The sequence below is a fragment of the Notechis scutatus genome, chromosome 1 (genome assembly GCF_049901735.1).
Source record: "Notechis scutatus isolate UNSWTSFEM ecotype Mainland chromosome 1, rNotScu1.2, whole genome shotgun sequence".
NCBI lineage: Eukaryota > Metazoa > Chordata > Lepidosauria > Squamata > Elapidae > Notechis > Notechis scutatus.
In genome coordinates, this window is record NC_142009.1 from 332,871,332 (window position 1) to 332,943,048 (window position 71,717).

The 71,717-nt window shown below is 44.1% G+C and overlaps 1 protein-coding gene across 1 annotated transcript; it reads left to right on the forward strand.

Annotated features, from left to right (window-relative positions):
- Positions 1-5,724: 5,724 nt before the first annotated feature.
- PLPP2 (phospholipid phosphatase 2) lies at positions 5,725-59,601 on the forward strand. Its single transcript, XM_087952769.1, has 6 exons — positions 5,725-5,981; positions 44,889-45,040; positions 50,803-51,080; positions 53,876-53,933; positions 56,915-57,091; positions 58,450-59,601. Exons 1-6 carry the CDS (start codon positions 5,930-5,932, stop codon positions 58,585-58,587), a joined length of 855 nt encoding a protein of 284 aa, XP_087808895.1. The 5' UTR covers positions 5,725-5,929; the 3' UTR covers positions 58,588-59,601.
- Positions 59,602-71,717: the final 12,116 nt, after the last annotated feature.

Consider the following 71,717-nt stretch of genomic DNA (forward strand, 5'->3'; position numbering starts at 1 on the left):
GAGGCCGAGAAAGGCAAAAAATGGAAGGAGCCGCCCCCCACGCTCCATTTTTTGCCTTCCTGAGCCCCAGGGAAGCTTCCTGAGAGCAAAAACACCCCACAGGAGGCTTCCCTGAGGCCCAGAAGGCCCAGAAAATGGGGGTGTTGCTGCAAAAAGGCCACGCCCACTCAGTCACATGGCCAGGCCCACCTAGCCACACCCACAGAACCTGTAGTAAAAAAATGTATGAATCCCACCCCTGGGTCTACCCAATAACAGGAAACATGCCAGCAGTTTGGGGAGTGGCGTCAAGCTGGCCACGCCCACCCATCCATCAGCCACGCCCCCCCCCCCGAGGCCAACCACAGCCCTGATGCGGCCCTCCATGAAATTGAGTTTGACACCCCTGCATTAGGACGCCATTTGCCCAATTTTAAGCTATGTAGACTTCAGCTCCCAGAATACCTTGCTGCCCTGGGTGGGGGGTGTTCTGGGAATTGAAGTCCACACGGCCTAAAATGGCTCAGGTTGGAAAACATTGCATTAAGACAGGGTTGTCAAACTCCGGGTCCGTGGGCCGGATGCATCACGTGCCGGCCACGCCCACGCCCGGTTCAGCGAAGGAGGGGGAAGGAAAGTCCCAAAAGGTCACGTGGCCAAAGGCCAAAGCAGAAAAAAAGTATAATGACTTCTCATGTTTTGGAAACGACATTTCTGCTGATTCAAACCACCATTCTTCTGCTCCATCACACACACGTTGCCTAAAGGCAGAAACCCATGGTGTGCCTTTTCATTATCTTTTCCTACAGAGACAACAGAGATCGACCCAGTTTAACCAGGTCTAGAATGCCACTAAATCATAACTTGTGGCTTGCAAACCACACTGCGGTAGATTTGCATATGCCAAGAAGCTGGAAACCGAACAAAACTGTAGCAAAGTTGAATCTAACGTGTAGATCAGGCAGGGTCCTCAAACTTGGCAACTTGTGGACTTCAACTCCCAGAATTCTCCCAGCCAGCTATGTGCAGTATTGCAGGCAAACTCTGCCCACAGCCTGGGTTTCACCTCTGGTTAAAGGTAAAATAAAGGTTCCCCTTGCACATACATACATACATACATGCTAGTCATTGTTGCCAGCTCTAGGGGGCGCTGCTCATCTCCGTTACAAAGCCAAAGAAGAGCCAGCACTATCCGAAGACGTCTCCTCCGTGGTCATATGGCCGGCATGACTAAATGCCCAAGGTGCAAGGAACGCTGTTATCTTTCCACCAAAGTGGTCCCTGTTTTTCTACTTGCATTTTTTTACACGCTTTCGAACTGCTAGATTGGCAGAAGCGGGGACAAGGAACGGGAGCTCACTCCGTGACGTGGCGCTAGGGATTCAAACCGCCGAATTGCCGACCTTTCTGATCGACAAGCTCAGCGTCTTCGCCGCTGAACCACCGTGTCCAGCTAAATGGGCTCATGTTAGAGAGGTTGGGTGGGTTAGGGTTAATTAAACACAATATGAACGGCCTGTGCTCCGAGCTTGTATGCCAATCCCAAAGACCCCTTTGTCTCCACAATAATGTCTGGCTATTTTCACTGTTATTTCCAAAACAAAGCAGGTGGCCGCGACACTGGTTTTCGCATTGCTCTGCATTTTGTTTTAAAGAAATAGGCCAGGGATTTGCAACCTGAGGCTCTGGAGCCACATGCAGCTCTTTCGGCCCTCTGCTGTAGTTCTCTGTCGGCTGATGCCACCACTGGCTGGCCCCTCCCCTCCCCGTCCCTCCTCGCCTGGCCTGAGAAAGTAAGGGTGATGGCGGGGGATGGAGACTCGCTCCATATACCAGAGCAGGAGGTGGCTGGGTGGGAGGGAGTGATGTCGAGTTGGCCACGCCCATCCCAGGTTTTGTGGCTCCTGGTGTTTTATTTTCTGTGGGAAACGGGTCCAAATGGCTGTCATGCCTCTGTCGGAATCTGACTTGGAGGAGGAAGCTGAACAGCTGACAGGGAGTGGGAGTGTGGCTCCGTTGGCTGTGGGAGAAACTGGGGAAGGGCAAAGTCCGGCTGGGCAGAGCAGGGGAGAGGTAGAGCAAGGGAGAGGGAGTTTAGAGGAAGACCCAGGCCCACCCCGTCTTCATCCTAGGGCACGCAGGGAGGAATGGAGAAGGGAGCAACGTGGGTTGCGTGGCTTATGGGGGAGGAAAGGGCCCCGATTCCCTTCATTAGCTGCAGCTGGGAACACAGTGTATAAAAAAGGCAAGCTGCATGCAGCAAACTTGGGAGCAAACGTGATTATCTTGATTCATCGTGGCTTATCTATGTTCCTGGCGTCTTCCCAACTGCGTGAGTTTTGCCGTGCTTTCAAGTTTGAAATTCCTGCTCCTGCCCTGCCAAACTAATTACTTCAGTTTGGCTTGTTTGGACTAAAGTTACAGTTTGTGTGTACCTTGTTTTGGACTAAATTTTCTACAGCTAAAGGCTGTTCCTGGGAGAGTTTTTCTCCAGCCAAAGGTAACCTGGAAATTGGGGGCAAAGTTGGAGATACTAAAGGGACTCTTATTGCTTCTCTGACTGTGTTGCCTTTGTGCCACGCCCCGGGTCATCACAATGGCTCTTTGAGTGTTTAAGGTTGCCGACTCCTGAAATAGGGAAACCCAATTCCCCACTAAGTTATAAGTGCTCTATATTTACCGTATATTTTATGTTTTTGGGAAGGGAGGGGGGGAGTTTTTTCTTCAAAGGTCATCGTTCTCAGTTTACAGGCGTTCCTCAGCTCACAACAGTTCGTTTAGTGACTGTTCAACGTTCCAGCGGCACTGAAACAATGTGACTTAGGACCGTTTTCTCATAGTTATGACCTTAGCAGTGTCCCCAGGGTCACGTGATTGAAATTGAGGCTCCAGGCCACTGGTTCATATTTATGACCATTGCAGGGTCCCAGGGGCACGTGATCCCCTTTTGCGACCTCCTGACCAGCCAAGTCAATGCGGAAGCCAGATTTGCTTAACGACTGTGTTACTAATTGAACAGCCGCAGTGATTCACTTAACAATGGTGGCAAGAAAAGTCATAAAAACGGGGCAAAACGAACTTAACACGTGTCTCATTTACAAACAGAAATTTTGGGCTCAATTGTGGTCATAAATCAATGACTACCTGTATTTATATTTTATTTTATTTATATTTTATTATTTTATTTACATTTTATTATTTTATTTATATTTTATTATTTTATTTATATTTTATTTGTATTTTATTTGTATTTGGTTTTATTTGTATTTGGTTTTATTTATATGTTGTTTTATTTATATGTTGTTTTATTATTTTATTTTATTTATGACTTTAAAATTCTGTGGAACTTTCCCTCAGGAAGGCATGGCACTCCGCACATGCTCTTGATTGCTGAGAGTTGTCCCTCCCTCCCCCATCTACCAGAATGCTACAGGATTGGACCAGATCAAAATCAAAGGGATGCTAGTAAGAAATCCTTTGTCGCATCAACGCGGTTCTCACCTTCCTCTTCTCTGAGGAGCGAAGTGGAAGAGCGTGTCTGCTCCGAATTATTCTGTTCCCCATTTCAAAGAGGCTTCTCTGAGCTTGTTTGTTTTCTTGCAGACGGTTCATTACTCAAACTAGGTTACGTCAAACTAGGTTACCCAAACTAGGTTATTACTAGTGTAGGTTTGACTAGCCCCGGTGATGTTACCACTTTAGGGTAATGAAATGTCTGTGAGAAAACAAGGAAGGTCAGAGAGTACCAAGGATCCTTATTTCGATCCAGAGCGACAAATATTCCCCTTTTCAGTGGGGATGATTCTTTGTGGATCACCTGGTGGGAACCCTTCCTTCCCTGCAATCGGAAGAAGAAGAAAGGAGGAGGAACATCGCTCCCACACTGGAGATCCCCAAATTGTCTTGAAATCATGATTAAAACAAAACTTTCTCCTTCACAAGCACTTATACAGATCGTCCTCCACATACAACAGTACCGCTTAGTGGCCATTCGGAGTTACAATGGCACCGAATAAAGCGACTTAGGACCGTTTTTTCACACTTACGACCATAGCAGCCTTCCCGTGGGTGACGTGATCAAAATTCAGACATTTGGCAACTGACTCACATTTATGACGGTTGCAGCGTCCCGGGGTCACGTTTTCCGCATTTCTGACCTTCTGACGAGCAACTGATTCGTATTTGTGACGGTTGCAGTGTCCTGGGGGGTCACGTGATCCCTTTTGCGACCTCCTGAGACAAGCAAAGTCAAAGGGGAAGCCAGATTCACTTAACAACCGTGTTACCACCTGAAACATGCAGCGAGTCACTTAACCACCGTGGCAAGAAAAGTCATAAAACGGGGCAAAATTGACACGCAATGTCTCGCTTAGCCACTGAGATGTCGGGGCTCAGTTGTGCTCGTAGGTTGAAGACTACCTGTAATAAAATCAACAATCGAAGCAGAAGAGAGAAAGGGTAACAGATAACAGATAATCAGAGTTGGAAGGGACCTTGTAGGTCATCTAGTCCAACCCCCCGCCCGAGCAGGAAGACCCTACACCATTTCTGACAGATGGCAGTCCAACCTCTTCTTGAAAGCCTCCAGGGATGAAGCTCCCACAACTTCCGAGGGCAACTTCTGTTCCATGGGTTGATTGTCCTCACTGTCAGAAAGTTTCTCCTTATTTCCAGGTTGAATCTCTCCTGGTTCAGTTTCCATCCATTATTCCTTGTCTGGCCTATAGGAGCTTTAGAAAGCGGTTTAGAAAAGATTGTGTGGGGGCAGCCTCAGTCCTTGCTTTACGACCACCAGGTCTGTTGGGCTGGAGGGAGAAAAAAATGTCTCCGTTCTTAGGGGACTGGAGGCTAAAACACATGAAGAACGGGTTGCAGGAACTGGATAGGTCTCGTTTAATGAAAAGAAGGACTAGAGGAGGCATGATAGCAGTCTTCCAATATCTAAGGCGGGACAGCTTTAAGACTTGCGGACTTCAACTCCCAGAATTCTTCCTCCAGTCATGTTAGCTCAGGAATTCTGGGAGTTGAAGTCCACAGGTCTTAAACTTGCCAAGTTTGAACACCCTTGATCTAAGGGGTTGCCACAAAGAAGAGAAGGGGTCAAGCTTTTCTCCAAAGCACCAGAAGGCAGGACAAGAAGCAACCGGTGGAAACTGACCAAGGAGAGAAGCAACCTGGAAAATTAAGGAGGAATTTCTTGGCAGTTAGAACAATTAACCAGTGGAACGGCTTGCCTCCAGAAATTGTGGATGCTCCAACACTGGAAGTTTTTAAGAAGAGATTGTCTGAAATGGTACATGGGGGTTTCCTGCCTAAACAAAGGGTTGGACTAGAAGACCTCCAAGGTCCCTTCCAACTCAATTATTCTGTTAGCTTGGGGAAAAGAAACTGCTTAATACTGGTTTTTATCCAGTTTTAAAGAAGAGATTGGATAACGATTTGTCTGATGTGGTGTAGGGTTTCCTGCCCTAAGCACCGGGTTGGACTAGAAGACCTCCAAGGTCCCTTCCAATTATCCTATCCTATCCCATCCTGTCCTTCCTCCCTGAAATCCACGTCACTCTTGACGTGCTCAGGAATCCGAGTTCCTCGAGGGCCTTCCGCCCACGGCTCCTTTCCAACAGGTGAGGTGGGGGGGGCTGTGTCGGCTGAGCCCAAACTGCGGGTCGCAAGAGCGAGGCACTCTGCACATGCTCCGAGCACGCCCCGCTGGAGCGACTTAAGCCCGGCCCTTCGCCTCACCCCGAAGGCGAGAAGCGAGGCGAGGGCGGTGCTTCCCCCCACCCCCCCCACCCGCCCCGGCCGATCTCACCCACCGGGCCGGCTCCGCCTCTCGGCTTCCTCCCTTCCAAAGCTGCAGCGGCGGCGGCGGCGGCGCTGGGGCTCGTCTTTCGCCGGGCTGCTTGCGCGATGTGAGCCTGTGGATCGCAGAAGCGGCGGGCGCAGCGCGATGGAGCGCACCAAGTTGTTCGTGGCGCTGGATGTGCTGTGCCTGGTGGTCGGTAAGGAGACCCCCCCCTTCCCTCCCTCCCTCCCTCCTTCCACGCGGGACCAGAGAGGAGAGCCCCTCTTTCTCACGCCCCCCAACCCCAGCCTGGCTCCGAGTTGGGACCCTCCCTGAATGCCTTGATCCACGGGGGGAAAGTGGGGTCCAGGCTCCAGAGCCCCCTCCCCTTTTCGGCTTTGCGTCTCTCCTCTGAAAGACGGGCCGTTCGATGGATTGATTGATTGTCTGTCTGTCTGATTGATAGATTGACGGGCTGATTGATTGATGGCCTGACTGACTGATCTGAGTCCCTTTAGCAATCATTTCTCCTGCTTTTGTCTTTGCCTTTTTTTAAAAAAATGTAGGGGTGGGAAAAGTTTTACTCTCTTCTTCTGCTCCCCTTAAAGTTGTTCTAAGCCCCCTTCCTTCCTTCCTTCCTTCCTTCTCTCCCTTCCTTCTCTTCTTTCCCTTCCTTCCTCCTTCCCTCCCTTCCTCCCTTCCTCCCTTCCTTCCTTCCCCTCTCCCTCCCTGCCTGCCTTCTCTTCCTTCCCTTCCTTCCTTCCTTCCTTCCTCCCTCCCTTCCTTTCCTTCCTTTCCTCCCTTCTCTTCCTTCCTTCTCTTCCTTCCTCCTCTCCCTCCCTGCCTTCCTTCCTTCCTTCCTTCCTCCTTCCTTCCTTCCTTCCTCCCTTCTCTTCCTTCCTTCTCTTCCTTCCTCCCTCCCTCCTCCTCCTTCCTTCCTTCCTTCCTTCCTTCCTTCCTTCCTTCCTCCCTTCCTTCCTTCCTTCTCTTCCTTCCTTCTCTTCCTTCCTCCCTTCTCTTCCTCCCTTCCTCCCTCCCTCCCTCCCTCCTTCCTTCCTTCCTTCCTTCCTTCCTTCCTTCCTTCCTTCCTTCCTTCCTTCCTTCCTTCCTTCCTTCCTCCCTTCTCTTCCTTCCTTCCTTCCTTCCTTCTCTTCCTTCCTCCCTCCTCCTCCTCCCTCCTCCTTCCTTCCTTCCTTCCTTCCTTCCTTCCTCCTTCCTTCCCAGGACTTTCCTTCCTCTCTTCCTTCCCCTTCCTTCCTTCCTTCCTTCCTCCTTCCTTCCTTCCTTCCTTCCCAGGACTTTTTTCCTGGGGTTTTCTTCCTGGTAAATGTGTTCCTCCCCACCTCTCTTTGGTCCTGGTTTGCATTCCTGGGGAAGGAAAAGTTTCTGAGAAATTCATACTTTACCAATTTGGTGTGGAGCCTTATTCGTCATTTCTTATATTGCTGCCGCCTCTTTTTATTGATACCAGCTGGGTGTGTGTGTGTGTGTGTGTGTGTGTGGAGTGGGGGAAACGCTCCCCCTTGCATTGGGGCAAACAAACCCAGCATCCCTGCTCTTCTGGTTTGAAGGCTGCTTCATGTCTCCCCACTTTCTAACAAAATAAAAACCCCTTTTCCCACTCCCCTCCCCAGCAAGGGCTGCATTCACAGGACACGCTGAATCTGCTTTCCCCGAATAAAACCCCTTTTCTGACTTTGCCTAAGTCCTGGAATGAACTTAAGGGCTGGTTTGTGGGACAATGCAGAAGCCTTAGGTGAAGAAGAACCAGCTTGGCTGTTGTTGTCTTGTGTGGGGAGAGGATTGCGTGCAGGTTGTGTGAATGCTCAGCCAGGCAGAGGGAAGGATCTGAACTCTGGGCATTTATAACTGTGGAAAAATTTTAGGGAAAAGTTCTGGGAAAAAAGTTTTGTGGTAGCATTTATCAATCTTAGGAACTTTAGGATGGGTGGACTTCAATTCCCAGAATTCCTCAGCCAGCCATGGCTGGCTGGGGAATTCTGGGAGTTGAAGTCCATACCTCATAAAATACCTAAGGTTGAAAAAAAAAGACACCATTTTGATAGCTTTCCCGATGGACATTCTTTCAAGAAATAGCCAGCACAGCTTTGCAGTCCAACAAACTTAATCCTCATTGATTGAATCATGGTTTAGTGAGAAAGTCGGCTTTTCTGCATTTGCAACCCCCCCCAAAAATAAAGACTGCCTGCGTTTCTAGACTTAAGTTGGCTAATTGAAATGTTATGTGTGATCTGAACCCCATATTGCAACATTTCAACATCCAAGCAGCATTATTTGGATTTTGGCTTGTTCCACGAACCCTTGCCAAATGTGCATTGTTTATAAACCACTGTTGGACCAGCTATAGGGCTTGGTCACATGAGGAGAGCTATTGCTTCAGTCTTTAAAAGTCCCCAATTTTTTTTCCCTTCATGATCAAAACACATGTATCAAGCTTTAAGGATTGGTCATAAATCCCTTGCTTCAGCCATGTTTTAATTTGGGACAGTTACTATACGAATGGTCATAACTTGAGGTCATCCTCAAGTTACAACATTTACATTTAGTGACTGAAGTTATTTTTTTAAATTAAATTTTATTAAATTTTCACCTTTAAAAACAAATTCTATATACATTTTTTGCAGTTGTTTGTGATATCAGTTATTCCATTCTGCTATACATACATACATATACACACACACACTATTTACAATTATACTTTAACACTTTTACTTTTGCATTCTGTTTTCTTTCTGTTGTCTAACCAGACATACCACTTTTCCCAGGCAGTATAATATTCTTTTTCTTCCCTCTCCATTGTGAATTTGTTCATTTCTGTGCAATCCATTACTTTTTTTATAATCATGTCATCTGTGGGGGTACTATCTAATTTCCAATTTTGAGCATATAATATCCTAGCCACTGTTAATATATGTATCATTAAACATTCTATCTCTTTTATATATTCACCTTTAGTTATCCCTAGTAAAAAAGATTTCAGGTTTGGGTACTATCTTTAAATTTGTTATTTCCTGTAATCAGACCTTTATCTTATTCCAGAGTTCCTTCGCTTTTGGACAGGTCCGCCACATGTGAAACAGTGTACCGGGTTTCTTACTGTTTGAAGTTATAACGGCATTGAAAAAAGTGACTTACAACCCCTTTTCACACTTACAACCATCTCTGCAGTCACGTGATCAAAATTCAGACGCTTGGCAACGGATTCATATTTATGACGGTTGCAGTGTCCCAGGGTCATATGATCCCCTTTTAACGGCCTTCTGACAAGCAAAGTCAATAGGAAAGCCAGATTCACTTAACAACGTTACTAACAGCTGCAGTGATTCACTTAATTGTGGCAGGAAAGGTTGTAAAATGGGGCACAATTCACTTAACGACTGTCTTAACAACAGAAACTTTGGACTCAATTGTGGTTGTTAATCGAGGATTACCTATACCGTATTATAAAAACAAATCTCACTGAATGAGAATTAGCATTGGTCATTTCATTTATTTTTGTTTTACAGGACAAAATTGGGAGATTTTCGAATATAGCATACATGGCAAACTTACAGTCAGTTTTAGGGTCCCCGTTGTGATGGGTTTGTGGGCTTGTGTGTTGTTACGCAAACAAAACCTACTTTTACAGGTGGTCCTCAGTTTATGACCACAAATGAGCCCCACATTTTTGTTGCTAATTGTTGACAATTAGCAACAAAACACCAACTTAACAAATTGGCAACTTAACAGACAATTGTTAAGTGAATTGTGCCTCATTTTATGACTTTTTTGCCACAGTTGTTAAGGGAATCACTGGAATCGTTAAGTGAGTCACACAGTTAAGTGAATCTGGCTTCCCTCATTGACTTTACTTGTTGGAAACTGGCTGGGAAAGGTCACAAATGGTGATCACATGATTCGGGGACAGTGCAACTGTCATAAGTACATGCCAGTTGCTAAGCATCTAAATTTTAATTATATGACCAGCAATTAGTGTGAAAAACGGGCATAAGTCACTTTTTTCAGCGCTGCTATAACTTGCAAATGGTCATTAAAGGATTATAAGATTAATATTAATGATTATAAGCCAAGGACTCCCTGTACCCAATTTGGACTAATTGACCAAGATTTGAGAAGCACTGTTTTAGGATTATCTTGTGTGATGGACCCTTTTAGCCAGAACAAGAGGGATGTTGTGTCAGATGTGGGTGGAGTTTTAAAACTGGATTGTTTTGGGGTGCACACCCAGACTTTTCAAAATGTAGCTTTGTGGTTGTGGATTTGGTGTGCATCATTTTCAGTGGGTGTTTGTCCTGTACTCCAAACTCAGCAAAATCCTTAAAGCATGTATTTAGTTCAGAATGCTAGCTCCCATTTCTTCTTAATTTGAAATGTTTTGCTGTGACAGTTTCTAAACAGACTGGCCTGAATTGAGATGTGAATGCAGCTAGTGCTGGTATAAATGCCCCCGATATAAATGGGGAAGGGGTGTTTGATTCTATTTATTTATTTATTTATTTGATTTGTCAATTGCTTACAAGATAATAGGTATAAGTATATACATAGTTATGAATACATGAAATGGATACATATAAGAAAAATAAAAGAAACAATAGGACAGGGACGGTAGGCACGTTGGTGCGCTTATGCACACCCCCTACAGACCACTTAGGAAAGGGGTGAGGTCAATAGTAGACGGTCTAAGGTTAAAGTTTTTGGGGTTTGGGGAAGAAACCACAGAGTCAGGTAGAGTATTCCAGACATTGACCACTCTATTGCTGAAGTCGTGTTTCCTGCAATCAAGTTTGGTGCGGTTAGCCTTGAGTTTGTATCTATTGTGTGCTCTTGTGTTGTTATGGTTGAAGCTGAAGTATTCATTGACAGGTAGGACATTGCAATGTATGATTTTATATACCATACTAAGATCAGACCGTAGACAGCGTAATTCAAGGTTTTCTAGGTCTAGAATTTCAAGTCTGGTGGCATAAGGTATTCTACAACGAGTAGAGGAGTGGAGAACTCTTCTTGTGGAAATATTTCTGGACTTTCTTAACTATGCTAATATCAGATACGTAATGTGGGTTCCAGACTGATGAGCTGTATTCGAGTATTGGTCTAGCAAATGTTTTTTTTTTTTTTAAACAAGTTTTATTAATTTTTAAAACACACAAATTATCATTATTCATTACATGTTTAAACCTTTTTTCATTGTAAATTTAACAAGTCAGATAAATTATGATTCTGTTTTAAATCATTTCCATATAACATACCAAAACCTCTTATTCAATTTCTCTTTACTTCTCTTTACTCTTATTCAATATTATTATTATTATTTCATCTATTTCTTTCTGACTTAGTTACCATTATTCTCATTCTATATTTCTACAAGTTTTTACTAATTCTCCCCCCAAAAAACATATACACACAACACACAAAACATAAAAAAATCTTTTTGGAAAGTAACTTGGACCCAGGTGTCTCTCTCTTCATGGACTTCAATTATATTCATGCTCATTTTACATATCATTACTTATTTTATTTACCATTCTAAGCCTTCTATATTAACTTCTCCACATATTTCACCCTTCTTAATTCTATCTTAATTAATCATCTTAGTTTGAATCATTATATTTGTATCTTTTGTCCATTTTTTATCATCCCTTTGTCTCATTCCTTATAAAAAAGAAGAAAATAAGTTTCTCCTGAAATCATTAATCAGAGTATGATGCCTTTCTATCTCCCCCTAAGTTAGTCAAATTAATCTTTAAAATAATATCCAATACCCAATCCGATTTTGCTTGGTACATTCTATCTAACTAATACATCCAAAATAATTAAGTACATAATTAGACAATAAATCCAAATATTAAAAAAGATACTATAATAAAAATTTTATAATAACATCGATACCATAATCTTATTAAACTCTTTAATTAAAACAGTATTCTAAACCTCCCTATTATTAAATTTTAAAGCCAATCATTTTTAAACATTTTAACATTTTAATCTCTTATCAACTCTTAAACCATTACAATACTACCATCTCATCTTATGTACCTTGCAAAATCTTTTTTTTTAAAAATTATACTTTATCCATTATCCATAAAAATTTCTTTTTTCCATTTAATTTCAAAACATTGTAGCTTTTCTCCACCTTTTCCCTTTCTTTCTTCTCCCAACAAACCTTTCTACCCCCTTCTTCTAACCTCTGCCTTACCGCTTCCCTTCTCTGTCGTATTCCTTTTCCCTTTTGTTTACTATCATCATATTGGTTTTGCACCTTATTTTTCCCTTTCTTAAATGTTTTTTAGATCTTAAGTCCTTTAGTTTTCTTCTTTTCTCTCTTCCTTCTTTCTTGATCAAATTCTGAGATTCATTAAAATGGCTCCTTCCTTTCTTTCTTGTTCCTCTGCTGTCTTCATCTGTTGTAATGTTTGTTGATAGTTAGTAAGCGCCATTTCTAAAAAAAGGAAAGCTTCTTCCACACCATCTTTACCATTTTTTTTTTGCTTGTTCATATTCTTTTCTTAGTTCCTCAACAGAAAGAGCCATTATAAATCTTTTCTTTTCTTTTCCCCTTCTTTCTTCTTACAACAACCAGAATATTCAAAAGAAAATAAAAAAAATAAAACAGTCCCAAAGTTATCAGTCAGTCCAAACCAAGGCAGAGTTCTCACTTTCTCCTTCTGGGGTAATATCAATCAAAGAGAAAGAAAGTCCAAATCTGTTTAAAATCTTATTGCAATATCTTCTAGTCTTCAAATCCTTAAGGCATCTGCTCCAACAAAGTCTTAGCATACAAATATTTTCTTTTAATCCTCTTTTTCCCACTCATTGCTTAAAACCAATTTTCACCTAAAAAAATAGGTTTCTTAATATCCAGTTATTTATTCCGTAGGAAAAGAGGGAAAGCTATCCTTTCAGCACCATCAAACAGCCGCTTTTTTCCTCTTCTGGCAGGTATTATTCAGAAAGTCATACTTTTCAGGAATTTTATTAAATATGTCTTAGAGTCCTAGGAGCCAAGAAAACTTTCTCCTCTCAAGCACTTTCTCCACTTCCTCCTGCGCATTCTTACCCGGCTGCCAGCTTCTTTGTGGCGGCCATTACGGACCGCCGCTGCACCGTCCTGGGAAAAGGGGGTTCTACCGGCCGGGAGGGGGTCTGCAACACCCCAAACCCCTCTCCGGATCCCCTACCTTCAGCTGCCCCTGCAGGGCAGCCTAGCTCGCACTCCGCCTGGGTCGGAGCCCCAGAAGCGGCTAGCGCGGCAGGGATCGCGCAACCGCAAATCCCTGCCGCGCAAGCCGACAAACCGGAAGTTTCGGTCTAGCAAATGTTTTGTATGCTCTAGTTAGTAGTGTGATATTACCAGAGAAGAAGCTACGTAGGATTAGGTTAACAACTCTTAATGCCTTTTTGGCTATGTAGTTACAGTGGACTCTAGCACTTAGATCATTAGAGATGAATACTCCAAGGTCCTTTACAGAGCTTGGATCATCAACAAGGTCTTGACTATTCAGCTTGTATTTTATTTTCTGATTTTATTTTTTTTTGCCAATATGTAAGACAGAGCATTTATTTGTTGAGATTTGAAGCTGCCATTTGTTTGACCATTCTGATACAAAGTCAAGGTCTTTTTGAAGGGTAGCAGTATTGTCTCTGGTGTTGAATAGCTTTACATCGTCAGCGAAGAGAACGCAGTTGCTCTTAATATGATCACAGAGGTCATTTATGTAGAGTATGAAGAGAGTTGGTCCTAGAACACTGCCTTGGGGGACACCACTATTGACAGGTACAGAATTTGATAGGACGCCTCCCAATTTTGACGATTTGTTGTCTGTTTGACAGGAATGCTTCTATCCAGTTATGCAGTTGTCCAGAGATACCATAAGATTTTAGTTTTAGGAGTAGTTTGTCGTGTACCACTGAATCAAAGGCTTTACAGAAGTCTATGTAGATTGCGTCTATTGCTTTGCCCTGGTCGAGTTGTGTAGTCCATATGTTTTTGCAGTGTAAGAGTTGCAGATTACAGGATATTTTTTTCCTGAAACCAAATTATTTATTAGTAGGTTGCTTGTCCCTAAGTGGAGGATAATGGATTGGTTAATAATTGATTCCATGACTTTACAGGTGACGCAACATAAGGAGATTGGTCTGTAATTTTCAACTAGGCTGGGGTCTCCCTCTTTGAAGATGGGGATGACCGTGGTTTGTGACCATAGGTTAGGCAAGGAGCTGGTCCTGAAAGATTTTTCAAAGATTATGCTTAGAGGTTTGGCTATGGCAGTGGATAGCTTTTTAAAGAAGTAGGCACATATTCCATCCGGTCCAATAGATAAGGATGGTTTTAGATTGCGTAGTGCTTTTTCAACATTGTCTTCTGTAAAATCAATATGTATTAGATCATTGTAGTTGTCTGTGGTTCGACTAGGAAGTACTGGGCTTGATCCATTGCTGTTTACAAATACTGAGCCAAAGAATGTGTTAAAGAGGTTGGCTTTGATGGTGTCGTTGTTGCAGTCTTTGCCATTAGGTCCTTTCAGGGGTGGGATAGACCTTGAGTCTTTTAGTTTGTTGTTTACAAAATTGTAGAAAGCATGGGTGGAATTTGTGTGTAGAAGGTTTTCCTCTTGTTTAATGTGATAATTAGTGCATTCAGTTTTAATCTGGTGGCATAGATTTTTGTAATGGCTTTTGAAGTTGGCAACGTGACCAGATTTGTTTTTTTGCCAAAGTGATCTCTTTTTGGATTGAAGCTTCCTTATGGTTACGGGTAATCTGTTTTTCCTGGTTTTGGGAGTTGTTATTGGTACATATAGTTTGATGGCTCTTTTGATTTCCAGTAAGAATATGTTGTAATGGTCTTCAACAGTATTGCATCCAGTGAATAGAGATTGCCAATCAAGGGATGAGAGATCGTTGTCTATAAGATCATAGTTGCCTTTTTTGAAGTTTCATTGGGGATTTTGTCATTGTGATGATTTTTGCGTGGGCGTATGTTAAGACAAAATCATATTGTGGTCACTGCTGGAAAAGGGTTGTTTAGTTTGTATTCCGTAAATTAAATTCAAACTATTGCAGAATATGAGATCGAGGCAGTTGTTTAGTCTAGTGTTGTTGGTTACTAGTTGATCCAGTCCCAGATTTGTAACAGCATTGTAGAAGGTTGCGTGTATGGGTTCAGTTGTACATTCATTTAGGGTCCAGTCAATATGAGGTAGATTGAAGTCACCAAGAAAGATAAAAGTGTGTGGGCAGGATGTTGCCCAATTAGTAGTGAATTTAGCTTGTTTACATGTTTGATGTCATAATCAGGTGCTCTCTAACATAGTAAGAATCGAAATGTGATATTTAAGGATAGTTCACAGGAAGAGCAAGCTCCTGGGTAACTTGGATGTTTTTTAGATGTAAGGACTTTTTATAGAAGATAGCAACACCACGTCCTCTACGAATTTCACGATCTGATCGGTAAACTTGATAGTCTCTTACTGTGGTAATGGAGTCGGGAGAGATGCGTTGAGCCATGTTTCACAGACAAATATGACGTCGAATTTAGCCATATTTAGTAAGAGGAGAAATTCAGGTATTTTATTCGCAAGGCTTCTTGCATTGAGTAGCTTGCATTTAAGGCCATCAGTAGTTGGAATTGAGATAGTTAGGGGCGTGCGTGCCTAGTCTTGGGTGATGGTGGATTGGTTGAGGTAGGGTTGTGGTTGAAGGTTAAAGCTGAGTTGCGGGTTGTGTGACTTACTTTTGATACAGTCAGCATGGTAGTCAATGTACAGGTCCTTCTCTCCATTGTCTAGACGTTTTTTGAGTTCAATAATCAATATGTGAGTGGGAAGGCCAGCATCTTGTTAAATGCGGTTCTGTTGACCTAAGGTGACAGTTTCATTCATCCAGAGATTTAAATTCCTTTTCTTGAGCATTTTGGTCCCCCCCCCCCGCCTTCAATACTTGTGGCATTGAGTTCCAGATGTCCAGTTATGCATTGGTATGAAGGTTCAACATCTGTTTGTTCTGTAGGATGAAAACTGGGCAGCCCAGGCAAATATGGGGAACATATTTGGAGGGCGATGATCTGATAGAATGAGACAGACACATGCTGTGTGCTAAGATAGGGCTCATGGGATTTTGCATTTTGCATGAATGACGATTAAAAGCTAATAGGGAGGGAGGGAGGAGGGAGGGAGGGATGAAAAAGGGAGGGGGAAGAAGGAAGGAGGGAAGGGGAAGGAAAAAGAAAGGGAAGGAAGGAAAAGGTGAGAGAGAGGGAAGAAAGGAGGAGGAGGGAGGGAGGACAGAAGGAAAAAGGGAGGGAAGGGAGGGGAAAAGGGAGGGAGAGGGAGGGAAGAAGGAGGGAGGGTGGGAAGGAAGGACAAGGGAGGAAGGAAAAGGCAGAGGGAGGCAGGCAGGCAGGCAGGAGGAAGGAAAGAAGGAAAAAAAGGGATGGAGGGAGAGAGGGAGGAAAAAATTGGCTGGTGAATTCTGGGAGTTGAAGTCCACACAAAGTTGCTGAGGTAGAAAAGCATTGCTCTAGTTAGTATCTATATTTGCAGGAATTGTGTCAGGACCCCCAATGTTGTCCTCAGAGGCCTCAAAAAAGTCAAAATGTTGGTTGCCACTATGTGATGGAATCCCAATTGCCTTTATTTGTGCCTGTGCAAAGCAGCAGGCCTAAGATTATGTGGTTGAAGCCGCCATCTTGACTTTTTTGACCCCCCGCCAGCAGAAATACTCCTGGGCATTGCAGGGGTCTTAGCTAGTTGGGCAGAGATGTTGATTTGATTCTTTTGAATTGGTTGTTTGGTCTCTAACAAGAGGCCACCATTCGGTCTCTCCTGTAGAATATAGGTAGTCCTCGGTTTACAACAGTTTGTTTAGTGACCATTCAAAATTACAATGGCATTAAACCAAGTGATTTATGACCATTTTTCCCTCTTACGGCCCTTGGTGATGTGATCAAAATTCGGGTGTTTGGAAACCGGTTCATATTTATGACGGGGTCGTGCCCTTTTGTGACTTTCTTCTGACAAAGAAAGTCAATGGGGAAGCCGAATTCACGTAACAACCGTGTTAATAACTTAACCGCAGTGATGCACTTAACAACTGTGGCAAGACAGTCGCAAAATGGGGCCAATAACACTTAACAAATGTTTTATTTAGCAACAGAAATTTTGGGCTCCCTTGTGGTCATAAGTCGAAGACTACCTGTAAATGTCAGAATGGGGGTGGTGGTCAGGGGTTCTATTCCTGTCTCAAACCATTCAGGGATGAAATAGAGTTCCCATTTTTATCATTACCCTCCCTAAATGACACACACTTCGGATAAAATAAATAAATAAATAAATAAGGATCACTGCTATGGTACCCGACTTATGACCATAATGGAGCCTTCCCATTATGGTCATAAAGCAAGTCAATAACATGACCAACCTGATTTTAAAATATTTTTAGGGCTATTTCATTTTAATGTATGCTGATAAGTGTACATTAAAGTGACAATAATGTTCTATTCCATTCCATTCCATTCCATATTCCATTCTATTCTGTTCCGTTGTGTTCCATTGTGTTCTGTTCTGTTCCATTCTGTTCCTTTCCATTCCATTCTATATTCATTCTGTTCTGTTGTGTTCCATTGTGTTCCTTGCCATTCCATTCTGTTCCATTCTGTTCCTTGCCATTCCATTCTATATTCCATTCTGTTCCGTTGTGTTCCATTGTGTTCTGTTCTGTTCCATTCTGTTCCTTTCTATTCCATTCTATATTCCATTCTGTTCTGTTGTGTTCCATTGTGTTCTGTTCTGTTCCATTCTGTTCCTTTCCATTCCATTCTATATTCCATTCTGTTCCGTTGTGTTCCATTGTGTTCTGTTCTGTTCCATTCTGTTCCTTTCCATTCCATTCTATATTCCATTCTGTTCTGTTCCGTTCCATTCTATTCTATATTCCATTCTATATTCCACTATAAACAAACTGCTGTAAACCCAGGACTGCCTGAACAGATACTTCAGAAGTTGTGGGTGCTCCATCACCGGAGTCTTTCTGAAAGAGACTGGACAACCATTTTGTCTGAAATGTTGTAGGGTCTCACGCCTGAGAACAGGGTTGGACTAGAAGACCTCCAAGGTCCCTTCCAACTCCTTTTATCCTATCTTCTGTGGAAAACTCGGTTCTTCAGAAAACTGAGTTTGACTATGGTCCTAAAAAGAAAGGAAAGCCACAGCCAAACAGGCCTCACCTGGCAGTTATAAAAGATGAATTTCCACGCCCTTCTGGTGCCAGTCGATGAGTCACCTCTGCATGGTTATCTCAACTCAACAGGGGAAAAAATTCAAAACTTGGCACCGAACAAATCGGACGTTGGATCTAATCTTTCTAGCTTTGGATCTCCTTCTTCAAAAGCATTCCTCTCCTCCTTTGAAAGACGACTGCGTAAAAGAAACGTTAAAAATATTTTGCCCTTCTGGAGTCAGATATATAAAATATGTGCTTTGGCAAATGCACATTTTTTTGTTTCTACTTTGTGTGTTTTTGCATGTATTGTTTTCAGCTTCCCGGAGACTTCGGGACTTTAGATCTGAATCTTTGCCCTATTAACACGAGAACAAGGAAATTAATAGGTGAACAAGACGCTCACCGTAATTTTATTTTTTTGCGTAGTTGCATGTTGGTGCTTGTTGCTCAGATGGAGTTGGGTCCTGTAAACTCAGCCTAGTTTTTTCCTGGGTGATTGTGGATTCGGTTACAATACTTCCCCCGCCTCCCAAAAAACTTCTACCCTGCAGATGTTTTTGGGGAGGGAAAAAATGCCAGTGTTGAACTGCACATCATTGGAATTAAATTTGCATTTCCCACACTTCTGGAACGGCACATCCAAAGTTTCTAAGTTGCTTTTAACCAGAGGCAGGATAGAGAGATATGTTGGGGGTGGAGTGGGGGGGAGCAAAAACGACTTTGGGGTTAAATATATTTTGGAAAGTTAAGAGTAGGAAATTTTTGACTCAGGAAGAGACATTATACATACTTATAAATACCTCGGGTTGCGTGGGCCGTTAAGGTAGAGTGCTCCAGAATTGGAACTTGTATGCTTTATTTGGAAGTGGGTTCGTCTGTATTTTGGGACAAGGGTTGACGAGAAGGGAACAAGATTAGCTAAGCAGCCTTTGGCAAAAAGCTTCATTTATTTCTCCCTTGGCTGATTAAAGGATGATGCCAGGAACTGAAGCTCCCATCCCAGTTCCAGGAAGTTTTCGTTCAGTTCTCATCCAGCTGCTTTTGAGATTTTTGGCAGAATTTCTCCATGGCTGTGCCGAGAGACCCTGCTAAAGGACGCCAAGCGGGTTTTTCTACTTCTGCCACTTGGCAATCCAAGCGATTTTTTTTTTTTTTTTTTACAGGTAGTCCTCAACTTACAACCGCAATTGAGGCCGAAATTTCTGTTGCCATAGTGAGAAATTGGTAAAGCAAGTTTGGAACCCCTTTTACGGCTTTCCTCGCCACGTCCGTTAAGTGAATCGCTGTGGTTCTTAAATTAGTAACCCGGTTGTTAAGTGAATCTGACTTCCCAGTTTGACTTTGCTTCTAAGAAGGTCGCAAAAGGGGATCATGTGACCCCAGGACACTGCAACCGTCATAAATATGAGTCAGTTGCCAAGCGGCTGAATTCTGGGGATGCTGCAACGATTGTAAGTGTGAAAAACGGTCATTTTCTACGTGCCAATGGAACAGAAGTTGCCTTCAGAAGTTGTGGGAGCACCATCACTTGAGACTTTCAAGAAGAGATGGGACTGCCATTTGTCAGAAATGGTGTAGGGTCTTCCGCTTGGGTGGGGGGTTGGACTAGATGACCTACAAGGTCCTTTCCAACTCTGATCATGTGTTATCTGTGCCGTTGTAACTTTGATCGGTCACTAAATGAACTTTTGTAATGGCATTTGGGCAACAACTTCCTCACCTCAATGACCTTGTTTGGACAGAAACAATATTGTGTGTGTGTAGCCACTGAGTGTCAGAAGGTCGTAAAAGGGAATCACATCCCTCTGGGACAAGGCAAGCATCATAAATGTGAGTCAGTTGTCACGCCTCCAAATGTAAATCACGTGACTGTGGGGATGCTGCAACGGTCATAAGTGTGAAAAACGGTGATAAGTCACTTTTTTCAGTGCCGTTGTAACTTCGAACGGTTACTAAATGAATTGTATGTCAAGGAGTACCTCTACTCCATCAGTATTTGCCGTTTCGTTGGTTTGGCTGCTGTGTTTTTGAATCTCTTAAATGCTATTCTGATTTTTAATGGATGAATATTGTGGATGGAAACTCATCCAGGAGAGGAGCAACTTTAAGGATTAAGGAGAGAGTAACTAACAGTGAGGACCATTAACCAGTGGAACTACTTGCCACCAGACATTGTGGGTACCTCCATCACTGGAGGTTTTTAAGAAGAGACTGCACAACCATTTGTCTGAAATGGGATAGAGTCTCCTGCTTAAGCAGGGGGCTGGACTAGAAGACCTCCAAGGCCCCTTCCAGCGCTGTTCTGATTTATTGGTTGCACTCTAGCTTTGTTCTACAACTTTAGGTAATCCTCAATTTACAACCATTCGTTTAGTGACCGTTTGAAGTTACACTGCTGTTTTTCCCATTTACAACCATTTGCAGAACCATGTGATCAAAATTTAACAGATAACAGATAATCAGAATCGGAAGGGACCTTGTAGTCATCTAGTCCAACCCCCTGCCCAAGCAGGAAACCCTATACCCATTTTGGACAGATGGGAGTCCAATCTCTTCTTGAAAGTCTCAAGTGATATCGGGGGCTTGGCAATTGTTTCATATTTATGACGTGTCCCTGGATCATGTGATTCCCCTTTTGTGACTTTCTGAAAAGCAAAATCGATGTGGAAAACCGGATTCACTTAACAACTGAATCTCCAGCTTAAGAACCGCAGTCATTCCCTTAAACAACCCGTGGCAAGAAAGGTTGTAAAACGGAGCTAAAAACCACTTCGCAACTGTCTTGCTCAGCAACGGAAAATTTGGGGCCCAAAGTCTCCCCCTCAAAAGTGCCCTCTTTTCACAAAATAAAATAAAATTTTTCTCCTGAAGTAGCACCAGAGAGATCTCTTCTCGGCCAGCTCTTTTCAAAACGATCCTTTCTGTCAGTGCAAATGTATTTTGAGCGGCTAATGTCGTCCATTTTAATTATCTCATCCAGCCTCTCGGGTGACTCAGAAGCCACTGACCTTTGAGCCGTTGGGCCTTGGCGACAGGCTCAGGAACATGGGTGGCAGAGCCCTGAGGTTGGATCCCTTCAGCCGTACAGGGAGTCCTCCACTTACGGCCACGATTGGGGCCAGGTTTCTCTTGCTAAGTGAGAGAAATTGTGCAGTTGAGCGAGGCCTGATTTTACAAACCGTTCGGCCTTTCTCTTGCTAAGCGAATCCCTGCTGTTGTTAAGTGAATCACACGGACATTAAGCGGATCCGGTTTTCCCCTCATTGGCTTTGCTTGTCTGAAGGTCGCAAAAGGGGACCCTGGGAGGTTGTAAACCGTCATTAATACGAGTCAATTGCCAAGGGCCCAAATATTGAACACGTGACTGAAGCTGTGATAGTTGTTAAGAATGAGGACTGGTCCTAAGTCATATTTTTCCAGTGCTGTCATAACTTCAAATGGTCGCTAAATGAATGGTAGTAAGTCAAGGACTATCTGTATAAGTAGTCCTCAACTTATGACTGCAATTGAGCCCGTTTTATGACCTTTTTGCCGCTGTTGTTAAGTGAATCACAGCAGTTGTTAAGTTAGTAAGATGTTGTTAAGTGAATCGGCCTTCCCCACTGACTTTGCTTGTTCAGATGGTCGCAAAAGGGGATCGCATGACCTCCGGGAACACTGCGACTGTCATAACTATGAATCAGTTGCCAAGCGTCTGAATTGTGATCACATTGCTGCGTCGTAAGTGTGAAAAATGGTCCTTAAGTTATTTTTGCAGCGACAGTGTAACTTCGAACGATTGCTAAGCGAGGACTCCCTGTTAATGCTTTTTGCATTTGGATATTTTTTTTGCCACTGCTCTGGGAAACTGGAAGTACAGGGAGTATCAACTACAGGGAGTCCTCGACTTACAACAATTCATTTAGCGACTGTTCAGAGTTGCAACAGCATTGAAAAAAGTGACTCGTGTCGATTTTTCGGACTTACGACCGTTGAGCAACATGATTTACGTTCGGATGCTTGACAACTGACTCCCATTTATGATGGTTGCAGGGTCCCTGGGGTCATGCGATCCCCTTTCGTGACCTCCTGACAAGCAAATCCAATGGGGAAGCCAGATTCGCTTAATGACCGTGTGACTAATTTAACAACTGCAGGGATTCACTTTAATAAAGCTGGCGAGAAAAGTAAAAGGGGGGCAAATTCAACCAATTTCTTACTCAGCGACATAGATGTTGGGCTCTGTTGTAGTCGTGAGTTGGGGACTACCTGTAACCCATCCTCCCCGTGGAAAAACTGGTCCTAGATTTTTCAGACCTGAGGATTGGAGAGAAAATTTCCAGTCGAAAATCCTCCATCTTAAGTGTGGGTCAAGGCTGGTCAGGGGTCTGGGGTGCGGTTTGTTTATATGCTGCGGAAAATGCCATCGAAGAGGCTCTTGTAGACACTTGATGGAGCAGCTTTGGAATGGAGAAATTTCAGCTGGATTGAGCAACCCTTTTTTTTTTCCTCTTTGTCAATCACCTGATTATTATTTTTATTTTTCGGGGGTTATTTTTGTTTTGTTTTGAAGTTGGTAAAAGTTGTCTCGCTTTCTAGATTTCTCCATGCCCTGATTCTTAAGAGGAAAGGAACGTAATACGGCTGGTTCTTGACTTATGACCACAGCAGAACCCAAGATTTCCGTTGCTACAAGCGAGGAAGTCATTAATGTGAGTTTTGCCCCCATTTTATGACTTTTCTTGCCACAGCGGTTAAGTGAATCGCCGCAATTGTTTACACTAGCAACACAGTCGCTAAGCGAATCTGACTTCCCCGTTTTGACTTTGCTTGTCGGATGGTCACAAAAGGGGATCACGTCACCCCAGGACGCTGCAACCGTCATAAATACGAGTCCATTCCTGAGCGTCTCGATTTTGATCATGTTGGGGGGGTCGTAAGTGTGAAAAACTATCATAAGCTGCTTTTTATCAGTGCCGCTGTAACGTCAAACAGTCACTAAATGAACTGCTGTAAGTCAAGGACGACCTGTGCTCCAGCCAGTGAATTTGTCTCCTGGATTGCCAGTGAATTGCTCCAGGGCAGCGTTGATTTAGCAAACCAGGTTTAATCTATATGTTGGAAGACATTTCCTTCTGGGTTTAGTTCCAAGTGGGGAAGAAAGACACTGGAAACATGGAGGCTGTTTGGAAAGATGGTTTAATGGTGGACAGGACCACGTGGCTTGGAGCTCCAAAGTGAAAAAAAGGACAATCACATGCTTCAAGATGAAGGAAAAGGAAGGAAGGGCTGATATGCTGAGAATCCCTGGGTTTTATATCCTTTGTTGGGATTTGAATTTGAGCTTGTATTCTGATTGGTTGTCAGACTCCCATGGGGCCATGCAGGGGCAACTCTGTAGGCTGTCCTGAATCCCAGGCTTGGTTGAGCCTTTGCTGGATGATGATGTAATGAAAGGGCGCTTTGGGCAATTCCTATTATAGCTCTACCTGGAGCAGATCTCTGTTATGTAAAATAGAGTGGCCTAGGCCAGAGTAATGGTCCATTAGCAAAGGTGGGGTGGGGGCTGAGTTTCTGCCTCTCTGAGTTTTTACTTTTCTTTTAGGGGAAATGTTCTGCCTTTTTAATATTTCCTAGGATATTTCATTTTCCTAGGAGAGGGGTGGGTGATAACTTCCTACATATATAAAAAGCGAAATGCCACTCACGCATCATCACGAAATCTCCAGAACCATAAAGCCTACAAACTTGACATTTGGCCCCTATGTTCCTCTTGGCTTCTAGGTGCTCACTAAGGAAGGATTTTTCGAAATGACCATCATCAGAGCATTAGTATTTCCTATATTATTATCATTAACACGCTCTGATGCTAAGGAGTTCTACTGCCCCTCACCACCTGAAAAGAAATCTCTTCCAGATGCAAAACAAAAGCAGAGGAGAGGAGTTTCAATTTCAATTTCAGTTTCACAGCAACCATGCAGCTTTAGTACAGAACAGTTGAGCTAAGCCACGCCCAGGCTCCTTGCTGTCTCCTTCTTGCTCACACAGCAAATACTGTTTCAGTTTCCAAACAGCCCTCAACTCTCTCACACACTGACAGGACACTAGCCAGATGAATACCGATGGATGCTGGTAGGCAGAGGCAGAATTCCCACCCCCCCTTATTTTCCTCCCCAAAAACTAAGCCCAACCACATAGTTTCATAGCGAAGCAGAGGTACCGAGCTACTTAACTGATCATAGCTTAGCCAAGGTCCACTCTCTCTGGATTTGCAATGAGGCCTGTGTACAGATAGTCCTCGACTTACAACAGTTCATTTAGTGACTGTTCAAAGTTAGAAAGGCATTGAAGAAAAGTGACTTGTGACCATTCTTCACAGTTACGAACCTCACAGCATCCCTATGATCCCGTGATCAGAATTCAGATGCTTGGCAATCGACTCGTATTTATGACGGCTGCAGTTGTCCTTTTGTGACCTTCAAAGTTCAGTGGGGAAAACCAGATTCACTTAAACGACGGGGTTACGGACTTATCAGCTGCATGGATTCACTTAACGGTGGCCGTAGGAAGGCCGTAGAACGGTCCCAAACTCACTTAACAAGTGTCTCGTTTAGCAACAGGTTGGGTTCCGTTGTGGTCATAAGTTGAGGACTTCCTGTATATCAGCAGCTGTCTCTCTCTCTCTCTCTCTCTCTTTCTTTAGCCCCTCTTCAGTTTCTTCGAAGGAGGTTGGGTGAGTCATATTTGAATGCGAAAAAAGGCAAACCAATCTTCCTCCGCGTTGGGAAGAAATCCTTTTCCCAACCTCTTCAAAGGCAGATCTGTAAACCCACCGTGGCTTCGGAGCAACTTCTGAGTAGCAGCCGAATCATTTCTCAACAGAGGAGAAAAAAAAATTTGGTGTGAAGGCGGCTTTATTGTTAAGCAATCCCCGAACCAATTTCGGCGGCCTCTTTGTCCACGAGAGCTGAGGGGGAGGGAGGGGGAAATCGATAAAAGACTGAATTTACAATGGCTCAGACGTACTATAAGTGGGACCAGCACATACAATTAATGTGTTATTGATAGAATAGTTGTAGCTCCAAGGTTGAACGGTGGGGATCCTGGGTGCTCTCTGAGCTGGGTTGTTTCCTTGCAGACATTTCGTGACCCAGCTAGGTAACCTCATCAGTGCTAGAAGGTGTGTGTGAAATAGTACATAGAAGGGAGGGGGTTTTGTGGAGTGGAGGAGGAGGGGGAGGAGGACTGTGGGGTCCTTGGTGCTCTCTGAACTTGGCTGTTTCCTTGTAGACGTTTTTGACCCAGCTAGGTAACATCATCAGTGTTAGAAGGGGTGTGTATGTGAAATAATACATTCCATTATTTAATCCCATTATTTAAACCCCTAGGAATAATAGAGGAAGGGAATGCTGAGAGGTTACATTAAAGGGGTATGTAAAATCCTCAAAAGGGAATTTTAAAAAGGGGAATAACATGGAGATATTATTAGGTCCATGAGAGATCTGTTCATGAAATAAATGACGGTTTTGCAGAAGCTCATTTCAACAGTAAGGAAACAAAAGAACATACTGGTTTTGAGGGTGGAGGAGATGCTCTGTGTTAAAATGTATGAACAAAAACTGGATTTTTCTTTCTCTACACTTTCCTTCTTCCTTTCTTTGCCCTTCTTTTTCCTTGATTTAGCATCCAGCTCGTATTTTAAAGCTGCTTCCTGCCTCTTCTCCTTTGCCTTTAATGCATCAAGTTGATTGGACCTTTCTTTGCCCAGCTGGAGATGCCCAGAATGATAACCCATCCTGGTTACCATAAATAGCCTTCTTAGAGCCTCGTTTGCTACAAGCATCCTTTCTTTCTTTCTTTCTTTCTTTCTTTCTTTCTTTCTTTCTTTCTTTCTTTCTTTCTTTCTTTCTTTCTTTCTTTCTTTCCTTCTCTCTCTCTCTCTCCTTCCTTCCTTCCTTCCTTTCTTCCTGCTTGCTTTTTGTTCACTCTCATCTCTTTTTCTATTTTTTAAATTTTCTTTTTCTATTTTTTTCTCTCCTTTGTTTTTTTTCTATTTCTATTTCTCTTTTTCTTTCTTTCTCTCATGCTCTTTCTTTTGTCTCTCTTGCTTTCCTTTCTTTTTCTATTCCTCTGCCTATTTCTTTCTTTTCCTTTCCCTTTCTCTCTCCTTTCTGTCTCCCTTTCTCCTTTTTTTCTTTGTCTTCTTTTTTTCTTGTCTTTTATTCTCCTTTCTTTCCTTTCCCTCCCTTTCTGTTTCCCTTTCTCTTTGTTTCTTTTTCTATTTCTTTTTTCTTTCTTTCTCTCATGTTCTCTTTCTTTTGTCTCTCTCTCTTTCCTTTCTTTTTCTATTCCTCTCCCTATTTGTTTTCCCTTTTTCCTTTCCCTCTCTCTCCCTTTCTGTCTCTTTTTTTCCTTCTCCATCTTTTCTGTCTCTCTTTCCCTCTCTGTTTCTCTTTGTTTCTATTTCTTTCTCTCTTTTCCTCCTTTCTTCTCCACCCCTTTCACGCACATAAACAATCCAATTTTGACCTGCTCCGCCCAGGGAAAAAATGGAAAGAAGCAACAGCCCTTGTTTCTAAAATAGTGGTTTCCGCCTCCGTAATTTTAAGAGTGACCTTTAAAAAGAGCACCAAGGTTTTAATTTTCACCCATGGCCACCTCCATTGCTCATTTGCCCTGGACTTCTCACCCCGGCCACCTAAAATTGGGTACAATCAGAGGTGAAGGATGACGTTGCAGTGTTTTGGTTTTAGACCCACATCTGGAACATCTGTATTTTTAGTCAGGGAACAGATTAGTACACCAGGGAGAGCTTAAAATGGCCCCGTAACTTAGAATTTCCTTTGTTTTCCTGTGTGCGGTGCATACACAGGCTCTAAAAATAAATCCACATTTTAGGAAAGAGCCGTTTATTTTGGAATCACCTGCAGGGCAGAGCAAATCACAGAGGTTCTCTGTTGGGAGAGAGAGAAAAAATTATAAATATCTTTTGTGGTCAACTTCTGAGAATGAAGAAGCCGTGCAGGTAGTCCTTGACTTACAACAGTTCATTTAGTGACCGTTTAAAATCACAGCGGCGTTGGGAAAAGGGACTTCTGGGCATTTTTCATACTTAGGACTGTTGTCCCCATGGTCAACGTGATCAAAATTCGGACACTTGGCAACTGACTTGTATTTATGACGGTCGTAGTGTCCCTGGGGTCACATGATCCCCTTTTGCGACCTTCTGACAAGCAAAGTCAATGGGGAAGCCAGATTCACTTGACAACCGTGTTAGCAACTGAACATCTGCAATGATTTGCTTAACAACTGTGGCAAGAAATGTCATAAAACAGGGCAAAATTCACTTAACAAATGTTTCACTTAGCAACAGAAATGTTGGGCTCAGTTGTGGTCATAAGTCAAGGACTACCTGTGTCAACTAAAAAATACTCATTTGGGTCTTTTTAGTTGTCAGCATGCTTCAGATAATTGCTTTGGCAGTCGAAGTTGTTGGCGCGCAAGATTATTACTGGAGAGCATGATCGATGACTCTTGGCTATGGATGTGTCCCATTGGAGAATATACATCCAGGGGGTGGGGGGAAGACCAGGGTCAAGGGTGGAATGAATGATGTGTCAGAGTCGGCTACAACCAGGAAACTCTGACATGTCAACTCCTAATAAATCAATCATTTTTTACTCTGAGAGATGCGGCTAGAGACTTATGATTTGAATGGGGGTGCATGTCGGAGCCTTGACAACCTGTACTTCACAGCACAGAACCAGAACAGAAGATACTCATGGGGTGTCTTGGGAATAAAACCCCATCAAGTCAACAGATCCGGGAAGCATACATGAGATTGCAGATTAGCTTATGGAACTTCCCGCCACAAGATCTGGGGTTCTCTTAAGTCCATAGCAGAGTGGCCAAAGATCCCTGCATTTGGCCTCCATTTTGGGTCAGCATGGAGAGAAACCACAGAGAATATTGGACCAGGATTCCCCACTGGGGAATTCTGGGAGTTGAAATCCATACATCTTAAAGTGGCCAAGGCTTAGAAACACTGCTGGCTGAAGAATTCTGGAGTTGAAATCCACATGTCTTAAGATGGCTAAGGTTAAGAAAAGCTGCTGACCAGGGAATTCTGGGAGTTGAAATCCTCATGTGTTAAGATGACCAAGAAACCAGGGAATTCTGGGGGTTGAAGTCCACATGTCTTAAGATGGCCAAGAAACCAGGGAATTCTGGGGGTTGAAGTCCACATGTCTTAAGATGGCCAAGAAACCAGGGAATTCTGGGGGTTGAAGTCCACATGTCTTAAGATGGCCAAGAAACCAGGGAATTCTGGGGTTGAAGTCCACATGTCTTAAGATTGCCAAATTAAGAAAAGCTGCTGACCAGGGAATTCTGGGAGTTGAAATCCTCACATGTGTTAAGATGGCCAAGGTTGAGAAACACTCCTGGCTGAGTAATTCTGGGAGTTCAAATACAGACGTCTTAAGGTGGCCAAGGTTGAGAAACACTGCTGACCAGGGAATTCTGGGAGTTGAAGTCCTCACATGTTAAGAGGGCCATGGTTGAGAAACACTCTGGCTGAGCCATTCTGGGAGTTCAAATACAGACGTGGGGCCAAGGTTGAGAAACACTGCTGACCAGGAATTCTGGGAGTTGAAGTCCTCACATGTTAAGAGGGCCATGGTTGAAAACATTGCTGTCCAGGGAATTCTGGGAGTTGAAGTCCAGACATTGAGAAACAACAAGTAACACATGCAATTTATACGGGAAAGCTAAGAATATATTTTTAACCTTTATGAGGGGAGGCTGAATTTTGTCCCAGTGTAAAATGTGTATTTTAAGCCATAGTTCACCCTCAGCTCTCCACCAGCACTTTGCAAAGCCGGGCATAATAACTTTAGGGGTTCAGACAAGGCCTATTCTGAAGTTGGCACTATTCATTGCAACTGATTAAAATCCTGTTTGTCTGCCACACACATGCAAGCCTCCCAGAAAATTAGAAATAAATATCTATTCTCCTCTCTCTCTCTCTCTCTCTCTCTCTCTCTCCTCCTCTCCCTCCCTCCTCTCTCTCTCTCCTCTCTCCTCCCTCCCTCCCTCCCTTCCCCCTCTCCTCGGACATCAAAGTGAAATGAATTCTTCCCCCGTGTTGCAATTCTTCCATCTTGCCTGTAAAACTGGTTAGGTGACTTCGAGTAAGGTCAACAAGAACTTTAGCACAAAGACTGGGTGCACTTCAATAAAGGTGTGTTGGAAGGTTTAAAGTACACAACTGTAATTGCAAAAGGGTCCATCTTTGAAGTTCAGGAAATCTTTGGCTCCTTCCTGCTTCTTTACAGGTGGTCCTTGACTTACAACCGTTCTTTAGTGACCATTTGAAGTTAAAACGGCACTGGAAAAAGTGACTTATGACCAGTGATGGGATTCAAATTTTTTTTACTTCCGGTTCTGTGGCGTGGTTTGGTGGGTGTGGCAGGGGAAGGATTCTGAAAACTCCCCATTCCCTCCCCACCCCACTAACCTGCTTTCCAGCTCCGTTCTCCTGTGCAGGGCAACAAAAGAAGACCCAGCCAATCAGCTGGGACTTGGGAGGCGGAGAATAGATGGGGGCGGGGCCAGTCAGAGGTGGGATTTGCCGGTTCTCCAAACTACTACAAATTTCTGCTACCGGTTCTCCAGAACTGGTCCGAACCTGCTGAAAACCACCTCTGCTTATGACCATTTTTCCCCACTTATGACCCCTGCAGCATATTTATGACGGTTGCAGTTTCCTGGGGGTCATGTGATCCCCTTTTGCGACCTTCTGACAAAGCAACGTCCATGGGGAAGCCAGATTCACTTTACAGCTGTGTTACCGATTTAACAACTGCAGCAATTCACTTAACAGTGGCAGGAAAAGGTCCTTAAATGGGGCAAAACTCACATTACAACTGTCTCGCTGAGCAACACAATTTTTTTGCTCAGTTGTCGTAAGTAAAGGACTACTTACGGCAGGTCACTTCTGAACCTCTGAACTCTCTCATCTGTTCTTCGCTGGCTTGTTCAGGCAAATAACTCTGGAAATGCAAATTACAATTCTAAGGAGTGTTGGAATTTGCAGAGGGAAGAAATGGCTTCTTTTGACAACTGATTTGTTTAACCCCTTTGTAGGGTTGCCTAATAATCTTGATGTTATCTGAGCAAGTATTTGAACTGGGTTTTCCTGCTTTGCCACTATAACCAGAAGTTTCTTGGAGCAGTTGGGGGATTGACTGATAATGTAATTGACTGATAGTGTAACTGACATCGATCAGTATCCTGAAGCTGATTGAATCAGCCCAAACAATCATCCACTATAGCAGGGGTGTCCAACCTTGGCAACTTTAAGACTTGTGGACTTCAACTCCCAGAATTCCTCAGGCTGAGGAATTCTGGGAGTTGAAGTCCACAAGTCTTAAAGTTGCCAAGGTTGGACACCCCTGCACTATAGTGTTCCATGTTTCCAGTCAGATTCTTAAGGAAGCCGCCCCCAAATGGCGTAAACATTGCTTCTCCCATCCGTGCATTGATGGATCTTGAGAACTTTAAGGTAGACTGCTCCTGTGCAGGAATAACAGAATAACAGAGTTGGAAGGGACCTTAGAGGTCTTCTAGTCCAACCCCCTGCTCAAGCAGGAAATCCTATATACCATTTAAGAAGATGGTTGTCCAATCTCTTCTTAAAAACCTCCGGTGTTGGAGCATCCACAACTTCTGGAGGCAGGTCGTTCCACTGGTTAATTGTTCTCTCAGTCAGGAAATTCCTCCTTAGTTCAAGGTGGCTTTTCTTCTTGATTAGTTTCCACCTGTTGCTTCTTGTCCTGCTTTCTGATGCTTTGGAGAATAGCTGGACTCCCTCTTCTTTGGGGCAAATATTGGAAGACTGCTATCGTGTCTCCTCTAGTCTTTCTCTTTGTTAGACTAGACCTACCCAGTTCCAGCAACCGTTCTTCATACGTTTTAGCCTTCAGGCCCCTAATCATCTTCGTTGCTCTTCTCTGCACTCTTTCTAGAGTCTCAACATCTTTTTTACAGAATGACAACTAAAATTGGATGCTGTATTCCAAGTGTGGCCTTACCAAGGCCTTATAAAGTGGTATTAAGTCTTCCCGTGATCTTGATTCTATCCCTCTGTTTATGCAGCCTAGAACTGTGTTGGCTTTTTTGGCGGCTGCATCACACGGATGGCTCATATTTAAATGGTTGTTTACTAGAACCCCGAGATCCTTCTCATAGTTACTATTATTGAGCCAGGTAGCAACTATTGTACCCTATGACTATTATTAAGTGTTGTACCTTATAATTCTTGACTCTTTTATGTACATTGAGAACATTTGCACCCAGAAAAATTCCTTGTGTGTCCAATCACACTTGTCCAATAAAGAATTCTATTCTATTCTATTCTGTTCTGTTCTGTTCTATTTTCTATTTTCTATTTTCTATTTTCTATTTTCTATTTTCTATTTTCTATTTTATTTTCTATTTTCTATTCTATTCTATTCTATTCTATTCTATTCTATTCTATTCTATTCTATTCTATTCTATATTTTATATTCTATATTCTATTTTCTATTCTATTCTATACTATTCTGTTCTATATTCTATATTCTATATTCTATTCTATTCTATTCTATTCTACTCTACTCTACTCTACTCTATTCTACACCTGTGCATAGAATAAAGCTTCCATCTAACATTCCTAACTGCCGTACTCAAATATACTTGGCATCTGACACTACTGTGTATTCTCTGTGTAGTTGACAACAGTTGCTGTGCTGTTGGAAGCTGGCAAGACAATCCCACAGTTGTAAAAAAAGTGATTTTGAAGCAGTTCAGTTAAGCACGAATAAACGTAAGTGAAATGCTGGAAAATCAGTGAAGATCAAGCGTAGTTTCAGAGTTCAAAAAGAGGTAAAGGAGGACCTTGAAAATGGTAGATAATTTCTGTACGAAGTTACAGAAACTGTTCAACACCACGTCTGGGAACACACAAAGCTGCCATTACTCAAAGCCAACATGGTTTTATCAAGAACAATTCAAATCAAAAGTGGATTCCTAAAAATGGTATCTGGTATCTAATGTCATTCCAGTCATTCCTTATTTGCTATGATTCTTTTTCTGTGATAAAACAAGCTATGGGTAGTCCTCGACTTACGACCACAATTAAATCATCATTTTTTTTCAATGACATTGTAACTCGGAACAGTCACTAAGCGAACTGTTATAAGTCAAGGACTATTTGTATTTTAGTAGACTAAGGGTCTTCAAACCTGACAGCTTTAAGACTTGTGGACTTGAAGTGGTGGACATGCCGTGTAGCAAGAAAATATTGGATAAGGACAAAAAAAATGGATAGAAGAAATAATTAAACAACAGATTGAACTAAGACGGAAGCTTTTCTATGAGGTATAATAATGGGAAAATATGATAAGGAAACAGAATATCTAATGCTATATCTATTAACGGTGGCAAGAATAACTTACGCATAAAATTGGAAAAAAGATAATATGCCACTGGAGGAAAATGAGATAAAAAAGATACTAGAGTGCGCCAAGATGGATAAGTTGACCATGGAGATAAAAGTCAGAGAGGAAATGGATTATTATTTGACGTGGAATGCATTGTATGATTGGCTAAATAATAGATACACAGATGAATAGAGAAGATGGCAATAGGATAATAAGGCAAAGGTTATAGCGGACAAAGATAGATTAAGGAATATAAATGTACAGATAGTTAAGATTTATGTAAAAGTATGTATACCGTTATGGAAGTGTTGCAATGAATGGAAATGATGTTGTATATTAGAAAAAATTGTTTAATAAAAATTATTTAAAAAAAAAAAAAGACTTGTGGACTTCAACTCCCAGAATTCCTCCTCCAGTCATGTTACCTGAGGAATTCTGGGAGTTGAAGTCCACAAGTCTTAAACTTGCCAAGTTTGAAGGCGCTTGTAGTAGACCAAGGGAATGCTGCGGATGTAGTATATCTTGATTCAATAAAAGCAATATTCTTACAATATTCTTACAGATCCATGTGAGGACATTGCAACCCATAGACTTTGCAAATGACAGAACAGCTTTCTGCTTTGATCTGGTGCCAGCCTTGCAAGGTAGGCCAGGCCAGGAAGTAGCAAGCAATACAGGTAGTCCTCGACTTATGACTAACTCTAAATTTCCCTGGCAAAGCAAGGCAGTTGTTAAGTGAATTTTGCCCCATTTTACAACATTTCGAGCCCCAGTTGTTAAGTGAAATCTGACTCCAAGCTCAACAGATTGGCTAACCCGAACCCAAAATGATCTTGCCAACCCAACTCAAATCCCAACCCAAAATGATCTTGCCAGCCTTGAATCCTGGCCCAAATCAAACCAGAAATTGTTGAGCTGTGACAAGTATCGGTTCTGCATTCAAAAAGTAAAAAAAAGATGCAGGCCCGGATAGATGGCTGTGTGAGGTTCTACAGATGTTCCCACGTCTCAATATAAGTAAACGGGGAGCTGCAGCAACTAAAAAGGCCAATAACAATCCTTGGTTGTGCTAATTAGCCCCTTAATGATAATATTCTTTACTGGGTGGGATGCAATTTAAAAAGGGCAGGAAGAAAGGGTGAGTACAGAGGATAACTACAGGATATTAAGCTGTCTTTTTAATCTTAGACGGACCAGACAGAGCTCAAGCAAACACAGATGTGCTAATATTACTTTATTATAAGGCTATGTTAATGGAGAGCCAGTTTGGTGTAGTGCTCAAGGCATTAGGGCAGGAACCAGGGGACAGGGAGTTCTAGTCCTGCCTTAGGCATGAAAGCTGGTTGGATGACTTAGGGCCAATCACCAGGAGATGGTGAGTTCTAGTCTTGTCTTAGGCATGAAAGTTGGTTGGGTGATTTAGGACCAGTGACCAGAAGATAGTGAGTTCTGTCTTGGCCATGAAAGTTAGCTGGGTGACTTTGGGCCAATCACCAGGATATGGTGAGATCTCGCCCTAGCTTAGGTATGAAATCTGTTGGGTGACTTGTGAGTTCTAGTCCAGTGTTGGACATGAAAGCTGGCTGGGTGACTTTGGGCCAATCACCAGGAGACTGTGAGTTCTAGTCCTGTTTTAGGCATGAAAGTTGGCTGGGTGATTTAGGACTAATGACCGGAAGATTGAGTTCTGTCTTAGGCATGAAAGCTGGCTGGATGATTTTGAACCAATCACCAGGAGATGGTGAGTTCTAGTTCCACTTTAGGCATGAAAGTTGGCTGGGTGATTTAGGGGCAATCACCCGGAGACAGTGAATTCTAGTCCCACTAAGCATGAAATTCAGCTGGGTGACTTTGGGCCCAGTCACACTTTTTCGACCCAACCATGTCACAGGGTTGTTGTGGGGAAAATAGGAGGAGGAAGAAGTATTAGTGTTGAATTATTTTAAGCGATACTAAAGGCAGGATATAAACACATTAAATAAATAAATAAATAAAACCAGGAGAGGGGATGACCTTGGGCCAATCACATACTTGGGCCAGTTGTCCAGCTGATATGTGTGTGTGTGTGTGTGTGTGTGCGCACACACACACACACACAAACACTTGTTTTTTTACAAACCTATCATTGTGTGAATAGTGTGGAACCAGAGTGTCTTACATTTTAGAACAAATATGACAATATTCTTCATATTTAATACAGTTGACAATCTTAATATCAGTACACATAGTTCGTTAAATTGTAACCTTTCATTCCTTGATTATTCACCATTTCAATATCTTATTTTTGTGTCCGTCTCCATATTCTGAATATCCCCCTTTTAACTACAAATAAAATAGTATTAATCATATTTGTGATGTCTAACAGACTCATATCATTCTAATAAAAATTCACCAATTTATATTGGGTTATAATCTTCTACTCTTTACCCCCTTTCTAATTTTTAACCACGCCACTATTATATTTATTCCCAGGTCTTTTTAACCTATTCCATTCAATGTATGGAGACCAAGCCCTGTTGCTAATGGGAACAAAAGAGGGCTGGTTTAGCTTGCGGAAGAAAAGAGAAAGGGGAAATGACGATTGTGGCTTGCAGCTCTCTTAAAAGGCTTACTCTTCCAGTTCTCTGTTGAAACCAAAAGCAGGAGAGAAAAATTGGGTTGAAATTCAAATGAAAATCAGTCTGAAACTAGCAGGAAAGTCCTAACCGTTTCAGCTGTTAAGCAGTGGAAGAGCCTGGTGAGAAGCTACCTCCCTGACTTGAAATGGAGTTTCAAACTAAGGAGAAATTTCCTGACAGAACAATTAACCAGTGGAACAACTTGCCTCCAGAAGTTGTGGACGCTCCAACACTGGAAGTTTTTAAAAAGATGTTGGTCAACCATTTGTCTGAAGTAGTGTAGGGTTTCCTGCCTAAGCAGGGGGTTGGACTAGAAGACCTCCAAGGTCCCTTCCAACTCTGTTATTCTATTCTATTCTAAATGGCCAGGATGGTTTTACTGCAGGGGTCACCAAAGTTGGCAAGTTTAAGAGTTGTAGACTTCAATTCCCAGCATGGCTGGTTGGGGATTCTGGGCATTGAAGTCCACAAATCTTAAAAGATGCCAACTTTGGACAACCCTGGTTTAGTGGAGTTCTGCGCCCAGCAAGACGAGGTTGGATTGGATGACCTCTGAGGTCCCTTCCAGTTCATACAATCCTTGATTCCACAGTTGCCTCTCGCCAAAGAACCAAAGCCAAAGTCAGAAGCTAAGATCCCAAGGAGGTTGACTATACAGGTGATCCTTGACTTACCAGAGTTCATTGAGTGACCGTTCGAAGTTACAATGGCACTGAAAAAAACGTGACATATAACCATTTTCGCACTTCCGACCGCACGTGGTCACATGATCAAAATTCGGCCGCCTGGCAACTGACTCGTATTTATGACGGTTCCAGTGTCCCGGGATCATGTCATCCCCTTTTGTGACCTTACGACGAACAAAGGCCATGGGGAAGCCAGATTCATTCAACAGCCAGAGTACTAACTTAACAACTCCAGCGATTCACTTAACAACCGGGGCGAGAAAGTCATAAAACGGGGCAAAATGCGCTTCACCCCTGTCTCGCCTAGGGATAGATATATAAGTGGTAAGTCGAGGACAACCTGTATTTCTGCCCACGGGGGAGGGTAAAAAACCTTGGTTAAACAGACGCGAAGCGTGACCTAAAGCTAGTTTGTTCCATGTCTCCCAATCTTTTCTTCAGCCATCCGACCCCATCAGCTTTGCATAAAGACGCCGAGGGGGTGTGTAATTGGCTTAGCAAGCTGGATAGGGGGATATAATTAGATCTGTCACCCCTTTTGAAAATATTGGGGGGTGTCCTTGAGGATTTGCACAGATTGAGCAGTGGCTGGGAGCAGCAAACGTCTGCATCCTGCATTCACTATTAAAAAATTCAGCCGGAATGAGATCACAGCCGCCGCGTTTTCTGAATTTATTTTTAAGAATTTCTAAGAATTGAACAGAGTGGAGAGTGGAGTGGAGTGGAGTGGAGTGGAATGGAATGGAATGGAATGGAATGGAATGGAATAGAATAGAATAGAATAGAATAGAATAGAATAGAATAGAATAGAATGTATGGAATAAGGATAGAAGAGAATAGAGAATAAAGAATAAAGAATAAAGAAGAGAAGAGAAGAGAAGAGAAGAGAAGAGAAGAGAAGAGAAGAGAAGAGAAGAGAAGAGAAAAATATAATTCTTTATTGGCCAAGAGTGATTGGACACCCAAGGAATCTGTCTTCGGTGCATAAGCTCTCAGTGTACATAAAAGATATAAGTGATAAATCATGATCGTAGTCATCATAAATACATTCATCATGAATGTATAAACTTAAGAGTATCAGAGATTGTGGGGAATAATATATTATAACATATAATATTAGCTCAATAGCCGTGATTCGCAAGAAAGTGTGTGGTTGGGCTTAGATTTTGGGGAGGAAAATAAGGCGGAGGGGGTGGAATTCTGCCTCTGCCTACCAGCATCCATTGGTATTCATCTGGCTAGCATTCTGTCAGTGTGTGAGAGAGTTGAGGGCTGTTTGGAAACTGAAACAGTATTTGCTGTGTGAGCAAGAAGACAGCAAGGAGCCTGGGCGTGGCTTAGCTCAACTGTTCTGTACTAAAGCTGCTTGATGCTCTGAAACTGAAACTGAAACTCTTCTCCTCTGCTTGTGTTTTGCATTTGGAACAGATTTCTTTTCAGGTGGGGAGGGGGAGTAGAAGTCCTTAGCATCAGTGCGTGTTAATAATAATATACAAAATACTAATGCTCTGATGGTCATTTAGAAAAATCCTTTCTTAGTGAGCACCTAGAATCCAAGAGGAACATACATGCCAAGTTTCAAGTTTGTAGGCTTTATGGTTCCAGAGATTTTGTGATGACGCATGAGTGCTTTTTTGCTTTTATATATATATAGATAGAAGATAGAAGATTATCCCCCACAGGAAAGAGAAGCAGAGATGGTCAAAATTTATTCTTTTATTCAAAGAAAAGAATATCTCTAACCTTGTTTCTATTTTGAAATTGCTTCCGGATTTTGTGCACGCAAATAAAAAAAAAATGAAACTTTGATTTTTTTTATTTTTTGCTAATTAAATAGGTTTATTGTTATAGAAATGGCTTGTATGTACTGTTGTGTAAAAGTATAAAAGTTGTGGTTGTAATGTTCTTCTCCTGTGCTAAAGAGAGTTGGAGGTTGGTATCATTTTTCCTTTATTTTCCATCTTTACACCATATTTTTTTCCTTTCACTCCTCCTCCTAAGTTTCTACTATTGTTTTTGAATTTCTCTTTGTGTTTGATATTTTGATAAACCAATAAAAAGTTACCCCCCCTCCCCAAAATGAGTATCAGAGATTGTGATAAGAAGCCAGATTGGGTGAGCATCTTAAAATAGCTGCTGGAACCGTGATTTGATTAATTCAGCCCTCCTGCCATTGTGTTTCTGGCCTGGAATTTTTATCGGCAGATCAAATTGATCATCAGAATCTTGTGGTTTTCCTCTCGCAAGGCTGCAAAAATAGCATAATATTCTGTAAATATTCTGCCTAGGACGCAGGGACTCGTATTATTATCTGAACTTGGCTTGATTCAATTAAAAAGAAGAATGTTTGACATCTGCTTGATGGAATCAGGAGTTTATTTGTTTTAAACCTTTTGAGAAAACCACGGAGGAATAAAAATTGCATCGGAATGCGCCCTAATATAGAAAAGAATTCTGCAGAACAGTTTGAAGTCTGCTCATTCAGCAAACTCCTAGCAGAAACGTGTGTGTGTGTGTGTGTGTGTGTGTGTGTGTGTAAAATGTTATAAGGGGCTACTTAATGGACCACAGATAGCTGCGTAAAATGTCCAGATTCCTGAAATGTGGTTGTGGTGCAGTTGTGCAGCTTTTGAGGAGAAAACACGGCAGAATCTTAATTTTATTAATTCATTCAGATTCTACACCAGCATTCTGCCATAGTTGGCTTGAAGAATTTCAGTAAAACTAACAGTTATTTTTAATGGATGTCCAGTGTGAAGACTGTTCCTTATATAACTAAAACAGTTTGTGTGTGCAAAAGAACACCCACATACTTAAAACAACAGAGAGGTCAACAAATTCCCTAAAAGGAATGGAAAATTGAAATTAAAAGGAGGTTTCTGGATGAAGACCATCCATGCTACTGAATTTCTGAATTTTACTGCAGGACCAAGCCCAGATGGAATGAAGCTTCGGGAATTTCAACAGACTACTGTCTTGCCTTTTAGAGCAAATCACTTTATCCATCAAAAGATTTCGAAGCGAATGTCTTTGCTACATAATTTTTTTTTGTATTGGAGGTTTTGAATAGGAGATAACTAAACAAAAACTAAGGCAAAGAAAAGGAAGAAAGGGAAGAGAGGGGAAAAAAGGAAACTGCAAAAATATAAAGAGAAACAAAGAGAAGCTTCCAGTTTTCTCTGCAGCAAATGCAAAATAGCATTGCAAAGTTATCTCTTGCTTTAAAATGACAAAGGAAAGCTCACTTTTTTCTATTGCCCCCCCCTTTTTTTCTAATTACCAAAACCACAAGTGCATTTATTTCTGTTTCATGCAAAAAGCCTATCAGAGTTTTCCAGTCAGTCATAAATTTAGCTATTGCCTTTAATCAAATGTTAATTTGGCCATTTTGAGTGAGAAAAAAGGGAGCCAAAAAATAATTATATACAGTACAGGCAATGCTCAACTTAACTGTAATTGAGTCTCGAATTATGGACGTGAGCCCTGCAGGTCGTTAAGCACTTGATTTTACATATTTTGCAGTGGTTGTTAAACAAATACCGTGGCCATTAAGTGAATTCATTGTTCACAAAGGGCATTTTTTGCTAGATTTTTGTTAATACTGGTTTCCAGGAAAAGTGTCGTAAATTGTGGTTACTTGACTGTGGGATGCTACAAAGGGTCATAAATGACCATTTGGCCGAACACCCAAAAATGGGATCATGTGACTGTGTGGATGCATGGACCTTTTTAGTTCCCAACTATGATGAGAATAAAAAGACTGCCTACTTTTTCTTTGGCCTGTGCTTCGATTTTCAGGTTGTTTTCATGAGATCTCAAAATTCGTACAGGCTGTATTGTAGGGGTGGACTTCAGCTCCCAGAATTTTCAAATGTGGAAGCTTTTAAGAGTGGTGGACTTCAACTCCCAGCATTCTCAAACGTGGTGACTTTAAGGAGGGGTGGACTTCAACCCCCAGAATTCAATTCCCAGAATTCCCCAGCCAGCGTGGCTAGCTGATGAATTCTGGAAGTTGAAGTCCACATGTCTTTAAATGGCCAAGTTCAAGATACCCTGTTGTTATCCGGAAGGACACCTCACACACATACACAATGCATGTTTTCAGTCAAAAGAGCCTCGGAAGCAGGCTAATAATATGTAGAAAAATGTATCATTAACCTACATTTCCCCCCCCTCCCCCCCGAGAACCAGTTTGGTGCGGTAATTAAAGGCCTCAGGCTAGAGACCAGGTGGATGCAAGTTCAAATTCTGCCTCCGGCGCGAAGCCAGTTGGAGCTGACCTTGGGCCAGTTACTCACTCAATCGGCCCTGGGAAAAAGACACTAAAGGAAAACAACATCCAAAAATGACGCCAAGAAAACTTCAGGGACTTGACCAAGCGATTAGCCAAATATTAAGATTTATTTATTGTGTGACCTACTTCTGTTTTTTTGGGAACACAGTTTTTCCTGCAAAACATTTGCATGGCTCCAACTTTGCTAGCTTTCAGGAAAATAGTCCCCCTATTTTTTATATATATATATATATATATATATATATATATATATATGTATATTATATGTATATGTATATGTATATGTATATGTATATGTATATGTATATGTATATGTATAGTATGTATATATATGTGTCGCTTGTTGTTTTTCCCCTCTTGTAGTTGTTCTTTAAAGTTGTGCAAGCACCAGCCTGAAGATGGCGTATTTTTTGATATATATATATATATAGAAAACATATATATATATATATATATATATATATATATATATATATATATATATATATATATATATATATATATATATATAATACAAACTATTCTAAAAATACGAGTTCCAGGTATACTTGTAAAAGAAGAAACAGACATCCTGTGATCTCAAACTTAAAATTACATTTAATGTACTTACTAAGCTTTCGTCAGCCTCTGGTAGCTTAATACTCTTACGATGTTAGCAGAGACTAATGAAAGCTTAGTAAGTACATTAAATGTAATTTTAAATAGGCACCAATATATATATTGATGCCTGTCATACCCCTGTTGGAGTCTGAATCAGAGAAGGAAGACTAACAGCTGACAGGGATCGGGAGTGTGGCTCCGTTGGCTGTGGAGGAAACTGGGGAAGGGCATAGTCCGGCTGGGCAGAGCAGGGGAGAGATAGAACAAGGGAGAGAGAGAGCAAGGGAGAGGGAATTCAGAGGAAGACCCAGGCCCAGGCCCTCTTCATCCTAGGGCACACAGGGAGGAATGGAGAAGAGAACAACATGGGTTGCGTAGCTTACAGGGGAGGAAAGGGCCCTGATTCCCTTCATTTACCACAGCTGGGAAGAGAGTTTAAAAGAGAGTCAAGCTGAGAGCGGCATCTGCTGGGAACAAACATGAGTTAATCTTGTGTTGACTTTGGTTATCTGCGTTCCTGGCATCCTCTCAACCGGGTTGAATTACTGTTGTTCCTTCACATCTGGAACTCCTTCTTTTGCCCTGCCGGACTAATTACCTCATTTTGCCTTCATTGGACTTATAGTTACAGTTTGTGTTGACCATGTTTTGGACTTGATTCTCTGCATCCAAAGGCTGTACCTGGGAGAGTTTTTCTCCAGCCCAGAACCTCGGGGGCAAAGTTGGAACTAATAAAGGGACCTCTACTGATTATCTGACTGTGTTGCCTTTGTGCCACGCCCCTTTGGGTCATCACAATGACTGTGTGCTACCTTGAGCTGTTCTATAATTAATTACAGGCAGTCCTCAACTTACGACCACAATCGACCCCCACATTTCTGTTGCTAAGTGAGACAGTAAATTTTTTTGCCATTTTATGACCTTTTGGGCCACCGCTGTTAAGTGAATCTCTGCAGTCGTTTCAGTTAGTCACACGGTTGTTAAGTGAATCTGGTTTCCCCGTTGATTTTGCTCCGTCGGGAGGTCACAAAAGGGGATCGTGTGACTCCAGGACACTGCAACCATCATAAATACAAGTCAGTGGCCAAAAGCATCTGAATTTTGATCACGTGACCATGGGGATGCTGCAACAGTCGTAAGTGTGAATGTCATGTCCCTGGTGGAGACTGACTCTGAGGGAGAGGAGGAACAGCCAACGGGGAGTGGAGGTGTGGCTCCGGAGGTTGTGGAGGAGGCTGGGGAAGGGCAGAGGTCGGCTGGGCAGTCAGGGGAGGACCCAGGCCCATCCCTCCCCATCCTAGGGCACGCAGGGAGGAGAGGGATAAGGGGAGAGGTGGTCTCCTCGGGAGGAGAGGGCCTTGATCCTCTTCATGGGCTGCAGCTGTGATAACTGAATAAGAGTTTGGACCTGCGTACTGGCGAACGCTGGAAACAAAGCGTGTTTTATTTTGGGCTGAAGTTATCTTGGTTGGTATCCTTCCAACAGACTGCCTTGTTATCTCCTTGAATTTGGTAAATACTTCTCCTGTTCCGTTGTGGACATTTCATCATTGTAGTTTGTTTGGTTTTTTATTTCACCTCTATCTGCTCATTAAGTTCGGACTGTATTGCTTTTTTTTGAAGACTATTTTTGAATAAGTTTTATCTCCAACTGAGAATTATTGAACAGTGGGGCCAAGTTGGAGGCATTAAAGGACATTTATTTATGTTTTGGATTTTGTTACGTTTGTGTTACACTCTGGGTCATTGTGTTACACTCTGGGTCGTAAGTCACTTTTTTCAGTGCCGTTGTAACTTTGAACGGTCACTTAACAAACTGTTATAAGTCGAGGACTGGAGTCTTCTCTATTTAGACCACAAGACACAACTACAATGGTGAAAAAAAAAGAGGAATATTTGTCAATGTGACAGCTGAATGGAAGCAAAAAAAGGTGAAAGATTTATACGATCTCAAGGGAAACGGCAGCAATCTCTGGTTTAAAGGACATTAGAAAGGTTTTGATTTGATGGAGAGAGAAAAACATTGGGAAAAAAATTGCCTATGGTCAACCATCAAAAGGGTGACATTATGGAAAAGATCTCCTCATTCCTCCCTAGAATTATTGGCACATTAAGGCAGAAAAAATTAAATAGTTTTACATAAACTATATCAATGCGGATTTTTTTTCTGAGAACATATTATATTTGATGACATTGCTTGGATAATTCTAGGCTCTGGAATTTGAGCTTTCAAAAACATCAGTGGAAGATATGATCATTTTGGTTTATTTTATTCCTTTGGAATTAAAGGCATCAGAAGTGATGGTGGAAAAAAAGGAATGTGGCATTTATCTGTTTGCTTATTATTCATATCCCAGCTTTATTTTTTTGATCAGAACTCAAAGTAGAGAACGTTTTAACAGGTAATCAGAGTTGGAAGGAACCTTGTAGGTCATCTAGTCCAACCCCCCATCCAAATGGGAGACCCTACACCATTTCTGACCAATGGCAGTCCAATCTCTTCTTGAAAGTCTCAAGTGATGAAGCTCCCACAACTTCCGAGGGCAACTTCTGTCCATGAGTGGATTGTTCTCACTGTCAGAAAGTTTCTCCTTATTTCCAGGTTGAATCTCTCCTTGTTCAGTTTCCATCCATTATTCCTTGTCTGGCCCTTGGGTGCCTTGGAAAATAGCTTGACCCCTTCCTCCTCTCTGTGGCAGCCCCTCCAATATTGGAAGACTGCTATCCTGTCTCCCCTGGTCCTTCTCTTCCTTGGACTAGCCAAGCCCAGTTTATCGTATGTTTTAGCTTCCAGTCCTCTCATCATCCTGGTTGCTCTTCTCTGTACTTTTTCTAGAGTCTCAACATCTTTTTTATAATGTGATTTATAATATAATTTATAAATACAACTGGATGCAGTACTCTAGGTGTGGTCTTACTAAGGCTTTATAGAGTGGTATTAGTACTTCCCTTGATCTCGATTGTATCCCTCTGTTAATACAACGTAGGATTGCATTAGCTTTTTTGGCTGCTGCTGCACACTGCTGGCTCCTATTTAGCTGGTTGTCCACTAAGACTCCAAGATCCCTCTCACAGTTCCTGCTATTGAGCCTGGTTTCACCCAGTCTACACGTATCCAACACATCATCTTCCTCCTCCTCCTTTCCCCAAAACAACCAACATTGTGAGGTGTGTTGGGCTGAGAGAGAGTGACCGGCCCAAAGTCACTTCGAAAGGTCACTAAATGAACCAGTTGTAAGTCGAGGGCTACCTGGGTTTAATTTCCAAGTTATATACAAGTAGTCCTTGACTTACAATTGTTTTGTTTAGTGGCTGCTTGAAGTTACGACGGCCCTGAAAAAAAGTGACTTACAATCAGGGGTGGGGTTCAAAAAATTCCCAACAACCAGTTTGCTGCCCGGGTGCTGGGTGGGCGTGGCCGTGGTGGGCGTGGTACCAGAACTTTCGGGAGGGCCGTTTTTCGCCTTCCCCAGAGTCCTGAGGCTTCCCTCGGGCCTCTGGAAGGGCGAAAACGGCTGTCCAGAAGCTGGAAACAGAGCCGGCAGCAGATTCGGACAGTGAGGAGGTTGGGGAGGAACCTGGGCCAGTCCTGGAGTCTGGGGAAGGCTCAGACGAGGGCTCTGTGTCGGAGGCAGAAATAGGGCCAAGGCCGTCTGACAGTTATCAGCTGCCTTCGGAGTCGGAGATCAGTGAGGCAGAAGAACAGCTGGAGCCTGTTCCCAGTGTGCGCATGCACAGAGCTGCCAGAAGAATGGAAAGCTAAGGAACAAGGGTCAACTTGGAAGTAAAGCCACCGGTGGACAGTGAATGGCCCCTCCCATAGGGAATAAAAGAGGAGTGAAAGGAGAGTGGGGTTTTACAGGAGACAATTAGTTCATTGGGTTGAAGATCTGTTGCTGCATTCTTGCTAATTATTGTCTGCTGCAATGTGGAGTCTGAAAGATATCGGCCTGGCAACTCTCCCAGCCTGCTAAAGGTCTGTAATTGTGGAATCTCTTGAAAGACTGTTGGCCGGGACTTTGTTGGAGAGGAATTCACTGTAAACTCAATAAAAGAGGTTTATTGGGATGAGGATCTTCGTGCTAGTTGGGGAAGCCTAGGTCAGAACAGTTGCGGACAATAAATGGAGTTACATACCGTAGCCGCTTGAGCAGGGATGGATGCGAGAGAAGAGTTGGCAAGGAGCCCTATTGAATGTTGTGTCTTTTTTTCCCCCCTTTGCAGCCTCACTTCCTTTCGCCATCCTGACCTTGGTCAATTCTCCTTACAAAAGGGGTTTCTACTGTGAGGACGCTTCCATCCGTTATCCGCACAAGCCGGACACCATTACGCACGGGGTGATGGCTGGCGTGACCATTCCCTGCACCGTTTTTATAGTAAGAACAATGTTTTGTTTTGTTTTTAAAAAAATACTCTACCTAAAACAAGCTCGGAATACAGGCAGCCCTCGACGTACAACCGTTCATTTAGCGACCATTTGAAGTTACAGTGGCACCAGTGGTGGGTTTCAATTTTTTTTTTCTCCTGATTCAAAGAGCTCCCTTCGCACATGCTCAAACACCTCCCTCTGTATCAACACTGGAAAGCTGTTGTGATGACCCGGGGCGTGACACAAAAATAACACAGTCACAAAAGTAGAATAAATTCTCTTTAATGCCTCCAACTTGGGCCTCAATGTCCAATTATCCTCGGCTGGATATCAAACTCTTCCAAAAACAGTCTACAAATGGAGTAAATGCAGTCCAAGCCCAAAGTAAAGATAATTAGAAATTTTTAAAAAAAACCAACACAAACCAAACTGAAGTCATTAAAACGGCAGGCCAGGATGATAAATTGCAGACTTCCACAAGATAATGCAGCAACCACAGTTGGGAGGATGCCAAAACCCAGATAAGCCTGACCAAGATAATGCACGCTTTGCTTCCAGCAAGGTGCTGTGTACAAACACCCTTCTTATGTCCTGTTTTCCCAGCTGCAACTAATGAAAGGGATCAGGGCCGTTTTCTCTCCCGTAAGCCACGTTGCTCCCTTCTCCGTTCCTCCCTGCGTGCCCTAGGATGAAGAGGGGATGGGCCTGGGTCTTCCTCTGAATGCTCAGCCGGACTGTGCCCTTCCCTCCACAGCCACCACCTGTCTCCACACTCCCACTCCCTGTCAGCTGCTCAATCTCCCCCTCAGAATCAGACTCCAACAAGGGCATGACAGCTGTGCTGTCTTTTAGCTCAGCTGAGGCGTGGGAATCTGCTCTCTGCACAAATCAGCTGATCTAATAAACAACAGAATATAGGAGAGCTAAGAGCAGGGGCGGGTGGGTGGGGCCCAGCCAGAAGTGGCATCTGCCGGTTCTCCGAACCAGTCAATCAGTTTCGCTACCGGTCCGCCAGAACCGGTCAGAACCAGCTGAATACCACCTCTGAACGGCATTGAAAAAAGTAACTTAGGACCGTTTTTCACTCTTACGACCGTTGCAGCATTCCCGTGGCCACCTGATCAACATTCAGATGCTTGGCAACTGACTCATATTTATGACGGTTGCACTGTCCCCTTTTGCGACCTTCTGACAGTTCAGGTGAGGAGGGGTGGACATATTTCTTTCTTTAATCCAAAACTGCTATTTTGGGGTGCAATCTTCTCCCCCTACTTCACCCAGTCCTTCCCAGTATCTTACTATATCATGCAGATGGTTTTATTGGTTAAAAAGTACAGTGAATTCGTGTAGGGAGAAATAACTCGCAGCCAGTTTCTTTTTAATTAAAACAGTTAAAATGTGATTTATTTACGTTACGTTATTTAGCATAATAGAGCCTATACACAAGTATAGAGAAAGGTTGGCCTTTATTTCCCTAATTTTGGAAAGTACATCAACAGTCCTCAGTCTTTGTTTGGTCTTGTGATAATCCTTTTATCTGATTACAATCAAAAAGTGTAGTCTCAAAAATAGAAGATGTTAAGTAAGAATGAGCAGGTAATTCCTGAGGTTATACAATAATTGCTCAATATAACCTTAGTAAAAGAGACCAGGAGCAGTGAGCTTAATTGTTTTGTATGATGTAAAAAAGGAAGCTTTAACGTTTAAATTTAATGCCAGCCTCTGAACTCTGCTGTTGTTTGCAGATGTGAACAAAGAACCCTCACACAATTTTAAAACCTTGGTGTGTTTTTTCTCAGCCATTCTAAATTTCTCTCTCTTTTTCTTGATGAGAAACTAAATTAAAGTTTCCGACTCGAGGTGGCTGAACAGGATAAAAGAGCTTGTTCTCTGGTTGAAAAATTTAAGGGCAGAAGTCGCCGTTGCATTTTCCCAGTACAGGTAGACTTCAACTTACGAGTTTCTGTTGCTAAGGGAGAGGTTTGTTCAGGGAGTTTGGTCCCATTTTATAATTTTTCCAGATTGTTGGGGGCCAGAGGCTGACTCTGTAAAACTTTAGAGCATGGGTCACCAACCTTGGCAACTTTAAGCCTGGAGGACTTCAACTCCCAGAATTCCCCAGCCAGCAAAGCTGGCTGGGGAATTCTGGGAGTTGAAGTCCTCCAGGCTTAAAGTTGCCAAGGTTGGACACCCTGGTTTAGAGCATGAGTCGCCAACCTTTTGGATCTCAGGGACCACCAAACACATAATTTTAAATCCTAAGGACCGGAGACCCTGGGAAAATCCCCCCAAAAGTCTGCAGGAAAATTCCCCACCCTGTTTTCCTACCGATCAATTGTTCTTTACTTGGGATCTCAGGATACCATCTCCAGCTCCGTTCTCAGGGGGGAGAGAGAGAGAGAGAGACTTTTTGGCTTCATGCAAGGAAAGCAGCAGAAGCAGCTGAAGTCTTTCTTTCTCTCCCCCAAACTCTGCCAGAAATGAGTCTTTGTGAGACTTGTTGCACCGGCGCAGCCTCTTGAAGCAGGATGACTTGCAGGGTCTTAAAGACTCATTTCTGGTGAAGTTTGGGGGAGAGAAAGAAAGACTTTTGCTGCTTTCCTTGCGTGCAGCCAAAAGCAGCAGAAGAAAGAAACGGAAAGAAGCAACTTGGTGGCCAGGCGAAGCGCGTGGGGCGAGTGGGGCAAGTTCCCCCCTCTGCCCTTTCCCCCCTCCCCTCACTTCCTCGTGTTGTTCGCAAAGCAAGCGACGCAAGCCTTGTGTTCCCGCGGGCCATGTGGACACCGCAGCCTTGTGTTCCCGCACAGCCTGGATTAATTGCTTTGGGGGAGACATTTCTCTGCAGACCACCAGTATTTTCTCATGGACCACCAGTGGTCCCCGGCCCACTGGTTGGTGACCACTGGTTTAGAGAAGGCTGTAAAAGCGCTGTGAAGTGGTATAGAAGTGCTATTGCAATGGCTATTTTCTTGCAACGGTCACTAAGTGAATTGCTGCAGTTGGTAAGTTAGCAACCCGGTTGTTAATTGAATTTGGCTTCCCCATTGACTTTGCTTGTCAGAAGGTCGCAAAGGGGGATCCCGGGACGCTGCAACCGTCATAAAGATGAACCAGTTGCCAAGCACCCGAAGTTTGAACACTTGACCATGGAGATGCTGCAATGGTCGTAAGGGTGAAAAACGATCCTGTCACTTTTTTCAGTGCTGTTGTAGCTTCGAATGGCCCCTAAATGAACAGTTGTAAACTGAGGACTGCCTGTAGCACAATTGGTCCTTTTTGCATTTGAGGAATAGAGTAGAGTAGAGTAGAGTAGAGTAGAATAGAATAGAATAGAATAGAATAGAATAGAATAGAATAGAATAGAATAGAATAGAATAGAATAGAATACGGTATAGAGAATACAGAATAAAATTATAGAATAGTATAGAATACAGTATAGAGAATAGAATAGAATTTCAGAATAGAATAGAATTTCAGAATAGAATAGAATTGCAGAATAGAATAGAATTGCAGAATAGAATAGAATACGGTATAGAGAATCGATAGAATAGAATAGAATTGCAGAATAGAATAGAATAGCATAGAATTTCAGAACAGAATACAGTATAGAGAATAGAATAGAATAGAATAGAATAGAATAGAATAGAATAGAATAGAATAGAATAGAATACAGTATAGAGAGTAGAATAGAATTTCAGAATAGAATAGAACAGAATAGAATAGAATTGCAGAATAGAATAGAATACAATACAGAGAATAGAATAGAATTACAGAATAGAATAGAATACAGTATACAGAATATAGAATAAAATTTCAGAATAGTATAGAATACAGTATAGAGAATAGAATAGAATTGCAGAATAGAATAGAATACAGTATAGAGAATAGAATAGAATAGAATAGAATAGAACAGAATTGCAGAATAGAACAGAATACAGTATAGACAATAGAATAGAATGGAATTACAGCATAGAATAGAATTATAGAATAGAATAGAATAGAATAGAATAGAATAGAATAGAATAGAATAGAATAGAATAGAGCTGGAAGGGATCTTAGAGGTCTTCTAGTCCAGCCCCTGTTCAAGCAGGACAACCTATTAATATTTCAGATGTGACTGTAGAGTCTAGACCAGGGGTGGGCAAACTTTTTGGCTCAGGGGCCGCATTGACTTTTAAAATTTGACAGACGGGCCGGGTCAGCACAAGATTTTTGGGGAATCGCCCCCACCCTTCCCCCTTCTCCTCCTTCCCTCCCCTCGGAGGCCCCTGAGTCAGGAGTTGCTACCACCGGCGCGCTCCAGTCCCGCGTTGCCTCGGGAAGGGAAAGGCAAAAAGGAAGAGCCGCGGCGGTGCTTTGCAACGGGAGCAGCGGCACCGGAGGCTCAGGCTCAGCGGCTCCTGATTTTGCCTTTTCCTTCCCAAGGCAACGCTGGACTGGAGCCGCACGGAGCTGCGCCGGCGGTAGCAACTCCTCACAGCCCCAGCCAGACACCTGAGCGGAGCCCGGGCGAAACTGCCTGTTGCTGCTGCCGGAGCACCGCCGGGTCACCTCCTCCAAGCAGCTCACCCGCCCGCTGGGCTTCCCCTCTGCTGCGCGCTCGGGGCCAGGCGCAGCGCCCGCGAGTTAAAAGGAAGCCGAAAGTTGCTGGGAAGTTGCTCGGGTGCTGGGAGCAGGCTTTTAAAGTGCCGCCCGAGCAAAGTTTAAGCAGCCCTTCCTGCTCCTCGGCGGGAAGACGCTCCAGCCTGCAAACTTTGCCTTTGCAAAGTTTAAGCCTGGAAGCCCGAAACCCAAGCAACTTCCCAGCAACTTTCGGCTTCCTTTAACTCGCAGGCGCTCATGCCTGGCGGAGGGGAAGCCCGAGCCTCCTCCAAGCAGTCCGCCTGCCCGCCCGCCGGGCTTCCCCTCCGCCGCGCGGCTTGGGGCCAGGCGTGAGCACCCACGAGTTAAAAGGAAGCCGAAAGTTGCTGGGAAGTTGCTCTGGTTCGGGGCTTCCAGGGCTTTGCAAAGGCAAAGTTTGCAGGCGGGAGCGTCTTTCCGCCGAGGAGCGGGAAGGGTTCGCCCGGCGGGTGGGGCAGGCTGCTTGGAGTGGGCTGCTGTGCGGCTCGGGCGAGGCGCGAGCGCCCGCGAGTTAAAAGTTGCTGGGAAGTTGCTCGGGTGCTGGGAGCAGGCTTTAAAGTGCCGCCGCCCACCGGGTGGAACCTTTCCCACTCCTCGGGAAGACGCTCCAGCCTGCAAGCTTTGCCTTTGCAAAATTTAAGCCTGGAAGCCCCGGGAAAAAAGGGGGATCGGGGGGACTCACCTTCGGAGAGGTCGCACTTGAAGGTGATTTCGAACTCCCAGCCGAGGTCTTTGCAAATTTCTTTTCTTTCCTACCCCTAGATCGCTCCGCACTGTTTTGCAGCTTTGGGGGCCACGCGACACAGGGCAATACGCCACACCCAGCGATTTTTTTTTCAGGGCGGGCCGGATTGGACAGACCAATGGCAGTTATTTTTTTTCAGGGCGGGCCGCATTGGACAGACCAACGGGCCGGATGTGGCCCCCGGGCCGTAGTTTGCCCACCCCTGGTCTAGACTCTTCTTAAAAACCTCCAGTGTAGAGTTCACAGAGGTGTCCTCGGTCGTGGATGGTCACCAGATGACTTAAAGATAGTAGCATCACCCCAAGTTCGACTCACCAGCTTTGGGGGGGGGTGGAAATTGAGGAGGGGGAGGGCTTAATGGATGTCCCAGGGGGAACCTCCCCTCTCATTGTTTCTCTCCTCAGATTTCAGTAGGCGAGGCTTACCTGGTCTACACCGAACGCTTGTACTCCCGTTCCCAGTTTAACAATTACCTGGCCGCCCTCTACAAAGTTATTGGGACATTCCTGTTTGGCAGCGCCGTCAGCCAGTCGCTGACTGACTTGGCCAAGTACACGATCGGCCGCCTGCGGCCCAATTTCCTGGCCGTCTGTGACCCAGACTGGACCAAAGTGAATTGCTCGGTTTACATCCAGGTGGAAGACGTGTGCCAGGGCAACTCCAGAAGCATCACAGAATCCAGGTACGTTCAACGCCGTCAGAGATGCAGAGGGTCCTCGGATTTACGACCGCAGTTGGATCCCGGTTTCCATATCCATATTCCATACTCGCTCGATACCCATGCTTTGCTACGAAACTATGTGGTAGAGCTTAGTTTTGGGGGAGGAAAATAAGGGGGGGGGAATTCTACCTCTGCCTACCAGTACCCATCGTTATTCATCTGGCTAGTGTCCTGTCAGTGTGTGAGAGAGTTGAGGGCTCTTTGGAAAGTGAAACAGTATTTGCTGTGTGAGCAAGAAGGAGACAGCAAGGAGCCTGGGCGTGGCTTAGCTCAACTGTTCTGTACTAAAGCTGCTTGGTGCTCTGAAACGGAACCTCCTCTCCTCTGCTTGTATTTTGCATTTGGAACAGATTTCTTTTCAGGTGGGGAGGGGGAGTAGAACTCCTTAGCATCAGAGCGTGTTAATAATAATAATATAGGAAATATTAATGCTCTGATGGTCATTTAGAAAAATCCTTTCTTAGTGAGCCCCTAGAAGCCAAAAGGAACATAGGGGCCAAATTTCAAGTTTGTAGGCTTTACGGTTCTGGAGATTTTGTGATGATGTGTGAGTGGTATTTTGCTTTTATATATATAGATAGATAGATAGATTGCTTCTGTATTGCAGTGGAATATTCCCTGAAATTTTTCTTCCAGGAAAATAAACAACAGCTGGTCCTCATTTAGTGATCACAATTGGACCTGGAATTTGGTCATTAAATGAAACATAATGTGTGAGGAGGCGGCAATATACATTTTCTAAAATAAATAAATTAATAAACTGTGACAGTGTTTGTACTCTTATTTTAGCTTTGTTTACAGACCAGCAAGTCTGTAAATGCAAGGATTTTTGTAAAGTTCCTTTTTCATCACTGTAGTAAGGGGATGGTCACTAAATGAGACAGTCATAAAGGAGGACTATCTGTATCTATAATTAACTATTAACCTTTCTTTTCTGGATTCTTTTGAATCAGTCGTGACTCCAATGACCGCCTGACCGTGTCCCTGCAGTTTTCTTGGCACGTGGTTGGCCATTGCTCCCTTCCTAGGGTTGAGGGAGAGTGGCCGGCCCAAAAACACCCAGTTGGCTTTCTGCCTAAGGCAGAACTTGGACCAAAAAGGCCCCATTTTCTAGCCTGCTGCCTTAATCACTGCACCAAACTGCCCTTTTAATTAAAGTCTATAAAAATTGTGAGGATTTACTTACCCAGTGGCTACACACACACACACACACAATATTGCTTCTGTCCAAACAGGGTCATTGAGGTGAGGAAGTGGTTACCCAAATGCCATTACAAAAGTTCATTTAGTGACCGTTCCAAGTTACAACAGCACGTAGAAAAGGGACTTATGACCGTTTTCCACACTTAACAACCGTGGCAAGCATCCCCAGAATTCAACCGCTTGGCAACTGACTCCTGTTGATGACGGTCGCAGGAGTGGGATTCTACCGGTTCGGGCGGACCAGATGTTAAAGCTACATCCGGTTGGCCAAACCGATATGGATGGCCCCGCCCACCTCGCGCCTCCTCTCCCAGGAGTCTCCACGTGGCCCATTTTCGGTGGCGGTAAATGCAGGGTCCACGTGGAGGCTCTGGGAGGGGGGGAAAATGGGCCTTCCAGAGGTCCGGAAACAGGCCTGTTTCCAGTTTCCGGAGGGCCTCCAGAGCCCAGGGGAGGCTGTTTTCACCCTCCCGGAGACCCGAGGGAAGCATCCAGACCCTTGGGAAGGTGAAAACGGACTCCCCTAGGCTCTGGAGGCCCACGGGAAACAGTTCCGGTAGGCCACGCCCACCATGGCCACACCCACCCAGCCACCAGGCAGCGAATCGGTTGCTGGGATTTTTGAATCCCACCCCTGCACGCGATTCCCTTCTACGACTTTCCGAGAAGCAAAGCCAACCGGGAAGCCAGATTTCACTTAACAACCATGTGGCCAACTTCATAACTACTACAGGGATTCACTTATCAGCCGCGGCAAGAAAGCTTGTAAGGTGGAACTAAATTCGCTTCACAAACGTTTCCCTTAGCAACGGAAAGCTTGGGCTCAATTGGTGGCCGTAAGTCTTGGACTTCCCTGTATCGTTTTTTGCAAAGGCCACAAAACATGACAGCAGCAATTCGATCGGTGTGCAAAGCTACGTGCAAAAAGGGGATTTCAAATATAACATTCCCCCAAGTACGTAAAAGGAAAAAAAACTCTTTATTTCAAGAATAGATGAATGCAAATAAGGAACTGGATTTCTTGGCAATTCTTAAAATCAATGCAGTTATAACCATTAACAGGAAATAGTCAAAAATTAATAATGATTCATCATAGTTAATGAATACAGAGAGTCTTGGATTTACAAGAGTTCATTGGGTGACCATTCCAAGTTACAACAGCCCTGAAAAGAATGATTTATGACCATTTTTCACATTTATGACCCTTGCAGCATCCCCCAGGGTTCACGGGATCAAAATTCAGATGCTTGGCAACTGGCATGTACTTATGCCAGTTGGGGGGTCCTGGGGGGTCACGTGATCCCCTTTTGCAACCTCCCGACAAGCAAAGTCAATAGGGCAAGCCAGATTCACTGAAGAACCGTGTTTTCATTTAATGACCGCAGTGATTCACTTAACAACTGTGGCCAGAAAGGTCATAAAATGAGGCAAAATTTGTTTAACCGATGTTTCACGTAGCAATAGAAAGTTTGGGTTCAATGGTGGGATTCTAATTTAAGGACTTACCTGTTATCTATATATTTCTCTTTTTTTTGGTTCCCTTCTCTTTCTAGATTGTCATTCTATTCTGGACATTCTTCCTTCGGGATGTACTGCATGATGTTTTTAGCGGTGAGTGAGGGATTCGCGGGGTTCAAATGGTTTTTTGGTGAAGAAAGGGGTGACGGCGAAGCAGAATGGATGCCATTTTTGTCATCCAAAGACGCAGCTTCAGGGGTGGGATTCCACCGGTTCGGACCAGTTCTATAGAACCAGCTGTTACGATTCTGCGCAGTTCAGGGAAGCGGTAAATCGCTGGCCCCTCCCCACCCGCCCTTCCCCTCCCTGCCCAGTCAGTCCTTATCGCGCATGCGCGACATCGCACGCACGCCCAACATCACTGATTACATTCTCTCCTGCCCAGTCACTCCTCAAAGCGGTGGTGGCTAACCTTTTTGGACTGCTGTGGCAATAACTACATGCGCGTTAGCACGCGCGCACTCTCGGGACAGCACCCAGAATGCAATGCGTCCCTCCCCCATGCTCCCTGCGCATAGGCGTGCAATGCCACCACCACCCCGCCACCCCCTTACCGGCACTGCGCCTCAGAGTTGATTTTTCTGCTTGGTTTGAGGCCTTTTTCGGCCTCCCAGTGGCTTGGCAAAAGCCTCCGCAAGGCTTTTCAGGATGAATAATATGCCTGTTTCATCACTTCTGGTATTATAGGAAGTGATGAAATGGGCCTATTCAGTCCGAAAAGCCTTGCAGGGGCCTCAAACCAGCCGAAAAATCAGCCGTGAGGCGCGCGCATGCGCCAGTGAGGTAAGTTTGCCTGCGGCTCGCATTCCGGCACAAATGACTCTGCGTGCCACTTGTGGCACACGTGCCGTAGGTTCGCCATCACGGCCTTATGGTATTTCATTCTTTTTTTTTTCTCCTCCCAACGATCAGCTGTTCCCACGATCAGCTCCCCCGCCCATCCCAACGATCAGCTGTTCCCATGATCGGCTGTGCCGGGATCCCCCTCGCGGTCTTACTGCTTCGCCCAGGAGGCTTCCCTGAGGCCCAGGAGGCCAGAAATTACGGAGCCCAGGGAGGGATTGCTGCAAAATAAGAAGAAGCCACGCCCGCCCAGTCATGGCTACGCCCACCTGGCCACACCTGGCCACGCCCACAGAACCAGTAGTCAAAAATATGTGCATCCCACCCCCTGCGCAGCTTCGTTTGATTTCCAAGGATCAGGGAGGGAAGCGATTGTGAGAAAGGTTTCTCATCTTAGCCACCTGAAGAAAATGGGTGTGGGCTTCAAACTCCCAGAACTGAAGCCCACCCACCTTCCAAGGGGGCCAAGCTTCAGAAACATGGCTGGCTGGGGAATTCTGGGAGTTGAAGTCCCGTCCCCGCCTTCAAGTCTCCAAGCTTCAAAAAAACCGTTGGCATCTCCAGGTCTCTTCAGAAAAGTTTTGCAGGAGGCGGCCAACATTCCCCCCCACAAATCAGGAAAAAAAATAAAAAGAGATCTGATTGACTTCCAAAGGGGACCGGTTCTTTAAACTAAAAAAAAAAAAAAGAAAGGTAGCAGATGTTCTGCTTTCCCTACGCTCAAGGCTTTCTCTACCTCAATTCTGTGGGATTTTCTACTCATTTAAAAAGGAACCGAGAGGAGCCGCCACAATGCACAGATACAGCAACCCCTTAGCAGCTGCCTTGATCACTGGAGGAGGGGGGAGGTTTCTTTGAGGATCCTTCAAATCCTCAAAGAGTGGGAGAGAAATGTTGCACGGATATTTATTGGTACCTTCCCTTTGTTTATTTATTGGCATCCTTTATTTATTTGCTAACTTTTTACTTGTTCCCTTTGTTTATTTATTCATCTCTTTGCGTGCTTCCTTTATTTGCATCCTTTATTTATTATTTGTTTATTAGTTTATTTGCACGCTTTATTTACTTGCTCCCTTTGTTTGTTTGTTTGCGTGCTTCCTTTATTGACTTAGTTCTGTACTATGTTTATTTTTCCTTCCTTTATTTATTTTTTGGAGACCCCCTGTGTTTATTTTCATGCCCTATTTATTTACTTGCAAACTTTATTGATTTGCTTCCTTTATTGATTTATTTACTTGCATGCTTCCCTTGTTTCTTTACCATTGGTGTGCTTTGTTTATTTGCTTGCCTCCTTCCTTCCTCCTTCTTTCCTCCCTCCCACCCTCCCTCCTTCCTTCCCTTCGTCCTTCCTCCCTTTCCTTCTTTCCTCCTTCTTCCCACCCACTGTCCTTCCTTTATTTCTTCCTTCTTTCCTCCCTCCCTCTTTCCTCCCTTCCTCCCTTCTTTCCTCCCTTCCTCCTTCTTCCCACCCACTGTCCTTCCCTCACTTCTTCCTTCCTTCCTCCCTCCTTTCTTTCCTCCCTCCCTTTCTTCCCACCCTCCCTCCTTCCCTTACTTCTTCCTTCTTCCCTTCTTTCCTCCCTTCCTCCTTCTTCCCACCCACCGTCCTTCCTTCACTTCTTCCTTCTTTCCTTCCTTCTTTATTCCCTTCCTCCCTTCTTTCCTCCCTCCCTCCTCCTTCCCACCCTCCCTCCTTTCCCTCACTTCTGTCCTTCCTCCCTCCCTCTCTTCTTTTTTCTTTCCTCCTTTCCTCCTCCTCCTTCTCTCCTTCCTTCCACCTTCCCTCACTTCTCCCTCCCTCCCCCTCCTTCCTTCTTTCCTTCCTTCCTCCCTCCCTTCCTCCTTGCCTCCCTCCCTTCTTCTTTCCTCCCACCCTCTCTCCTTCCCTTACTTCTCTCCTTCCTCCCTCCCTCTCTCTTCTTCCTTCTTTCCTCCTTCTCCTCTTCCTTCCTCCCTCCATCCTCCTTCCTTCCTACCTACCTCCTCCTTTCCTTCCACCCCCCCTCCCTCTCTCTCTCCCTCCCTGCCTCCTTCTCTCCCTCCTTCCTAATGTCCTGTGGCCTCCTCAGACAAACCCAGCTTCGGAGCTCATTTAGGATTGGAGGCATGGGTGGAATTCTATTTGGGCATCGAGTTCAGCCTTGGGGTCCAAAGGAAGACCTTCTCTTCCAAAGTCAGAATCCTCAGGCGGCCACCTCTAAAGCCCCCCACCCCTTTCTCTTGGATTCTAGCTCTACGTTCAGGCCCGCCTGGTTGGCCGATGGGCCCGGCTGTTGCGCCCGACTATCCAGTTCTTTCTCCTCTGCTTCGCCATCTATGTGGGCTACAGCCGAGTGTCCGACTACAAGCACCATTGGAGCGATGTCCTTGTTGGCCTGCTGCAGGGAGCACTCATTGCTATCCTTACGGTAAGCAAGGGACTGATTGGCCCAGAGTCACCCAGCTGGCTTTCTTGCCTAAGGCAGAACTAGAACTCACTCTCTCCTGGTGGTTGGTCCAAAGTCGCTCAGCTGGCATTCAAGCCTAAGGCAGGACTAGAACTCCCAGCCTCTGGGTGATTGGCCCAAAGTCATCTAGTTGGCTTTCATGCCTAAGGCAGAACTAGAACTCAGTCTCTCCTGGTGGTTGGTCCAAAGTCATTCAATTGGCATTCAAGCCTAAGGCAGGATTAGAACTCCCAGTCTCTGGTGATTGGCCCAAAGTCATCTAGTTGGCTTTCTTGCCTAAGGCAGAACTAGAACTCACTCTCTCCTGGTGGTTGGTCCAAAGTCACTCAGCTAGCATTCAAGCCTAAGGCAGGACTAGAACTCCCAGTCTCTGGTGATTGTCCAAAGACACCCAGCTGGCATTCAAACCTAAGGCAGAACTAGAACTCACTCTCTCTGGTGGTTGGTCCAAAGTCACTCAGCTAGCATTCAAGCCTAAGGCAGGACTAGAACTCCCAGTCTCTGGTGATTGTCCAAAGACACCCAGCTGGCATTCAAACCTAAGGCAGAACTAGAACTCACTCTCTCCTGGTGGTTGGTCCAAAGTCACTCGGTTGGCATTCAAGCCTAAGGCAGGACTAGAACTCCCACCAGCCTCTGGGTGATTGGCCCAAAGACACCCAGCTGACAGTCAAGGCTAAGGCAGGACTAGAACTCACTGTCTCCTGGTGATTGGCCCAAAGTCATCTAGTTGGCTTTCATGCCTAAGGCAGAACTAGAACTCACTGTCTCTGGTGATTGGCCCAAAGTCATCTAGTTGGCTTTCATGCCTAAGGCAGAACTAGAACTCCCAGTCTCTGGTGATTGGCCCAAAGTCATCTAGTTGGCTTTCATGCCTAAGGCAGAACTAGAACTCCCAGTCTCTGGTGATTGGCCCAAAGTCATCTAGTTGGCTTTCATGCCTAAGGCAGAACTAGAACTCCCAGTCTCTGGTGATTGGCCCAAAGACATCTAGTTGGCTTTCATGCCTAAGGCAGAACTAGAACTCACTGTCTCCTGGTGTTTGACCTCAAGTCATCCAGCCAGCTTTTATGGCTACAGCAGAACTAGAATTCACTGTTCCTGGTGATTGGCCCAAAGTCACCCTGCCTGCTTTCATTGCTAAGGCGGCACTAGAACTCACCGTCTCTTGGTGGTTGGCCCAAAGTCACCCAGCCAGCTTTCATGCCTAAGGCAGGACTAGAATTCACGGTCTCCCAGTTTCTAACCTTGTGCTTGAACTACTTAAATCAAGCTGTCCATCTTTGGCAGTTTCTCATCTGAGCCCCCTTTTTTCCCAGGTCCGCTATGTTTCCGACTTCTTCAAGGAGAGGCCACAGTCATCGTGTGCAGAACAGGACCTTGGGCGTAAACCCAGCATCCCCCTGCCGCTAAGCGAGTCGGAGTGTAACCACTGCAACTATCAGGTCTCTATGTGACCTGTGGGGCGATTTTGAATTGGTTCAATTCCAGCAGCGACCATGTGATCTGCCTTTAGTCCGGCATTTTCTACTTTCCTTTGGAACTCATCCAACGAAGAGGGGAAACCGGAAGATTTGGGGTTTTTTTTTTCCTTTCGTTCTTCTTTTTCGTTCGTTTTTAAACCATTTTGTTTGGTTTTTTTATTATGCCCGATGCCACTGCACTGCACAGCACGACACACGTTTGACACTTGGAAATGCCTGCCTCACCGCCACGTAAGCCAAAGACCAAGGCAGAATCTGAAAAACGTTCCAGCTTTTTTTTTTTTTTGGTTGTCTCTTGCTGAAAAACTTCTGGACAAGCCTGCTTTTCTGTGTGGGGTTAATAATAATAATAACACGCCGGTGTATATTTCGACGTTTTATCTGGACTTCGCTCTTGGCTTTGCAAAAGTTTGCAACGGCTTGCTTTGCAACAGTTAGCAGGTATCTGACAATTCTCTCCCTCCCCAAAACCCTGGAAGGATTCCTGAGCTAAGACCTCAAAATTCATATGGTGTTTTTTTAATACCTTTGTTTTCCCCCCATTTTCCCCCTGTTAGGGGCCTGATGGGGAATCTAAAGGAAGTTTGTGTTTGCATGCAGACAAACCTTCAGAAATGACCTAGTATGTGAAATATTTGCTCTGGAGTGTCCAATCTTGGCGATTTTAAGACCGATGGACTTCAACTCCCAGAATTCCCCAGTCAGCCTGACTGGGGAATTCTGGGAGTTGAAGTCCACCGGTCTTAAAGTTGCCAAGATTAAATATCCCAGATTTTCTCCGTAAAAAAAGCAAATTGTCACCCGGATAATATCTTAAAATTTAGTCCGGGTCGAGAGGCCATAAGAAGTACCAATACTGGACATCAAGTGATGTTTATTAAACTGCTCAAATGAGGCAATATCTCTCCGATATCAAATTTTTGTACAGGCGGGTTTGTGTTTCCCAATGGATGAAATCAAGCAATATTGAATAAAATTGAAACGGAATTTTTTAAGTCCCTGCTGACTTCTTTTTTTTTTAGTTGCTTTTGCTGCTAATGATCATATTTTTACCAAATCCAAAATTTTTAGCAAGGGGGGTGGGGTGGGAAAAACTCCAAATTACGGGCTTTCAGTGCTACCACAAGAGAGAAGGAAATTACTTAAACAGTTTGAGCAGCAGACATTTCTCATGGGAATTTGGGGTGGCTTGAATACGTGTAGTTTCTGCACGCATGACGAGAAAAGTGTGCAAAAGAAATGAAAGTTTCGATCCTTTTAAGGTTGGTTGAAGAAACTCCTTAGGTGAGTCATTATGAATTCAGGAAGAGCGAATTTCAAACCGATTACTGTTATGCCGACTGTTCAGAAAAAAAGAAAAGGAAATCTATTAAAAACGATCAGGAAAAGAGTTGGATAAAGCCAATACCAATTCATGGAGACATACAAGGAGTCCTCAACTTACCACAGTTCCTTTAGTGACCGTTTTCAGCAGGTTCTGACCAGTTCTAGCAGAAATTTGAGTAGTTGGGAGAACCGGCCAATCCCACCTCTGACTGGCCCCACCAACCCCATCTCTTCTCTGCCTCCCATTGAGTCCCAGCTGATCGTCTGGGTCTCCTTTGGTTGCCCTGCACAGGAGAACGGAGCTGGAAAGCAGGTTAGTGGGGTGGGGAGGGAAGGGGGATTTTGCAGTGACCTTCCACGCCCTCCAAGCCACGCCCATAGAACCGGTAGTAACAAAAAATTTAATCCCACCACTGGAAAGGGCTTTGAAAAAAGCAAGTTATGAGCGTTTTTTCAAACTTACAAACGTCGTAGAATCCCCGAGGTCAAAATTTGGACCGTTGGCCACTGGTTCATATTTATGATGGTTGCAGTGTCCTGGGGTCATGTGAACCTTTTTTTCTAAAGCACCCGAAAGGCCAGACAAGGAATAATGGGTGGAAACTTGATCAAGGAGAGATACAAGCTGGAAATACGGAGACATTTTCCAATGGAACAGCTTGTCTTTGGAAGCTGGGCGAGCTTCATCACTGGAGGCTTTCAAAAAGCACCAAAGTGGATTAGGGGACTGGAGGCTAAACATTTAAAGAACAGTTGCAGGAACTGGGTATGTCTAGTCTAAGGAAAAGAAGGACTATGAGTAACATGATAGCAGTCTTCCAGTGTCTCAGGGGCTGCCCCAAAGAAGAGGGAGTCAAGCTATTCTCCATGCCACCTGAAGGCAGGACAAGAAGCAACGGATGGAAACGAATCATGGAGAGAAGCAACTTAGAACTAAGGAGGAATGTCCTGACAGAACAATTAACCAGTGGAATGACTTGTCTTCAGAAGTTATGAATTCTCCAACACTGGAAGTTTTTAAAAAGATGTCGGATAACCATTTGTAGTGTAGGGTTTCCTGCTTAAGCAGCGGGTTGGACTAGAAGACCTCCAGGGTCCCTTCCAATTCCGTAATTCTATTCAAAAAAGAGACTGGACTGTCATCTGAAATGCTGTAGAGTTTCCTGCTTGAGCGATGGGTTGGACTAGATGATCTACAAGGACCCTTCCAACTCTGTTATTATTCTGTTCTGTTCTACTCTATATTATATTTATTTTAGTATATTATATTATACTGTATCTTATTCTATTCTACTCTACTCTATTCTTTCTTATTCTATCCTATCCTACCCTAATCTATTAACTTTCTGGCAAGCAAAGTCAGATTCACTTAACCACTGTGTCACTGACTTAAAACAATGGTGATTCTCTTAACAACTGGGTCAAGAAATGTCATAAAAAGGGGGCAAAATTCACTTAACATACATCTTCCTTAGCAACATAATTTTTAGGCTCAATGATGGTCCTAAGTCAAGACCCAAACTTCTACCTGGACCTGTTAAGATTTATAAAACAGCCTTTGGTGTAGCATCTGAAACAAATTAAGTACCCTCATCTACAGAAAAAACATCTTATGAAACAGGTAAAAAGGATCAAGAAATCCCTGCAGATTTGACTCCACTAGTCATTGACAACTCTAGGGGTTGGTTGTCCCAAAGGGTTTTTTTGTTTTTTTCAGGAGGCGACTGGACTTTCTGATTTTTCTTTGAAGACGTTTTACTTCTGGTCCCAGAAGCTTCTTCAGCTCTGATGTCCTGGATGACTGAGAATCTCTATAGACCTATAGGGCTTGGTGCTCATCTCCATTCCGTTAAGCCAGCGTTTTCCGAAGACGCTTCACGATCATGTGGCCAGCATGATGTCATGGAACGCTGTTATTTTTCCCACCGAAGTGGTACCTATTTATCTACTCGCATTTGTACGCTTTCGAATTGCTAGGTTGACAGGAGTTGGAGCAAGGACGCAGAGCAGCCCGGAAATTCAGAATTTCGAATGTGCGTCGTAAAATCCCCGCTTTTGGGGTCTGTCCTAACATCGAGTGGTCACTAAACAGCCGGTCGTAAGTCGAGGACTACCTGTATTTTCCCCACAACCGCAACCCTATGAGGCAGGCTGGGCTGAAGGGAACCGCCTGGCCCAACTTAACTCTCATGCTGTGCCAGGGTACAAAAGAAAGCCATTCGCAAGGCATCCTGTGTTTTAGCCAACAATCTTCCCTGTTTGCGAAGCAAGCTGTTCGTCTCTGGTATTCTTGGAAAAGGAAAATGTAGGCTGGAAAATGGAGTTTTTGCGCCGTGCCAGTTTTTCATTAAAAAAAAAAGAAGAAGCTTTAAACAGAGTGGAAAATAAGAGGGCGGCACAGATGCCAAAGAGATAATTGTGAGCCTGTTGGCACTCTGTGGTGCCACACTGGAGATTAAGAGGCTTGAGGAAATATACAGATATGACTAAATCAGCTTTGGAACGTTATTGATAGCAGGTTTTCGAGTGAAGATGCCTTTGCATTCAGGGTGCAGCGTGTTTTGCTGTGTCTGTGTGTGGTTTTGAGGATTTTATGTTGGCTTTCTGAGCAACTAGATCATTTTCTATAAATGAGCAGCCATTTTAGTTAGTGTGTCTCAACCTTAGGTATTTTATGAGGTATGGACTTCAATTCCCAGAATTCCCCAGCCAGCCATGGCTGGCTGGGGAATTCTGGGAATTGAAGTCCACAGCTCCATTTGAAGTTGTAATAACCTTGGAAATAGTGACTTACAGCCTGACCTTACAAACACTGAACCACTATCGAGGCTACAGCCAGGATCTCAATTCAGGTGCTTGGCAACCGGCTCACATTTATGATGGTTGCAAGCATCCTGAAGTTACACAATTGGTGATTTGCCATCTTCCCAGCTTCCGACACACAAAGTCAATTAATTTGCTTAACAAACTGCAATAAAACTGGTCAAATGATTATGGTTTGTTGCACGGTCAGCCAGATGTTCAGACTGGATTTGGCAATTTCGTCCCCTTATTGAGTCTTTTCCAAGAACCTGGGATAGGCAGATGTGGGTGTTTAATAATGTTAAAGGTATTGCTGCAAGTTGTAAGCGGTTCTGATTAAATCTGCCTTTTGCAATTGACCGAAGGTGAATTTGACAATGCCGATGGTGTTCAGGTGGATCTGGCTAGTCTGGTGAAGAGAAGGACCAGGGGAGACAGGATAGCAGTCTTCCAGTATTTGAGGGGCTGCCACAGAGAGGAAGGGGTCGAGCTGTTTTCCAAACACCCGAAGGCCAAACAAGGAATAATGGATGGAAACTGAACAAGGAGAGATTCAACCTGGAAATAAGGAGAAGTTTTCTGCCAGAGAGAGCAGCTTTCAAGAAGAGATTGGACTGCCATTTGTCAGAAATGGTGTAGGGTCTCCTGCTTGGGTCGAGGGTTGGACTAGATGACCTACAAAGTCCCTCCCAACCCTGTTCTGTTAATTCTGTTAAGTGATTCTTATTGTTATCATTATGAAATTTATTTGCTGCCCATTTCATTGTTCAGGCAACTCTAAGCTGGTCGTATTATCAGATCCGGTCCCATGGTGACTTGTTTAATGACCGCATCGTTTAGCAGTCCCAATTATGGTCCTAAGTCAAAAAATAACCTCTAATTTCTCCATTTTGGATCTCTGCATCTTTATGAAATTTTAAAATGTCCTTTTATATTTTAAAAAATATTTAATCTTAAATTATTCTGGTTTTACTGCTTAATTTTATGGATTGAATTATAAACTGCCTGGAGCCCTTTGCTGAGAGAGATGGGCTGTTAAGAAGTGTGAAAAATAAATAAATACCGGAAGGGAAGGGAAGGGAAAAGAAGGGAAGGGAAGGAAGGAGGGAGGGAGGGAAGGAAGGAAGAATGGAAAAGAAGGAAGGAGGGAAGAGGGAGGAAGGAAAGGGAGAGAGGGAGGAAGGAAGGAAGGAAAGAGTGAGGGAGGGAGGGAGGGAGGGAGGGAGGAAGGAAGGAAGGAAGGATGGAAAAGGAGGAAGGAGGAAGGAAGGAGGGAGGAAAGGGAGGAGGGAGGAAGGAGGGAGGGAGGATGGAAGGATGGAAGGAAGGAGGGAGGGAAGGAAGGAAAAGAAGGAAGGGAAGGAAGGAAGGGAGGGAGGAAAGGAAGGAGGGAGGGAGGGAAGGAAGGAAAAGAAGGAAAGAGGGAAGGGAGGGAGGAAGGAAGAAGGAAGGAGGGAGGGAGGGAAGGATGGAAAAGAAGGAAAGAGGGAAGGGAGGGAGGAAGGGAAGAAGGAAGGAGGGAGGGAGGGAAGGATGGAAAAGAAGGAAGGGGAGGGAGGAAGGGAGGGAGGGAGGAAGGAAGGGGGAGGGAAGGGGGAGGGAGGACAGAAGGATGGAAGGAAGGAGGGAGGGAAGGAAGGGAAAGAAGGAAAGAGGGAAGAAAGGGAGGGAAGGAAGGATGGAAAAGAAGGAAGGAGGAAAGGAAGGAGGGAGGGAGGAAGGGGGAAGGGAAGGGGGAGGGAGGGAGGACAGAAGGATGGAAGGAAGGAGGGAGGGAAGGAAGGGAAAGAAGGAAAGAGGGAAGAAAGGGAGGGAAGGAAGGATGGAAAAGAAGGAGGGAGGGAAGGGAGGGAGGAAAGGAAGGGAGGGAGGGAGGAAGGAAGGAGGGAGGGAAGGGAGGGAGGAAAGGAAGGGAGGGAGGAAAAGGAAGAAATAAATATTTGTAGGCTCAAAATGAGAATGGCTGTACAAAGGCAGTACAGTAAACCAGGTCACTTATTTATTTATATTTTGTGTTTTAAACCGCCCATTTCCCTTGGGGCTGCATTTTTACAATCCTATGTGCTGTGTGAATGACATCCATTTGAGGGGGTTTTCAGAAAATCTGGACAAATTGGGTATGTCTGGTCCAGAGAAAAGAAGGACTGGGTGGGGTGGGGGACATGATAGTAGTATTCCAATTATTCGAGGTGCTGCCACAAAGGTGAGGGGGTCAATTTATTTTCCAAAGCACCAGAAGGCAAACAAGAAACAACGGATGGAAACTAACCAAGGAGAGAGGAAGCCACCTGGAATTAAGGAGAAATTTCCAAACAGTGAGGACAATTAATCAGTGGAACAGCTTGGCTTCAGAAATCAGGAGAGCTTCATCACTGGAGGTTTTTAAGAAGCAATCGGACAGCCATATTCGTCTGGAATGAAATGCTTGAGCAGAGGGTTGGACTAGAAGACCTCCAAGAGTCCCTTCCAAACTTTCTGTTATTCTGTTATTCTGTTATTCGCTTGAGCTGTCAGTACCGTGTCCACAGTGGATTCTTGGACGCCGTCCTGGAACTGAACAAGAAACGCCGTGGCTTGCCTTTTAACGCGCACCCCAAATTGTGCCAATCCAAGAGTGGCTTTTTGGCAAAGGGAAAGGCAGGCAGCGGCGGAAGAGATGAATATTCCAGAGGCAGCAACACGAACACGAGGTGTTAAGATCGACGTGCCTCGCGGTGGGTCTCCCCCACCACATACCGTTGGCAACCTGTTTGGCGAGGTGGGGCAAATCTGAAAACGCACAGGCGGGCGAGCACAGCAGAGAGCGAGGAAAGCGTGCAACAGGCGGTGGGAGCCGGCTGGCGCTCCCTGTCTTAACATTCCAAATTCTTGGCACAAGCGCAGGCCAAGGAACCTGTAGAGACAGACACGTACAGGCTGTGCACAACATACACACACACACACAGAGAGAGAGAGAAAATTCCCTGGAAGGAAGACCTGGATCCAGGCACACATAGCTCAAGTGGCGGGGTGTGTGTGTTTGTGTGTGTGTGTTTGGAAAGGTCCAGCGGGGACCAAAGAGATCCACAGAAGTGGTGTGGGGTGATATTACTTTTATTAACATTGTAGAATTTAATGTGTGGAATATTACTATGGTAAATATAATGTAATGAAGGATGCGGTAATTTTGATTGTTGTTATACGAAGAATATTTGTAACCAGACAATGCACTGTTCAACTGAAGATGGAATGAGATAGGATAGGATAGAATAGAAAAGAGAATGGAATGGAATGGAATGGAATGGAATGGAATGGAATAGAATAGAATAGAATAGAATAGAATAGAATAGAATAGAATAGAATAGAATAGAATAGAATAGAACAGAATGAATAAGGAATAGAATAGAATAGAATGAATAAGGAATAGAATAGAATAGAATAGAATAGAATAGAATGAATAAGGAATAGAATAGAATAGGGAATAGAATAGAATAGAATAGAATAGAAAATTAGAATAGAATAGAAAATTAGAATATAATAGAATAAGGAATAGAATAGAAAATAGAATAGAATAAAATACAATAGAATGAATAAGGAATAGAATAGAATAGAAAATAGAATAGAATAGAATGAATAAGGAATAGAATAGAATAGAATAGAATAGAATAGAATAGAATAGAATAGAATAGAATGAATAAGGAATAGAATAGGATAGAAAATTAGAATAGAATAGAATAAAATAGAATAGAATAGAATACTTTATTGGCCAAGTGTGATTGGACACACAAGGAATTTGTCTTCATGTAAATGCTCTCAGTGTACATAAAAGAAAAGATAACATTCGTCAAAAATCATAAAGTACAATAAGCAATCAAATCATACTAGGAAACAGACAATATAAATAGTAAGGATACAAGCGACAAAGTTACAGTCATACAAGTGGGAGGGGATGGGCGATAAGGAGTGACGAGAAGGTTAACAGTAATAGTAGTGCAGACTTTGTAATAGTTGGACAGGGTTGAGGGAATTATATGTTTAGCAGAGTGATGGCTTTCGGGAAAAAACTCCCCTTGTGTCTAGTTGTTCTGGTGTGCAGTGCTCTATAGCAGGGATCCCCAACCTTTTCGACGCCGCGGCCCGGTTCCGGCGTCAGCTGGGCGCCGCGGCCCGGTTCCGGCGTCAGCTGGGCGCCGCCATCTTTTTGACGAAAATCACTTCCGGTGACGTCACGGAAGTGATTTTTCGTCAAAAGAGGGCGCCAGCGCTTCTGGTGAGCTTTTCGGGTAGAAATGGCTTTCTACCCGGAAAAGCTCACCAAGCGCTGGCGCCGCCATCTTTTTGAAGAAAAATTGCTTTTTTACCAAAAAGATGGCGGCGCCCAGCAACCAGCGGCCCGGTAAGGCTTGTTCCGCGGCCCGGTACCGGTCCGCGGACCGGCGGTTGGGGACCCCTGCTCTATAGCGTTGTTTTGAGTTGAAACAGTTTATGTCCAGGATGTGAGTAAATACTTTCACAGCCCTTTTTTTGATGAAATGATTATATTAAAAATAAAAAAAACTTAAATAAAAAAGTGGTGTTCTCGCAAAACAGCATCATGGCGTTCCCCCTCGCCTGCTTCCCTGCAGGAACCTTTGGAAAAATCCAGAGGGAAACTTGGAATAACGCTTTGAATTCTGACTTTTCTTCTTCTTCTCCTTGCCTCAAAACGGGCAGCCAAACAGGGGTGGGGTTTTTTTTTGGTTTTTTTTGCAGATCGTGGAGAAAGATTGCCGACATGGATTACAGGCAGTCCTGAACTTACGACCACAAATTTTGAGCCCCAACGTGGACGTTGCTCAGTGAGAAATTTGCGAAGTGAGTTTTGTCCCATTTTACGACGGTTCTCGGCACAGTTGTTAAGGGAATCGCTGCCATCGTTAAACGAGCGACGCGGTGGTCAAGCGGATCTGGTTTCCCCGTTGATTTTGCTTGTCGCGAGGTCGCCAAAGGACACTGCAACGGTCATAAATGTGAGCCGGTTGTCAGGAAGCTGAATGTAAATCTGTCATGCCCCTGGTGGAGACTGACTCTGAGGGAGAGGAGGAACAGCCGACACGGAGTGGAAGTGGTTGTGGAGGAGGCTGGGGAAGGGCAGAGGTCAGAGGAGGACCCAGGCCCAACCCCTCTGCATCCTAGGGCACGCAGGGAGGAGAGGATAAGGGAGAAAGGTGGTCTCCTCGGGAGGAGAGGGCCTTGATCCTCTTCATGGGCTGCAGCTGTGACAACTGAATAAGAGTTTGGACCTGCGTACTGGCGAATGCTGGAAACAAAGCGTGCAAATATCTCTAGTTTATAGTTCCTCTCTGAGTTTGGCGTCCTTCCCAGTGTGTGTTATCTGTGGACGTCCTCCAGCCCTTATCTTGCCTGGTTTGTGTTGCTTTTTCCCCTTCTTCTTGTAACTGTTTGTGTGGGAGTTTTTTGTCTTCCGTCAAAGATATTCGGAGCTTGGAAGCAAAGTGAAGGAATAAAAGGGGCTTCACCTGTTTTCTGTGACTGTGTTTGTTTTGTATCCCACCCTGGGTCATCACATAATCGCAGGATGCTGCTGCAATGGTCATAAGTGTGAAAAATGGTCATAAATCCCTTTATGTAACTTCAAACGGTCACTAAATGAACTGTTGTAAGTCGAGGACTACCTGTACAAACCCAGCTGGCAAAAAAAGGACCCAGTGGTGGCGATTACAGGTAGTCCTCAACTTATAACAGTTCATTTAGTGACTGTTCAGTTACAATGGCACTGAAAAAAGGGACTTATGACCGTTTTTCACACTTATGACCGTTGCGGCATCTCCATGGTTGTGGGATCAAAATCCCGACACTTGGCAACTGACTCATATTTATGATGGCTGCATTGTCCCGGGTTTACGTGATACCCTTTTGCGACCTTCCGACAAGCAAAATCCATGGGGAAGCCAGGTTCACTTAACAACCGTGTTGCTAACTTTAACAGCTGCAGGGATTCGCTTAACAACCGTGGGGAGAAAAGTTGTAAAATGGGACCAAACTCACTTCACAAATTCCTCACTGAGCAACCTCAATGTTGGGGCTCAATCGTGGCCCTAAGTTAACTTAATAATTACAATGATTCACTTAACAACCGTGGCAGGAAAGGTCACAAAATGGGGCAAAACCCACTGAACAACTAGGTTGCATAGCAGAGAAATATTGGACTCTGTTATGGTCATAAATCAAAGACTGCCTGTACCATTAAAGAGGTAGTCCTCAACTTACAACGCGTTTGTTTAGTGACCATTCAAAGTTACCACAGCACTGAAGTCCACCCACCCACCAGTGGCCGTATTCTCCCCTTTCCTTCCGCCCTTCTCACCATGATAGCCTTCTCCAGAGACCTATGGAAACTAAGGAGCACCCCCAAAATCATCTTCCTGGCATAAGTCCACACCCCTCCCATCCAGGGGTGGGATTCAACTGGTGTAAGCACCGGTTTGGTGAGCGTGTGCTTCGTGGGTGCGTGCGTGCGCAGCGTTTGAAAATCCCCCATTTTTACCTCTAAAACTTACCTTCTGCTGCAGCCCCGGTGAGAAAAAAACAGCTTATTCGTGCGGCAAATTGGCGGTGCTGCGCGAATCAGCTGAGCTGCAAAACACGGAAATAAAGAACAGACTAGAACAGTGGCCCCCAACCTTTTTTGTACCACGGCCCGGTACAAAATGTACAAAATGATCCATGGACCGGTACTGGCATCAGCACGCACGACCAAGGCAAGGCGAGCTGAGCGACCGGCCAGCCAGCCGTCCCCTGCTTCTCCCCGCCACCTTCAACTCCTCCTTTGTACCTTCTCGCGGTCGATGGGCTTTTCGGGCTCTTTCTTAATCTCCTCCTGAGTAACGCGAGACTCCACCGCCATCGGGACGGCTCTTCGTTCGAAGCCGCCCCCCCCCTTCGACGAAACTAAGGCGCGAGGATTCCTTCAGCACCCAAACGCCGCTTTCCAACCGACGACCAACAAGCTCACCCGGAAGCACTTTCTCAAGCGCCGTCGAAACAAGATGGCGGCGCCCAAGCAAAATAAGCGGCCCGGTACAAAATGATCCACGGACCGGTACCGGTCCGTGGACCGGTGGTTGGGGACCCCTGGACTAGGGCACAGGTGGGTGGGCGTGGCTAACTATTCGCTGGAACTACCGGTTCGTCTGAACCGGTCCAAACCAGCTGAATCTCACCCCTGCTCCCATCGCAAATGGGCTTCATTTATTAGCTACTTTCAACAGTCAATCCTAGTTCTCAAACAACTGACATTGGTGTGACCCAGAGGTGGTATTCAGCCAATTCTGACAGGTTCTGGAGAACCGGTAGCAGAAATGTTGTGTAGTTTGAAGTTGTGTAGTTGGCCCTGCTCCCATCGATTCCACCTCCCGAGTCCCAGCTGATGGGCTGGGTCTTCTTTGGTTGCCCTGCACAGGAGAACGGAGCTGGAAAGCAGGTTAGTGGGGTGGGGAGGGAAGGGGGATTTTACAGTGTCCTTCCCCTGCCACATCCAAGCCACGCCCACCAAGCCAAGTCATGCCCACCAAGCCACGCCCACAGAACTGGTAGTGTAAAAATTTGAACACCACCACTGGTGTGGCCTAACCGCTTTCCTTTGCCACGACCGTTTCCAGCATTTTGATAAACCACGATGTGGTTGCTCCATCGCCCAGAAGTTGGTTTTACATCCTCCTGTGGCCCTGCTTTGCCTCAAGGACACCCTGATCGCTTCTTTATTGAGTTATTTTAAGATAAAACAAGATACAAAATACAGTGAAAATAGGAAAACAATGGGGAGGAAGGGTGGGGGGGAAGAAAAGTGAGGAGGAATAGGAAAAAGAAAAGCATTTCACTACTGACCCTCTCTTGCAGTAAAATAGGGCGTTAATATCAAATCACAACTTTTTGCTTTTTCATAACAATACAAACTAGCCATTTCTGTAAGGATCTATAATCAGTAAAACCTCAAATCGAAGTTTCATTCTTTTCCACTTCAAGCACAAAGTTCACAAGCGGTCTCCACGTGGAGACAAAAGTATATTATTTTCTTTCATCAAAAGAGTCGATTTTGCCATTTCAGCCAACTCCCATCAACTTCTGCAGCCATTCATCCATGGCAGGAATCAAAGTGTCCTTCCATTTTTGTGCATACAATAGTCTTGTTGCTGTCGACATACATAGTAATAAAGTTCCGGATATTTATTTTTCTCTAGGTCTTTTTCCATTAGGCCCAAAAGGAAAATTTTCTGGTTTCATCCTTTTCAAAAAATTCTGTATTAAAATATAAATCATACTCCTTTTTTTATTTATCACGTGCCCACCGTAGATGATAAGAAGTCCCACTTGATCACTTCTTTTATACTAATTAGATAGATTAGATAGATTAACAGAGTTGGAAGGGACCTTGTAGGTCATCTAGTCCAACCCCCCCTGCCCAAGCAGGAGACCCTACATCATTTCTGACAAGATGGCAGCCCATTCTCTTCTTGAAAGCTTCTGGTGATGAAGCTCCCACAACTTCTGAAGGCAACTTCTATTCCATGGGTTGATTGCTCTCTCTGGCAGAAAATTCCTCCTTATTTCCAGATTGAATCTCTCCTTGATCCGTTTCCATCCATTATTCCTTCTCTGGCCTTCAAGTGCTTTGGAAAACAGCTTCCTCTCTGTGGCAGCCCCTCAAATATTGGAAGGCTGCTCTCCTGTCTCCCCTGGTCCTTCTCTTCACTAGACTAGCCATTACATTGATTTATCTAGCTGCCCATCTTGTCTTTGCCACTTCCAGCAGAGAGCAGCAGCTGAGACAGCCAACGGAAGAAGAATAAATAAAACCAAACCATCCTACAATAATATCTGTTGAGATTGGAAGGCGGTTTCTTCATCTTGAGCCAGCTGTTTCGCGTAGCAAATACAGACATGTTTGACTTTTGTAGCTGGAAAAGTTATTTGGGAGTCTCTTCAACTTTTTTTTC

Excerpts from the sequence above, each read along its gene's own strand:
- PLPP2 (XM_087952769.1), top strand. The coding sequence starts at position 5,930 with ATGGAGCGCACCAAGTTGTTCGTGGCGCTGGATGTGCTGTGCCTGGTG. Across the intron at positions 45,041-50,802 it reads TTCCCTGCACCGTTTTTATA|ATTTCAGTAGGCGAGGCTTA; the intron begins GTAAGAACAATG and ends TTCTCTCCTCAG. Across the intron at positions 51,081-53,875 it reads AGAAGCATCACAGAATCCAG|ATTGTCATTCTATTCTGGAC; the intron begins GTACGTTCAACG and ends TTCTCTTTCTAG.